Consider the following 72,089-nt stretch of genomic DNA (forward strand, 5'->3'; position numbering starts at 1 on the left):
AAAAACCAGGAAATCGAGGCTCTTCTAGGCATCACGGCTTCAAATGACATTGACCTTCGACCGCCAAACAAGGCCAAGAATAAGGGCGGTGGCAAAAGATTAAGGTCCTCCAAAGAAAAGGCCAAAACCAAGCAACAAAAGAGGAAGCGAAGATGCGGTAACTGCAAGAAGTGGGTGAACCACAACAGTAGAACTTGTACTCTTCCATTTCTTTGAAAGTCCCCTTCGATGACGAAGATGAAGAAGAATCGAAAGCGAAGAGGTATGAATCTGGACTAATACTCTCCTATTATTCTAATGTTATCCTCTTATTCTCTTTGTTATTCCCCTATTATTCTGTGTTACTCTGCTATTCTTTCTTTGTTGTGTTATTCTACTCCTATTCTTCTATTAATGTGTTGTTATTTTTGAATAGAAAACGGATATTCTTTGTGGAAATGGATAGTGTGCGCAATAAGAGAGTATTGCTAAATTTAGTCTCTTGCTATTACGCTATTAATGTGTTGTTATTCTTTGCTATTAATGTTATTCACTTTGCTATTCTGCTATTAATGTAGCTTCTAAAATACTAAGCAAAAATTGCGACAATATAAATGGATCATGAACTAACAAAAATTGCAGGAATATGTTATCCTTTTATTCTCTTTGTTATTCCCCTATTATTCTGTGTTACTCGCTATTATTACTGCTTCTTTGTTGTGTTATTCTCTTTGCTATTGTGCTATTAATGTGTTGTTATTTTTGGATAGAAAATGGATATTCTTGGTGGAAATGGATAGTGTCGCAATACAATGAGTATTTGCTAAATTTAGATTTCTTTGCTATTCTGTTATTAATGTGTTGTTATTCTCTGCTATTAATGTTATTCTCTTGCTATTCTGCTATTAATGTAGCTGCTAAATACTAAGCAAAAATTGCAGGAATATGAATCAGATGCATGAACTAACAAAGACAAAAGAGACGCAAAAGACAACGGCTACGATGAAGACCTCGCCTAAAAATGTCAAAGACTTTTACTATTTGTCATTGTTTGAATTACATTTTAACCTAAAATGTATCTTCTAGATAATAAAGTGAGACCTACATTATATGAGAATTAATACTACTTACTTTAATTTTTTTTGTTAATATTATCATTGTTTTTTTCACAAACCACCCACAAAAATAAAGCGCAAATTACACACTACAATAATAATAGTTGAATAATAACAGATTAGTAATATTTATAAAAAGCTGTTCCACTTTTCAGTTTTTATTAAAAACAGTTACCTAACCTAATCTAATATAATTACAGGAAAACTGTTTGTATTCCCCAACCCCTATACATTTTGCTATTGCGTGGTTTTTGAAAAAAAAAAACACACACACACCTTTGAATAAGTCTGAAAACTGTTTGTATTCAAGAAAAACTCTACATCTCCTCTGCAAAAAGGTAATTTCTTATCTTTTTTTTTTTTGTTGGTAGACAGTTAATTACTTATCTTTCTATACTTTATTACAGAAAAACTGATTCTATTCCCCAAGCCCCTATAAATTCTTGCTACTTCGAGTAAAAAAAACATACACACACACCTTTGAAAAAGTCTATTCCAAAAAAAAACTTTATCTCCTCTGCAAAAAGGTAATTTCTTATCTTTCTATTCTTTATTTTTCTTTCATGTTTATTTTTCATATCTGTCAACACTCTTCTCTATCTTTGCAAAAAAAGGTAATTCTCTTTCTTATGCTTTGGTTTGCTTTTAATTTGGTTCAAAAATTTTAAACATCTTTTTATAATGCAAAAAGTTTCATACTTCCAATCTTTGCAGGATGAGTGACGAATCGACGATAACCGAAGGTCCCGACAAAGCGGGAAATCGATGAAGCCAAACGGACGATAGAGTCCCTCACCATAGAGTTGATCGACACAAGGACAAATTTAGAGAGGCGAAACCCGTGAAGAGGCCTTAATAAGAGAGGTCGGCAGTGTAAAGACACGATTGAAGGTTCTTTGAACTTCAAAATGAACGTATCGTAGACAGTTGAAGGAAAAGAAAAATAGGAACTACACGGAAGCCGACATGGACAATCAATTCATTCTTTGTTGTGAATGCTCGAAGAAGTATTACATGAAGCCGATATTTCAATCTCGGCCATTGGACACCGATTCGAAAGCCATGGAACTTATGGAAGCCTACAAAAACCCTTTTGAGGATGAGTCGGTGGAAGTTGAAACCTTTGTCCATCCAGGACCGTGCGCAGGCGTCGAGAGAATAGAATAAAGATATAAAAACCTAACGATGATGGTCAGGGTCTTTGCTTTTAAATATGTTTAAAATATTTATTGCTTTAAAAATAATGGCTTTAATATTTTAGAACGTTAATGTTTATTATGTAAGTACTATCTTTAAGTGTTATTTAAAACTATTTCTAAGTAATGTTGGAATAACGAAGTCTTTGCGAGTAATAGTGCGAATAAAGATAATAACTCGCTAATTTCGCGGAGTAATCTGCAATAACAATGAGAATAATGGTAGAATAACGAGTGTAATAAAAGCGAGTCTAAACCACTTTGCTTTTACACTTGACTAAATTTACACTTGAATAAAAATGAATAGTTTTAACAAAATAATCTTTGGACTAACGAGTGTAATAACAATGAGAATAAAGTAGTTATGCGGAATAATAGTGTAATAACGAGAAGAATAACGGTGCAATAACAATAGAATCACGGTGAGAAAAAAATGACCATTGGCGATTGAATAGAAAATGCATATTCTTCGTAGAAATTGGATAGTATTTGTAAAACTTAATTAAACTTTGGAATAAATGAGAATAAGTGTAGACTAATAGTACAATAACAGCAGAGTAGTTGCTTAATATGCGGAGTAATCTTATGATAACTGTGAGAATAATAGTAGAATAACACTGCAAAAACGCAGTCTAAACCACTTGCTTTTACACTTGACTAAATTTACACTTGAATAGATGTGGATAGTGTTTCTAGAAAACAAAGGTAATAAGAAAGCTTAATTAGACTAAAAAAGCGTAGACTAATTGTGCAATAATAAAGACAACAAACCGCTCATTATCTGAATAACAATGAGGAATAACAAAGTGGGATTAGAGTAAAAATGGATTGTGTTTGAAAAAAGTACAAGGAATATGAAAACTCAATTAAAATTAGAGTACACACTGGAATAACACTAGAGTAATACGGGAATAACAAAGACAATAAACTAGTAATTATACATAATAACGGTGCAATAACAAAGACACTAATAGTCTAACAACACAGTTTACACCAACTTAGTCTGACTTCCCTGGATACACAACATCCAAAGGTACTGCATTCATGACGATGCACGACTCTTCACTACCAACGAGATGATTGGGGTTGCACTTCGGGGCACACGGCAACTTGTTCCTTGCTGCCGCCAAACCCAACGTCTTCGGCCTTCCAGTCTCACAAGCCTTCACTTTGTCAAGAACTACTCGCCTATGAAGATTAATATCCGCCAAGATCAGGGAAGCCGACATTTCAACACGGTAGCTTGACGAGCAATCTTCTTTGTGAAGATTGCACTCAAACACGCTTCCACCATATTCCGCCATCGTGTACAGTAAGAAACACCCCGACTCGAATTCGGCAGTTCCTTCTTTTTCCATTTAAAAGGCACATCAACAATTTCGAAATTGCGGCAATCTTCACCCTTCAGAACATTATGACCCTCCATAAAAACACGCATATAGTTTGCCACAATCTCGGCCAATCTTCTGTAATCGGCTATTTGCTTGGAATCGTGAGTCATGTTGTCCAAAATATCAATCGATTCATTCAAAAAGTTGATGCAGAAACAAGAGTAGTGATCATTGTACAGAATCGGCACAAACACAAGGTCGGAGTTCAGACGACATCTTCCATTGCAGGAATCGTAAAACACATTCGAATGCCAATGACTTCTTACCGGACCGTCAAGAGGACTTGAGGAATCAAAGTTCTCTAAGAGTGAATAAAGAGGATCCTACAAAAAGAGAAAGCATAAACAACCAAAAATAGTGCACAAGTGTTAACTTTATATCAATACTTGTGAGTCAATCGTCAGAGGTAATAACGCAAAATAGCAAAGGAAAAAACTAAAATACCATATGACGAACTCCGAAAAACATTGAGCTTGGTGCTAAGCGTTCCTCAAACTCCAACGAATTCAAAAGAACCGACCAAACATCAACTACTCTTGTTGACATCATACTAGCTGCATCTACAAGGGAAACAATATCCCCCTTGTCCAAAAACACGCCGACGTCGTCATCTGTACAACACTAACAGCTCCCTGCATTCACAAAAAATAACATATGATGAGAACAGTGGGATTACAGTGGTATAACAGCAGAATAACAGTTCAATAACAGAACAATAACAGCGAAATAATAGCGGTATAACAGCAGAATAACAAAACGGGATTGACAGTGGGATTACAGTGGACTAACAGCGGAATAATAGTGGTATAACAGTACAATAACAGGTCAATAACAGCAGAATAACAAAGGGGCCTAACAGTGAAATTAGACGGCTCGCTAGGTTGACAAAAATAACAGCATAATAACAGCAGATTAACAGCAGACTAACAGTGGGAAACAGAAAGACTAACTGAACAGAAACACCACAATCAAAGAAATGAAAATCGACACATACTCGTCTGTCAACTGAGCGTCTTCACGAAGAACAAAGTCCACCACTTGCTTCCGCACCTTGACATCTTAGAGAACTGTTTTTGTTCTTCCGAAACAAATCCGACACCGCAACAAACCTCGTCCTCCGGCCCGCAATCCATAGAGCAACCCTTGACCCGTCGTCCCGCCTTACCCCTTTTACGACTACCCAAAGCCATTTGTGGACTCACGGGGCTATCCACACCCCTGCTTCCCACTTGACGGCTGGCAGTAGGGGTCTTTCTAGAGAATTTAGGGCCGTCAATGACAGTAGGAGAAGCGACGGGCTCGACAACAGGCTGCGACGTCTTAACCTTCTTACCAACAGTTTTCACCCTGCCGGAACCACGACGTTTCTTACCGCTTTGAGAAGCCCTCTTTTTCGCATCCTCAATACGCCGTCTCTCTTCAAGCACGCTCAGGGTTTCCTTTCTTGTCTTGTTCAACTCCTCCAAACTTTTCAACACATCTTCCCTGGACTCGTTCATATCAGACAGCGCCAACAAGGCAACGATCTCAGCGCGGTAGAGGGCTCTTGAATCAGAATTACCCAAGTCACAATCAAAAACAGTTCCACGGTAAAAGAGCATGTGCAACATCGTATATACACCGCAGTCCAAATTTTCAATCTCAGCCGTTTGCCAGGTAAAAGGGACGTTGACAATTTTATAATCTTTAACCTCCCCACCTCGGGCAACTCCTTTGTGGACCAGGAAATCAGACATCAAGTTCACCTTTTTTTTTAAAAAAGGAAAAAGAAAACATAATTACTAACAATACTTAAACAAAACTAGGCTAAACACCAAGAGAAAATTAAAACTGATAAATGACTTACAGACGGTTTGACAATACACCAAACGTACACACGCTGTTGATCATCAAGCAAACATCGCCTCTTGAAATACATTATCAAGATATTCAACCCTCTTCGAAATGAAATTGATGCACAAACAACTAAAGTGCTCATGCAAAAGAATTGGGATGAAAATCTGGGAAAATATTTGGCCAAAAAAAATTGTTACTAATTATGTGGTTCTTTTTAAAAAAGCGAAACACATCGAATAATAACGAGAGTAATAGTAGGCTAACAGTAGAATAGTAGTAGAAAACACACAAAGTACAGAAAACATACCATATCAGAAGTAAGATCACACTCTCTCTTGTTGTTATTGACAAAGACAGTAAATGACAATTTGACTTCCGCACATAAATCACTCCTGGAAGCCTTATCATCTTTCGACGGCATACAAAGTTGCCGCAATGGATACTAAACAAGAAGTGGAGAAAAGAGTTGAAACGTGATCCAAACATGAAAAATAAAGTAAAAGAAAAGATAAGATAGAATAACTAACCGTTGCACCCATCCCAAAGAAAAGTCGACTTGGGCTTCCTCTTATACAAGTATCATTAAGAAAGAGGGACCACCAGTGCACAACACCAAGCATTATCATTGTATACGGAACCATCGATTCCATATCCTCACGATTGAGTAATTTGTCCACACCCCAAGTGACAAGATTATCCCTTCAAAACCGAATAAACAGGCAAAATAAGAATCACATGAATATATTTTTGAAGAACAAAAAGCAGTATAATATATTAAACAGAAAGCCGAAAATTTTTACAATAAAAACAAGCTCTTACCCTTGCGAAAGGTTATGATCATTCAAGAAGCGATGAGTCCGCAACCTCTTTCGCTTGGATAACATTGGGTTGAAAACATGTCCCATCGTTATCATTGATTTTGACAGGACAACTAGCTCAGGAGCCACAGGACCACAATCATAGCTGCATCCGAAATTCTGAGGCACAACAGACAACAGTAGCTCCTCATGTGCAGCAGAGTGCAGCAAATAACTTGTACACATAGTAGGAGCATTCAACCCAGCAACGCCATTGTCCTCTGGGACAGCCTCACCAACAACAGTACCAGCCTCCGACACAACCTCGGAATCCTGTTTATCAGATTTATCTATCTCGACGACGCGACCCCAAGCAACAAGTCCGCATGACAAGACATCACCACATCCGCTACCTCCTCTTCTGCAATCACGAATGCTTCACTGCCAATTTGAGTGGAATCGAGTGTCATTACGCAATGGAATGTCGGCACGGGTATCCGTCACCTCCGTCTCGGGCAAACAAGCATCGCCTTTGGAATTTCGGTTGCTTGAACCTCTACCGGTGGACACTCAACAAGATTAGCCACCTCCTCTGGCGGATTATCAACAAGATAGTCTTCAACTTGAATGTTAACGTCCTCCACATCATTGTTAACATCCTCCACGTCAATGGTAATATCCCCAACATCAACTACTTTCTCACCGACATCAGCTGGCTCTCCATAACGAAACTGAATGTCAGCACAGATATCCGTCGTAATAGAATCTAAACCGAGTGGTGACAATTGTGGAGTCCCCACCTTTGCACTTTGTTGAATGACGGGACTATGTTCAACACCCTTCTTTTCAGCTACACCCTTCTTTTCAAATATAGTCGGCTGCACATCCGACATCCGACACCACACTCCTCATAGAATTGAGAAAACATGTTAAATGATGGGGGTTCAATGATGACATCTTCATGTCTAGCTTTTTTGGAAGCTGGTTCTTCAGAACGAGTTGATCGCGATTTATTGGCCGCTTGCATAGCCAATACATGCTTTACCCGTTCGTCCAACTCACGGATAACTTGATCCGTGAAGAAAGATGGGGTGGCAACCAAATTCTCGGACCCTTCACAACCAACTTTTTTCGATTGTTTGTTTGTGCTTTCTTTATGACTCGTCGGGTTACTTGGTGGGCAACTTAGCAAAGAGGTGCTTGACCCATAGCCTCTTGGGTCTTCTGCATCATCTTCGACTTTATAAGTTCCGCCCGTTCCAAGTATCGGCGACATAAAATCTGAGAGTCCCTCTCATTAAGAAGTATAAGTTGATGAACATCCTGTCAAGTTAAAATCCCAAAATTTTACTTAAAACAAGACAATAATAGTAGAATAACGAGAGGAATAATAGTACACTAATGACAAAATAGATAACAAAGTGGATTAATAGTAGAATGACGGTGAAGTAATAAAATAACAAAGGAATAACAAAGTACACTAACAATGAGAATAAATAACAGTGGAGTAGTAGTAGAATAACAGTAGAATAACAGTGCAGTAACACTTGGAATGAAAATTAGAATAACAGTGGAAAGACAGTAGGAAAACTGAGGAATAACAGTGGAATAATAGTAAAATAATAGCAGTATGAAAACTAATGCTTGAGGACAATAATGAGAATAACATTTTAGAATGATTCGTTTAAAAACAATCAACAGTGCTTACGTCGACCGGCTGCGGACTGTACTTGCTCATCCGTAAGAATATCATCGGTAGATCCGAACAAGACATCGACGTTGAGTACGTTGACCAGAGCCAACGATGTTTGGGCGAGACAATGGGAAAGCAACATCACGAACGCTCCCCGGTGCCCGAGCACCGGCCCCGCCTCACGCTGCAACCTCTCATTGAAAGACTTAAAATCCCAATGTTTAATGAGCGGCAGCTCATTATTCACCTGATCACCGCTAAAGAAATAACGGTGAAAATAGGTGATAGCCAACAGCACTACACTACAACGAATATTTCTCCTCCCGATAAGGGCTTCACGTACAGAAGTCACCAAGTCTGAGAAGACAAACTGACACCAATTAAGTTCCTTGATCCTAGAAACATCTTCCACAGCGCTTAGAAGTCTAAGATCAAGCACATAACCCGACACAGGAGCAAGGAAACACGACATGGCAAGCAGAACAAAAGTCTTCTTAAACTCATCGTCCGCAACCAGAGACTCTAGCAGGGTCTCCTGAACTTTGTTAAGTGGTATCCCACTTTTGTTATTGGCGATACCATACTTCTCACGCCAAGCACGCTTCAAAGCTTCTCCTTCAGCGTCGGCAGAACCAGGAAATCCAGTAATAACCAAATCCACTTTCGCACCAGAATTTGGTAAACCAAACACATCGTGCACATCATCTGCAGTCAACTCGAACTTCTCCGTTTCAGATATTTCAAAATACTTCCCACTCCTAAAAGCATATACAAACTCCCGAAACATGACATGGGGGAGGGAAGAAAGCTTCAACTCAAGTAAACCCCCGAATCCCATCTCCCTAACAGCCTCCTTCTGCTCCTCGGTGAGGGCTTCAATAACTTTGAAAAGAAAAGCAGGCCGACAGCAGCTAATAAATGGATCGGCACTGTCCACACAAAAGGGAGAAAAAAATATACAATGCATTAAAACATTTAAGATGACATAAGCAAAAGCAGCAGAATAATAGCAAAATAACAGCAGAGCATCAAAAAATAACACGAAAAGTAACATATTAATAGCTAAATAACAGCAAAATAAAAGTAGAATAACAGTGGTACATACAGTGGGATATTTCCTGCAGCAACTCCAGCCTGAGGTTGCTTGCTACTTACCACAATTCCCTTCTCATGCTTAACTTTGCCACCCAACTTACTACTAGTCTTGGGTGGACTAGACAACAATTTCACAAGTTGCGTCTCGGCCTTTCGTTTGGTTTTTTTCGTGGGTGGTTCGGTTGTACATATTTCTTGACTACGAGTACTCCTTCTCTGAGAAGCAGTGCTCTTTGATGGAGATGTGACACGGGATTTGGATGGAGACGGACCCGGAGAATTTGATGATGACGGTTGAGTAGACTTTGATGAAGCGGTGGATTTGATTCTTAACTTCATTTTCTGCTTTACTATCCAGAAAATAAAGATAAGGATCACTTTCAATGATAAATAGGTATTCAGCTAGACTTTTTTAATAATGACGCCAGAATGAGAGTACCGTAACAACGAATAACGAGAACACTAACAATTAGTATAACAAATAGAGAATGAAAACACAAAAAGAACATGATGGATGTGTAAACAAAAACACGAAAGAGAATCAAAACAAAAGCCTCTTTGAATAAAGAGTCAAAGACGATTTCAAAATTACATACCGCCTACATAAGCCTTCATAAAAACAAAATAACGTACTAAATTACAGCCGGGGGAAGGTTCCGAATTACATAAAACCCAAAATACATTCTTTCCCACAAAGAACCAAAATGTACTTCCGAAAATACAGGACATAACATAAAAAAGTCAGTCAACGTCAACAACATCGACTGACTTATAATACAATTGGTGAGCAAGATCATAAGCAGAAGGAAAGTCCCTGAGTGCGTCAAAGTACTCGTGAATTAGACTCGATCCGTTCGGATACGGGTGCATCAAGGATCTTGTCATGATCGTATATATCTTGGCAAGCATGCAACACCGCTTTGATGGCTCACTTGCAAGCATATAGCACTTGCATCGTTTGGAAACTCTTTGTCGAGCCCCTTGACAAAATCTTAAAACCTTGATCGTGACTTGTTGTTAGAACTTTCATATATTCAGCGTGAACACCGGGCGCACTTTTATGAAATAGGAACATTTGTGACCATTTCTTACAAACAAGAGACATATTGCTCTTGTCCAAAGTAGTCTCTACATAATCGAAAACTCTTTCCATTAGGTCCTGGCTATTTAAAGCGCCGACATTGATTGATTACTGACGACGAACTCGTACATTAACTTCAAAGCACTTTTCGGTCTTATCGTCCAATAACCATCCCAATTTTTTTCTTTTCAAAGAGCGAACTCGCTAGCAAATAACAATTTATCTTCATTCACTATATTTATTGCCCATCCCTCACAAACTAAGTCCATTAGTAATCTTTGAAACCTACAAACAAACAAAGCCAAACAAAGCCAAACAAACAAAACCACTAGAATAACGAGAATAACGGGAAAATAATAACGAGAAAAATTCAACACAAAGCAAAAACACTACAATGACCGCAAGAGTAGCGCTGCAATGACACCATACGACCAGTATAACAGCGGAATAACAAAAGTACTGAAAAGTGAAGACAACACGAACAAACACAAAAACCCTAGAAAAACACATTAAACAATTAAAACATGACAAATAACTTGACAACAAACTAAGCGATAGAATAACAAATGAGTAACACAAAAACTAAAGTCCAGAGAGAACAATAGTAAAGTTCTCAACACAACGCGACACATAGAACATGCGAATCACTTCAAAACTATAGAAAACTCAAAAATGCAGCATAATAACGACATTAAAGTACTCGATTAAGTAAACCTAGCGATAATTACACTGAAAAACGAATAAAAAAGCATACAAAAGCATGAAATAAAACAAAATTACAAAATAAAAGAGGAAAATGACATGAAATTACCTACTGATAGGAAGGAAGACGATGAACGGCGAAGAGAAAACGGGAGAAAAAGCGAAGGAGACGAACAGTTGAAGAAGAATAACACAAGAATAATAGAAGAGAGAGGAACGCTTTGCAGTGGTGATAATTATATAAACGGTTTGCAGTAAATGTGGATAATTAATTAGAGAGAGAAATCGTTAGAGAGTAAATGAGGGAAAGAAGAGAGAGAGAGAAAAAAAGAAAAAAAAAAGAGAAAATAAACTAAATAACAATGCTTTTATATGACAACTAAGATTAATCTTGCCACTCATCTCTAATTTAAACTAATGTTTGAGATTCACCCAACTCACAACTCACCATAAGAACCAAAAACACCAAATCCAATCTCTCTCTCTCTCTCTCTCTCTCTCTCTCTCTCTCTCTCTCTCTCTCTATATATATATATATATATATATATATATATATATATATATATATATATATATATATATATATATCCTCTATGTATTATGATCAGTCACAATTCAATAATACGATTCCCTTATTATGAAATACTTTCCCATCTATAATCTTATCAGGATGTAGTGAAAGTAATAATATTAACAGCGGGAGTGATGAACGTGTCTCATAATTTGTTGATGATTTTTACATCTCATTATATTTCAAGATATAAATTGTAAATGTATATGTTAACCAAATTAGCGTATCATATTTTGTAAAAAATAAAATTAAATGGTAAATAAAGGTAGCCCTGACCAGAGGCGAACCCAGGATTAAAAGTTTGGGTACCGAAATTATTAAGCATATAATTATTCAGATAAAATAGAAGTCACGAAAAAATGTGTTGAACATATACAAATACATATACAAATTCAAATTACAAACGCACAGTCAACAATCAAACGAGCACTCGATACTAATTTGAAATTCTCATTTTATAATTCATAACTTATCTTTATTTTATTTGCGACTATAATTTTGATTATGTAGCTTTCTGATAAAAAAGAAATGTGTAACAATTGCTACGTAATAACTAAAGATTTTCACATTATGATTCGACAACTTATCTTCATTTTATTTTCGGTACACTTTTGATACTTTACGATATAGAAAACTTTAACCATGAAACAAACATATTATAAGGTAATGGACGTAACTAATTTGAAAAAACTGCAATAAATAACAAATTTATCAATGGTCATGAACTAATTATTGAGAGGCACTCTAACAAATGCAAAAAAAAAAATAGAATCAATGACAATTATGAATGTAGCAAGGTTCAAACTCCCGACTAATGGTTGGAATACCACTTGTTTTAACCGCTGAACCACTCCAGATTTCATGCTTTATTAAATGTGTTTTATTGTACTTGTTCTTTAATGCTTGGATTTGGGGTAGCAAATATCATTGCCGAAACAAGTTTTTTTTTTTTCCTTTGGGGTAGCGGCTGCTACCCCTTGCCACCTACTGGGTTCGCCCCTGGCCCTGACGTAGCCGGACACCAAACCTAGTTAGGATGAATTTTGTGATATTAGAATATACTTGATTGTATTAAAGCTTTGAGTAGAATTCTATCTTCGCATGTATGTACTTAAGGCAATAGCAATGGGGGATTATAACGAATTTCATACCATATAAAGAGCTCCTTAATCATTGAGCTACAAAATAAAGAGCTCCTTATATAAAACCGATTTCTAAAGTAAGAAACTGGTTTCATGTTAGAAAAAGGGGTGGAAAAGGAAGACCACATAAAAATATTATGAAACTTCTACAATTGAAGAAAAATAAGAAGTTCTATAATTAATGAGTTGTGTTAATGTGTCAATGAAAAAATGTGGTATGGAAGTATAACCATTGCTATTGTCGTAAGTAAATGTAAATTATTAAATGGGTACATTTTCCTTTGTGCAATGAAGACATGCATGCTATTTGTGCAAAATCAATAAAAACACGTACTTTCCATAAGTTGTTTAAGACTTCTATTAGTTTCCTAATTTCACTGGGTTTCGAGGTTCAAACAAACTTGGTTCTCAAGTAATTACATCACTATATGTATCACAATGCGAAAAAATTCAAGTTCGTGATATTGTAGGAACATATACAATTTTCCACCTGTTTAAAAAAAAAAGAAAAAGATAAAATAAAGAATGGCCACCGTAACAAGCCCTACAACAGTCTCAACATTGCCGCCGTCAACCTGGCAAAAGTATACCGAACCCGAAAAACCGATCGAAAATACCTGAATCGACACCTGACCGTACATCCGAAAAGTATAACTGAACTTCACCCCGAAACCCAAATCGACCTGAATTGATTCGAAACCGAACCGAATTTGTAATACCCGAAATGGACCCAAGATCGAATGAACCTGAACTGTTTCAATCTTAATTGTTTTAATCCGAACCGATATATACCGGAACCGATTTTAACCCGTATATTGGTGACTGAAACCCAACTTTGAAACCCGAAATGACCCGAATGTACCTAGGCGTCACTTCTAAGGTGTCTTTTAATACATGAATGTCACCCATTTGACGTCAGTGAATTAATATTATATCATAGTTCTACAAAAAAACCATTATATATTGCTTTTTAAAAAAAAATTATTTGTATTATATCCAATGTTTTGAATAAAGACTTAATCCCTTGACATCCGATCCGATAATGACCTGACTCGAATCTCATCTGCTCTGATATTGACCCGACCTGAACCTTATTTGCTTCGATATTTACCCGACTCAAACCTAAACCGACCCGAAATATCTACAACCGATTAAAAGTGAAAACTGAATCCAACCCGAGTTGAATCGAACTGAAATCGAAAAAAAAGATAAACCGAAATAACCCGATTCGAAAGAACCCGAACCAAAACTGATCCGATTAACCCGTTTGCCACCTCTAGTCAACGGAAACCATCAACCCTTCAGACAGCCTGAATACGGAGAGGTGGCGGTGGCGGTGGCCTTGGGGCCGAGTACCAACGCAACGATCGAAGCCTTCTTCTACACCCACCGTGGAGAATGTACTCAAGAAAAAAACGATGCTGATATTGATGAAGATGAGTATGATATCAATGAGGATGACGACGATGATGATGATGACGACGAAGATATGTACGAAAAAGACGAATATGAATATGAAGCTTTGGATGATGATATTCATGATGATTCAAGTCTGTCTTGGCCGCTGAATCTATTGAGTTTGCATGATCAAATAGTAATTTATTGTGAAACCGTCTCTTACAAGAATTTGTGTATTTTTTTTATTTTATTTTTTGAAAAAACCCTATATGGGATTATTATGTATTAGGTACAACCAAACAAACAATATCAAGCGGAAAGTCAGTAGTCCAAAAGAAAGGACCCGACACCTAAGAATTTGTGTATTTTGATAGTGATAATTTGGTTGATGTTTAATTTGTTGGACCAATTCAACGATCTCCGTACCTTTTTTTTCACGTATATAATCCGTAATATATCATGATCATTGTTTGTCTCTGCTAAAAATTGATCAATTTTCTTTGATGGTGTTACAATTAAAAATTTACGGTTTTATGTTTTATGTCGAACTTCTCGCTAATATTAAGTTGATTCGTTATGGGTGTCCTTTATTTTGATTCATGTCGACGTTAGGAAAAATATTAGTCCGTAGTCTGTACTTGATAGACACTTCCTCGTCGATCTTTTTATTGTCCTAATTGTATTCAAGATATACAATTACTAGTTTACTACTCCTAATTACCCTTAACCTTTGTGTACACAAATATATTTCCTGACACAAATTCTTGTTTAAGACGGACATATTCATTTTAAATTTAAGACTGACATTTAGTATTACTCCCTCTGGCTTTTAATTTTCTTCCCGTTTCTCTAATATATGTGAGGAGTATTATAATGAAATGAGAAGAAAACAGCAAGCCGGAGGGAGTATTTCACAACCAATACAATACATGAAACTCCATATTCAATAAATCAATGAACTTCGTCTGATAACAAGCCCGTACGTACGTTATAGGGATAATTCACGTGGTGCCCCTGAGGTTTGGCTTAATTCACGTGGTACCCCTGCTTTTAAGAATGTGCGCATGGTGCCCCTGAACTTTCATTTTAGTGCACCATCTACCCTTATTTTTTTTTCTGTTATGACGCCGTTAAATCTTTGTCTTTTCCCCCTCATTTACCTCACAAACCAATAAACAATACTATATTCCCCTCTCTTACTTCCCCCACTGCCTACCAATCACCATTATTGATGAACAAGAAATTAGTTCCTTCTCTCTCACTTCCCCACAAATCTTTGCTTCCTTCGTTTTCCCCTACAGTCTCCAAAATTACTTCCATCAAACTTCCCCAAATTTAAACATTTACCACCATCCTCACACAACAGTTATCATTGTTCATTCTTTTTCTCCCTTTATTCTTGTAATCTCTTAACTCATTTTACCTAATTATCATTTCCATTTTATTTTCTTTCTAATAATGAAGAAGAACTCCAAATTATGCTCCTATTGAAAATATCAGACGATGAACCAATGAAATGGGAAAATATGATGATGAAAAACGACGAAAATGGTGAACAATTAATCCGAATCTGAATTAAATATGCGGTTTCTTGCTTTTATTGAAATCCACTCTCGGATTTATTTGATTATTTGAAGGATTTGGGCATTTGGAAATTATATTTAAGGAACTAGGTGGTGCGAGTATGTGGCGACGGAGAACGGTTTTGCTGCTCTAACATGGTTGTTATCGATGGGGCGAATTAGAGGAGACTTATCGTGGTGGTGCGGTGGCTATTTGTGAATTGGACTCGGGTTTTGATTCCGAGTTCAGTATTGAAGATGGAGATGGTGAATGCAGGTGACTTTAAAAAGGAAGATTTTGAGGGAAAAAGATGAAGTGTTTTGTGAGGATAAAGATGAAGATGACAAGGGAGTTATATAGTTAATGTTAGTGTGTTAACGGCGTCATAACAGAAAAAAAAATAAGGGTAGATGGTGCACTAAAATGAAAGTTCAGGGGCACCATGCGCACATTCTTAAAAGCAGGGGTACCACGTGAATTAAGCCAAACCTCAGGGGCACCACGTGAATTATCCCTACGTTATATGAGCCAACAACATCCCATAAACACCTTCCAATATCGAACAATGTACGTAACCGATTTCCCAAATAGACTTTTTTTTTTCAGTGTAGAGGCAAGTCACAAGAGTGAATATGATAGTAAACAATTATGTTAGTAATTCTTTATTCAATTACAAAAATTTATGGTCTATGACATTGTTGATGATATAAAGACGTAATTCGACATGTTAGTTTTAAGTTCGTATAATGAGCCAATTTGTATTACTAGTAGATTTGAAGGAATAACACTAACATCGGTTGTTCAAATGTGTACCCTAAGAACACACAGTATGTAATACCCCGTATTTTATATAATCAATTAAACGGATATTATTATATATTAATTATTATACATTTATATTACTAATTATGTCGGGTAATAGTTGAGTCGATAATTACGTTAAGCTATCACAAGTTAATAAAGACGGGTTTATATGAAATTCGAAATGTGAGCTAACCCATTTGAGTTGGCCCAATAACTGTCCAGCCCATTTAACCCTAAACCCTAACCCTAATAGTATACCCTAACCCTAACCCTAACTGTCCAGCCCATCTAACCCATTTGAGTTGTTCGTTTGATTCGGGTTTTTCTTAAATCGTTTAATTCATTAAATTAGTTATTTAATTTAATTCCCGAGTTATTTAAATAATTAAAGACGGGTTTTGAGTCGGGTTGTTAAAAGAGAAAAGTTACTATATCGGGAAAGTTTCCATTTTAAGAAATTCTACTTTAGTAACTTTCTATGTTGGGAAGTTGGGTCAAATACTAATCGGGTTATTTTAGTTATCAGTTGGGCATAAGTTTGGTGTCGGGATTGTATTTCGGGAAAGCTTCTATTTTGGGAGATTTCTATATTTAGTAGTTAGTAATTATAAATATTATAATTGTTTAGGTGACGGATTCGTGAAGGATCGATAATCAGATTCGTTGCTTTATTTTCTCGGATCTGCTTGAATCGCTTAATTGGATTTCTTTGGCACTTTGAGGTAGGGAAATACACTTGACTTATTATCGTTGTTGTTGAATTGTGTTGACTTGATTCATGGTTGTTGATTTACGTTATGATTCATGTACGGGAAAGTGATTGTCTGAATTGATCGTATTGAGTATGATATCACAACATCGGGTAACCGACATGATTTTATGATTTATCAGTTCAGTGATTTATATATATTGTGGTGCATTAATTTCTTTTGAGCATTCATATGCATTGGAGATGGAGGATGTGGTGGTGATGTGGTGTGGTGATGATGATGTTGTGATAAGGCCCGGGGCGGGTTTCGCAGACTTGCCCTGGTGTCCTCACCGAGCGAGTCAGCGGATCGGCTACGGTCGATATATATAGTCTATCGGGGATCGGTATGGCTGGGCGTTCCGGGTTATGAGTTATGAGACTGGTTATGAGATATGAGTTGAGATGGAGATGGAGGTGACGGAGGAGCATGCATATCATATTTCTTTGTTGTTTCATTGTTTTCCCTACTCAACCTCGTGGTTGACCCTGTGTATTCGTGAACACCTGTGATGACCCAAATATTGGCGAGCAGACTTGACAGGTTTAAGAGATAGGACGGGAGCTTGGTGGGCGTGAGACACTGGATCAGAAGACTTAGTAGCTAGATCATCATCTAGAAAACTTTCACTTTTATTTATGATTAGTTCTTTGTAATTTGACGTAAAAGAGGTTTTGTAATAATTAAGTTAAAGTAATTATATAATTTTGCCTTGGAGTTTAATTTGCTATTCACTACCTCGGGAAACCGAGATGGTAACAGTCCGGTTTATTAGAGAATGTCTTGCTGAAGGCTCCTTCATAAACCGGGGTGTTACACAGTAGATCCTAATAAACGAAAGAATTAGAAGAATACATCATGAGAAATAGATTCTTCTGGTTTGTATAAGTTTGATGATATACACAATTAATAAAAGTAAACAGAAGAATTCGGTTTCGGAGATATTGAATTTTGAAACTAGACATGTTAATATCGTAGATAAGTTGATTTACGATTAGAGAAACTGAAGAGTTATTGAATTATTTGAGCTATACGTGTTATTATGGATTAGATGATACTCCGTATATGATTAGTAAAACGGAAGAATTCGGTTTTGGAGATATTGAATTTATTAAACAAGTCTAGTACTGACCGAAAAAACAATGGTAATACTGGAAAAAGGTCGATAAATCACATTATTGACCGATTTTTTGAATTTTCCAACCAAGGAGAAACCGTCAAAAATTTTGGTGCGTAAAATAATTTACCGACTGCAGAACTGTGGACGGTAAATTATCGACCGATAATGGTGGTCGATAACATATATATCGGTCGGTTCTATGAATTGTTGACTTGAAAGCATAAGATCAAGAGTCGGACGGGTAAGTTCAACCTCGATCGGTACTAAAAAACAGACCCCTTGGCATAAACTTTTGGCCGGGGCTCGGTCGGTAAGTTTTAAATTCGATCGGTAATATTTATACGTCGATTGGTAACAGGTTCTGCGATGAGCTACAAATATGCGATTTCGTTCCACCCATTTGTCAAGCATTAAGTCTAAACAACATCATCTCAAATAGCAACTCAACAAGTTGGGGGTGTTTGATAAATGGCGGATTGGAAAATTTTCAGCATATTCAAGGCTTTTAGCATTTTTGACTCACCAATCTACTATTTTGAGTGTTTGGTAAATGGCATATTGAAAGAGTAGATTAGAGCTCAATCTACTGTTTTCCAATATGCTGCTCTACCCAGCATATTCACATTAGTAGATTGTGAAATATGAATCCGTCAACAATCTACGCATAGATACAACAATCTATTAACCAAAATCTGCTAATTACCAAACACTTATACTAAATCTGCTAATTGAAATATACTAGTCAAACCTGTTAATCCAATCTGTCATTTATAATCTGCTTGACCAATCTGCTTCTGCTAATATCAATCTGCTGATACCAAACAGGGCCCAACAACAATAGTTGTAAAAAAAAAAATTCAAGCTTCAAAACTTGAAATCCTAAACTTCAACCTCTTTTCCTATACTTGGAATCCTACTCCGGAACCACCAATACTACCTCCGTCAAATTTATCGTCGTTAGAGTTACGAAAATGGTTTCACGGGTTAGGATTGTGGGATTGAAAGAGTTGAGACAAACTCTCCAATTGTCGTCTCGTTTCCTCTTGACTCCTCTTCATTTCCTCTTGACTTCTCATGTATTGTTGGCTCATTTCCTCTAGATTTTTTAAGTACATCTCCTCCCTTAAACGAGCTTGTTCTTCTCTTTGAAGTGTCATTTCCCTAAACTTCTTATGTTCCTCAATTTTCCTTTGAAGTGCTTCCATTGTTTGAGTTACAAGACCAGGACCATAGGATGAAGAAACAGAAGACGGAGATACTGAAGGAGGGGCAGCGGTACCCAAACCATACACTTTATCCTTCTTGAATCCACCAACTCGATCAAACCAAACTCTATTGGGATCGACTTCCTTTCCTCTTTGTTGATAGGCATTTTGCATTTTTTCATAATTTGACTATATTATGCCGAAAAATAAGTTGTCAATAATAACTCTGTTGTTATAAAAACAATTAATTAGCTTATAATAGTGATACTTACATAAGTGTTTTTGGCTCTAGCTTGCATTGATCAATTGTCTTTCGCTATCAATCTCTTTGCTAATACGATCACAGAAGAACTCTGGTGCGGTAGGGCTCTTGCCTCTCATTTTCTCCATCTTTTCAAAACACAAGACAAACAATTATATTGTTAACATTAAAACAAGTAAATAATTGTCATCTTATAAAAAAATAAGTTCAAACATTTACTAACCTCCCTCTAATTTGATTTTCCCACTTTATCTAATATGTGTGAGAAGTATTTTAATAAAGTGGGAAGATCAAAGTGAAATGGAGTTTAGTAGCTACTACCATGTTTCGATAAGGCCCGCTAATGGAAGCATGGGTGTTTTGTGCATTGTTGGGGTTACTAAAAGAAAACGGCTCTACATGACACTACAAAATCATATTAATTCGTTGTGAACCATTTACTATTACAAAGCGTCTTGCTTGTGACGGACTAATCCCGTCACAAGCTGGAGATCTCTCACAAAAAGGGAGAGGGGACAAGGTGGGACACCCTCCATGTACTTCCCCACTCACCTCTCACGGGTATTTTGTGAGAGAAAATAATATCCGTCACAAGCTTGTGACAGATATCGCCGTCTTCAATGATATTTTGTGTTACTATTAAGATGATTTTTCACTACAAACTCATCCAAGTACTTCATATTTTTACATTTTATACAAGGACATCTAATGATTTTTGACTTCCTAAATCCATTTTATTTGTTTAACATATTCAACGAAACTATTAACCCCATATACAACCTCATACTAACATTCTTCATATCATCTACCCTTTCATACATCCACCCTCGTTCCGCCCTCTTCATCATAAACTCTATATAAATACAAAATATTACGAAATCAATACAAATAAATACTAATCTTAACTCGACCAATCTTAAACATAAGCATCAAATTCCTTATCAAACATAAATATTAAAGTTTAACTAATTCAATTAGTAAGACTGATCATTTTAACACCGATTCAAATTCAACAATATATGAACATTCGTCTTACAAGCATTTCATCGAACACTTGGTATTCATCAAATTTCATTCCAAAGTTTCATGCAATTTCAACAAACCATTATTACTAACAATATCAAGTTTTTTTTTTTTTTTTTTTTTTTTTTTTTTTTTTTTTGGCAGCGGTAAAGAAAGGTACACCTACATACAGTTCAGGCAAACTACGCCCTTATTACACTTGTAAGTACACAACACTACAATACCGAAATATAAAACTAGCAAGAGACCATGTCTGGTAGCATAAACAAGTTGGTGGAGTACGAAATAATGGGCGCAAGACCCCTTATCGTCGTTGTGCCAGCAGCTAACATTTCCAGGAAGCCTTCGATACCTGTGAGTTGCAGAGTGACGAGGGCGTGGTGCACTTACGCCACAAGAGCGTAGAAAGGGATGGTGGATGACAGCCAACAGGCTGCATTCGATGGAGCTTGAGCTCTTACACCAAGACAAATGGACTCTACAGTCACACGAACTACGGACCAACAAACCCAGCTTGTACACAAACCACATCAAAGGATTCTCCTCGACCAAACTTCTGTCCATAAATGCATTAAAGCACCGTCTACCGACGGATCCAACCCGAACCAGACACCAATCAATAGCCAACCTCCCGAGGATAACAATATCAAGTAACTGTCCTATAATATAGTAAAATGCAAATAACAATAATCACACAACTTAATTCCAAAAATTTAAATAATAACATAACTAACAATCCATTATTACTAACAATACCAAGTAACTGTCCTATAATCGCAATTTACGGAATTCTTTCATTTAATATGACTTTGGTTAAGGCTACCAAAAATTCTCACTATAGACGGACACTATCCGTCTATAGCTATAGATGGATAGTGTCCCTCTCCATTGACCCTAGAGCCAGCTTCCTGATGGACAGTGTTGTAACTTGTACGGAATCATCATTCTCAGGTTTTTTACTGGACATTCTTATAATTACAGCAAGGTAAAAACAGCCATGTTTTCTCTACTAATGATTAATCGAGGATTGTCAAGGGATATGATTATATTATGATTATTATTAAACTGCAGTGCTGGTTATAATCGGAAAGAAATCAAGTCCGCGTCTTGTTTTGCTGTTTTAGAAAGGAATGCTGAAGAACCTGGATGATATTCAAGATTGTTTAGAGATTGATGCTTTAATCGTGTATATAGCCAGCAGATTTTCTACAAAATTGTACAATGATTTGCTCTTCTGCAATTTGGTTTCGGATACATGAATGTAAATAAATGTTAAATTACCTGGAGTACACGTTCTATCAAATTGATCTAAGATATAGCTTGCACGTATGTCTCCTCTTGCTTGGTGGATTCTTGGCGCTCTGAATGAACGGTAAGATGCTGACGGAGTTGCTCAGTGCCTCAGTGGATTCTTCGCACTCTGGATGAACAGTAAAATGCTGACGGAGTTTCCTCGGCACATCCACAAAAACAATACTCCTTGAATTCTTATTTTTAGTATTTTGATACTTCTAAGTTCTAACCATTCCAAGAATATAAGCAGTAGTGATTGCGTCCTGTACTCCTGTCGGCTGTTGGATGCACCCTGAAATAAGCCGGAATTTAGACCCAAAAAAAAAAGATTGGCAGATAAAAGCCGTAGACCATGTCTTTAGATATCTTTTATCAACAGAGTAAACAAGCAATACAATGTACTCGAGATATCATACGTTGTCCATGCAAATCAAATCAAAAACATTGGAACGGAGTTAGATAAAGAATGGCACAGAAGATCCTTACTCGTCTACACAATACATCTTTTCATTATCAAATGTGTGCCTCCATTTCGGGTGAAGGAATCACAATTCACAATAACAGTTTGATGTTGACGGAATTCAAACTGTCCCAGTAACATAACAGACGGAACACAGCAACCCTTTTCCTCAAATCATTCCTTAACCAACTTAAGATACGGTAGTTGTGAAAGGATTCAGGATAAAATCAAGAATGATAAGGGCCTACTAGGCTACTACCACTTGCAAGAGAACTTTGAATGCCAATAATTCATACACAAATCTGTCATTATACTTGCCGATTTATTGCACGGCTGTATCACTATTCATTAGTCAAAGAAAGCCCCTGTTTCCACTTGCAAGAAACTTTAAATGCCATAAATTACGACTTACGAGTTTGTAGGCGGGCTATTTCTCATTTAAGCGGGGGAGCTACATAGTAGTAAGGGACTAAGGGATAACACTCGCTAATTTGCTACCCCAAAAAAACGTATAGTCAAACTTGCCGATTTCTACTAACCGAAAATCCCGGAATATGAGATCTTAACAAAAATATATAATAAACTGCAAGAAAAAAAAAATGCTACACTAAAATATCTTATCTAACTCTTCCCCTGCCGACAAGGCAACAAGTAATCAGTAATAAAAACTCAAAACACAAATTCTCATTATAGACGGACACTATCCGTCTATACGTATAGACGGATACCATTTTCCCTCACAAAATATCTATTTGCCATAAAGTGGGAAGCACATGGGGGGTGCCCCACCTTGTCCCCCCTACCCATTTTATTAGAGGTCTTTACCCGTCTGTTCGCCCCACCCGTCTATACCAAGACCTATTGAAACTCAAATAACTATCTTTTCTACTCTTACACACAACGACATTACCCAGCGCCTTAATGGCTCCCGCAAATTGCGAATTTATAGGATCTAAACTGAACTTATAGGATCTAAACTGAACTTATAGGATCTGAACTGAACTGAATTTATAGGATCCGAATTTAAATTAACTTAATTTAATTTAACTTAATTATTATTATTATTATTATTATTATTATTATTATTATTATTATTATTATTATTATTATTGTTATTATAAAAATGGAAATTTTTACTGAAATCAAATAAATTTTTTTTACAAGAAATTAGTTTCCAGCCAAGAAAGAACATTGATAAGAAAATATAGTTTAAAGCACAAGGTAAGATAATAACATTTTTCCGCTTTATATATATTGGTTTGTTCATATATTACACTACGATTCATTACGATAAAAAATAATGAGAGGAGTGATAATTTTGTTTTAAGAATAATAATGTATATACGTATCGAATAATTAATGTCAAATGTTTTTTCATCGGTTTTTAAAAATAATACTCCGTATATAACTTTTATGAACTAAATTTATAGGATCTGAACTTATATGATCTGAACTGAACTTATAGGATCTAAACTGAACTGAACTTATAGGATCAATCGAATCAACTTATAAAGATTCGAATCGAATCAACTTATTGGATCTCGAATCAACTTATAGGATCGAATCAATTGAATCGAATCGAACTTATAGGATCTGAAGTGAACTTAAATTAAGTGACTTTAAATTCAAAAGAACAGGGCCTAAGGGGTAACACTTGCTAATTTGCTATCCAAAAAAACGTATAGTCAAACTTGCTAACCGAAAATCCCGGAATAGGAGATCTTAACAAAAATATACTCCAATAAACTGCAAGAAAAAAAATGCTACACTAAAATATCTTATCTAGCTCTTCCCCTGCCGACAAGGCAACAAGTAATCAGTAATAAAAACTCAAATAACTATCTTTTCTACTCTTATACACAACAACATTACCCCAGTACCTTAGTGGCTCCCGCAAATTGTGAGGTAAAGAGGGTCGGATGTACGCAGCCTTACCCTTGTGTTAACAACACAAAGAGGCTGTTTCCGAATGACCCAAAATGAAAATTGCAACGAGAACTGCATCGAAGGACCGCTACTTCACAAAAGAAAGAAGCGTAGTCACTTTAGTAAGCCATTTTGATTTATTCCATTATAATCCATAACCAAAGACTCTTTGGCTCCATTGGAAATATGAAAATCTTTTCTACTCTTATAAGGATTTTAATTTGGATTGGAGGAAGAAAATAAAAACACTCACCTGCATCCCCTTTGTTCAGTGGTTGGATGCTTAATTTTCAATCCGATGATCTTGAGTTCGATCCCTAAGGCAGTCATTTTTTCAAATTTCCCCTAAGTCTGTGTAGTAACCAAATAAGATAAAATGTACCCACTTACCCTCCCAATCATTTTATCCAAAAAGCCCTACAAAATTGGCTTTCATTTATCTAGAATCACACACCTCCGTCCCAATCATTTATAAAAATAAAGGTATTTTAATTAAAAATAAATAAATATTTGAGACAAAACGAATAAAAAATAATGCAGAAATTACCTTTTTCGAGTTGTCTCGGATATCAACCCCAGTGAGAAAGCATTACTTAGGCCTTAACAAGGTTTTTAAAGTTTGACCTGGAACACTTGTATTATTGTTGACAAATAATGTTATCCTACAAATTCAGATCCAAGAGTCAGCCATGATGCAAATATCTTCAATATGTATATATAAGAGGAAAAGTCATTAGCAAATAAACATAAAAAAAAAGTCAAGCGTACGAATAAAAAATGGAACAAATTCAGCTAATCACTTACAAAAATCATAGTTCAAGTTTCATTTCTTCCTTAAGCAAAATATTCACCCTTCTTGCCTTCCTTGTTTTAGTACATCCTTCAACAACTACTGCCCTGGACAGCATTGAGCGTCTCGGAAATGAAACCGACCACATAGCTTTGGTCTCGATTAAGAGCCAACTAATCGACCACCCTAATGGAGTCTTACAGTCATGGAATAACTCGGTTCACCATTGTAACTGGGAAGGAGTTACTTGTGGTCGAAAACATAATCGAGTGACTGTGATAGATCTTAGTTCCAGAGGCTTAACAGGAACTATTTCGCCTTTCATAGGGAACCTTAGTTTCCTTGAAACCATTTCACTTAGCAATAATAGTCTTTATGGCCAAATTCCAAAGGAAGTGTCTCATTTGCTTCACTTGCAAACACTTTTGCTTTACCAGAACGCGCTTTCAGGTGAAATTCCGGTAAATATATCTAGTTGCGTCAACCTCAGGGAATTTTCTATAGGCTACAACAAAATCGAGGGGAATTTACCAGATAAATTAGGAACATTGCCAAAGCTAGAAGTGCTTTCGATTTACAAAAACAATTTTACTGGTCCTCTTTTCGACATCATATCAAACCTTACCTCCCTGCGCGTAATAGTTACTTATAGCAATGCATTCACAGGAACTATTCCGAACAGCATTGGTAGGATGCGAAACCTGACTTCCCTTAACGTTGGGGGAAATGAACTCTCTGGAATATTTCCTACGTCCATTTTCAATCTCTCATCCCTTGAAAAAATTGATTTGGTTAACAGCCGCTTTCAAGGAGAACTTCCATCAAATATAGACGTTGCTCTTCCCCGTTTAACATGGTTGAACCTCTATGGAAACAATTTTTCAGGTTCAATTCCAATCAACCTTTTAAACCTCACAAACTTAGTCTTACTTGAACTAGGCAAAAATAGTTTCACAGGAAGGGTTCTTCAAGGTTTCGGAAACCTCTACAGTCTATTTTTTTTAGGCCTTTCAGGGAACTTCCTTACAGGCGACATCAACTTTATAAATACGCTAGTGAACTGTAGTAACTTACAAGTGATAGATTTCAGACAGAGTGGTTTTACCGGAGAATTACCTGAATCCATAGGCAATCTGTCCACTGGTTTACAAAAACTTGGTCTTGGACAAAACCGAATAGACGGAACAATTCCTGCAGGTATCACCAATCTCATTAGTCTTGTTCTTTTAGATATGGAAGCCTGCAACTTCACAGGAGCTCTTCCTCTAAATTTTGGGAAGCTCCAAAACCTGCAATCAATATTTTTGGATTCCAACAAATTAACCGGTAGAGTTCCAGAATCTCTAGGAAATTTATCGCGTTTGAGTGAGATATATTTACAAGATAACAAGCTTGAAGGAAACATACCTCAAACCCTAGGGAATTGCCAGAGTCTGTTGTACTTGAATTTATCATACAACGAACTTAACGGAACCTTGGACAGTGAACTACTTACAGGATCCGCGAAATTTGTTGGGCTGGATTTGTCTCATAATAATTTGGTAGGGTCTTTACCTTTGGAGATTGGTAAGCAAACAAGCTTAGGAAATATCAGATTATCCAAAAATAAGTTTTCGGGAGTCATTCCCGAAGGTCTTGCTGAATGTTCTGCTCTGCAACAACTGTATATGAATGGTAATTCCTTCCATGGCGACATTCCTTCATCATTCACTTCTTTGTCTAGCCTCCAAGAAATCGACTTTTCTCAAAATAGTTTGTCTGGCCCGATTCCAGATTTCTTCACTAAATTTACCTTGTTACATTATTTAAACTTATCTTACAACGATTTTGAGGGCCAGGTTCCAACAAATGCAGTATTTGCAAATGTAAGTGCAACCTTTCTTGTTGGAAACCAGGGGCTTTGCGGAGGTATTCCGGCCTTCCATTTACCCCAATGCACGCGAGAGAAACGAAGAACAATGCCTCGCACCCTAATGTTGATAATTCTAGTCATAAGTGCACTTGTCGGGGTTCTAGTCGTGGGGACAGGGCTGTACTTAATGCTTTTTAGAAAGAAAAAGGTACCGCTTTCATCAGATCCTATAATGGGGAAAACATTCATAAAAGTGTCTTATGGCATGCTACTGAGAGCAACTGATGGTTTCTCTTTGGAAAATCTACTTGGTTCGGGTAGTTTTGGGTCCGTATATAAGGGAACCTTGGATGGAAATACAGTAGCTGTCAAAGTTCTCAACCTGCAACACCGTGGTGCATCTAAGAGTTTTATGGCAGAGTGCAATGCTTTGAGGAATATACGTCACAGAAATTTGGTAGGGATCATAACAGCTTGCTCTAGTACTGATTATCAGAAAAACGATTTTAAAGCCCTAGTATTCGAATTCATGCCCAAAGGAAGCCTTGACAAATGGTTCGATGGAAGTGGAAACAAGAGCATTAGCCTTATTCATAGAGTGGAAATAGCACTTGATGTGGCTTATGCACTCAACTACCTCCACAACGAATGTGAAACACCAATTGTTCACCGTGATCTGAAGCCAAGCAACATATTGCTCGATACTGACATGGTCGCTCATGTTGGGGATTTCGGATTAGCAAAGTTTCTTACCAAGCCTAGTCCTCATAACCAATATAGCACTATTGGAATCAGTGGTAGCATTGGCTATGCTGCTCCAGGTACGGAAAAAAATACGCTACTCATCTAAACAATTAGTTTGACTTGTTCATTAAATGGCCCTGGCCAAAATTGACCCAACCCGGTCCAACCTAATTCGTCTGGCTAATATCTAAGCACAAAAAACCTTGAAGCTTGCAGAAATGCAGGATTTGAGAGGTCCCGGGTTCGACTACCAGCTGGGGCGATGATCACTTGGCCACTGCATTTCCCGAAGGGGGTGGCTTACATGGTCCATGTGGTGGTGCGGGAATGCATGGGCCCGGGGGATTCAACCCCCTCGTCATCAAAAAGAAAAAAAAAAACTGAAAAGTTCGGCTGACTAAAGAGGCTGTGTTTTTATCCGAGGGTCCGGCCAAAAAGCATGGACTGACCTGTTTTTAGAACTCCAACCCTTAATCATCTCTATACTAATTGTTTGTTGTTTCACATAACAGAATACGGGCTAGGAAGTGAAGCATCAGTAGACGGGGATGTTTACAGCTTTGGAATACTAGTGCTTGAACTTATGACAGGAAAGAGACCGACTGATGATATGTTCAAGGAAGACTACAACCTTCACATATACGCAAAGGAAGCATTACCTGACAATGTACTCCAAATTGTAGATCCAAAACTTGAATACACCGAAATTACTGAAGAAGCCGACAATGGAAGGGCAATCCAGGATGTAATTGACCGAAGAGTGGAATGCATAGTTTCCATGGTTAGTATTGGAGTGGCATGCTCCCAACATTCACCACAGGATCGTATGAAGATAACTGATGCCATTGGCAGCCTGCGAGCAGCAAGAGATAATCTTCTCGATACCAGAAAATAATAGGCGTAATCTTCCTGTAAGAGATACATAATGAGAAATTGCCTTCTCTATAAATTTGTAATTTGCTCTGTAAGAAGTCCTGATTTTAGTGACGAATCAAAATTGTGTGCCACTACACCCAAATCAATGTACTACGACTGGAATCAATGACACTGTTGGTTATGCTGCTCCGGGTAAAATATATGTTTTGTAAGCATTCGAGTCTGGAACACCGTTCTAGAGTCAAGACAGACGAAATTCCAATTTCAACCAAGGCAGTATTGATCAAAAATCAAGATGTAAGTTTGAATGACGCATAATCCCGTAAATCCTAAGTTACGGAATTAAGCAGAAGAGACTAGCTTCCTATAATCTACCTGCTCCCTGCTGTAAGTTGCCTAGAATGCCAGGGAATAACCATGTGCGCATTGCTGTGAATGAAGACACAGGGCCAATACAATACAAATACGTACACCGATCTATCTATATTCATCAAATAATCTTTCCGAATGCAGCATTCAATAACCCTAATCGTCACCATAAGCAAATCCATGATATCATTAATCACGACATGAATATCAGAGCCTTAATCCCAAAATTATTTGGAGTCGGCTTTACATAAATCGTCTTTTAGAACCATCCCTAAGTGATCACACGCCTCAAAATGTGAAAATATAGTAAAAGAAGAGGGAAACAACAGCAATCTTTTCAAGCATTAACTATTCCGGCAGCGACGGTAACTAAACCTAATTATTAACAATCACTGCAAGTCTGCAATAACTACTAGAGTCAGTTCATTTACCGACTGAAATAAACCGACCAATAAAAATTCAGTCGGTAATATATTTTACCGACCAAAATCAGTCGGTAAGCTACTTAGCGGTCGGTGACTTACCGACCGACGGATATTACCGACCGGAAATGTCATCGGTCGGTAACCGAAATGACATAAACAGAAACTAGTCGTTGTTCCACATTTACATTTGCTTAAAAATTGAACACACACACTCGCTCCTCACTTATACACCACTCCATACACCACCGTCACCGTAGACACCACCTGACCACTGCCACCGCCGGACGACCACCGTCACCGCTGGACGATTACCATCTTCTCCCCTCTCTCTCTCTTTCTTTTTTCCTAAAACTAAGGTAAAACATGTAATTTTAATTTGGCTTTTAAATACGCTGTTTATATTACTAATCTATTGTTTTTTACTCTTTTAACTACTCCTATTAATTAATAATTGATGTTATTAGTGATTGATGTTATTGGGCAGTAGTGACAAATTAGGTTTTAGGGTTTGTTGAAATTGGGGGCGTGTTGTGAAATTCGAATATACTCCGTATTTTTGTTGTTTGTACTTCCCCATGTGCTTCCCTCTCTCCTCTATTTGGGTCATTTGTGAGAGGAAATGGAAAGTGACGGATACGTGCCGTCTTCAATGAGATTTTGTGTTAAAGTATCTTGCAATTGGAAACAGGGGCTTTCTTTGACTAATGAATAGTGATACAGCCGTGCAATAAATCGGCAAGTATAATGACAGATTTGTGTATGAATTATTGGCATTCAAAGTTCTCTTGCAAGTGGTAGTAGCCTAGTAGGCCCTTATCATTCTTGATTTTATCCTGAATCCTTTCACAACTACCGTATCTTAAGTTGGTTAAGGAATGATTTGAGGAAAAGGGTTGCTGTGTTCCGTCTGTTATGTTACTGGGACAGTTTGAATTCCGTCAACATCAAACTGTTATTGTGAATTGTGATTCCTTCACCCGAAATGGAGGCACACATTTGATAATGAAAAGATGTATTGTGTAGACGAGTAAGGATCTTCTGTGCCATTCTTTATCTAACTCCGTTCCAATGTTTACGTATGATCTCTCAAGTAGATTGTATTGCCTGTTTACTCTGTTGATAAAAAATATCTAAAGACATGGTCTACGGCTTTTATCTGCCAATCTTTTTTTTTTTTGGGTCTAAATTCCGGCTTATTTTCGGGTGCATCCAAATACTCCATAAATACTACTGCTTATATTCTTGGAATGGTTTTGCGGAAGTGCCGAGGAAACCCAGATACAAGTTGCGGTCTCCATTTTAGACTCTTGTGGGTAACTCCGTCATCATCTTACTATTCATTCAGAGTGCCAAGAATCCACTGAGGCACTGAGCAACTCCGTCATCATCTTACTATTCATTCAGAGTGCCAAGAATCCACTGAGGCACTGAGCAACTCCGTCAGCATCTTACCGTTCATTCAGAGCGCCAAGAATCCACTGAGCAAGAGGAGACATACGTGCAAGCTAAATCTTAGATCAATTTTATAGAACGTGTACTACATGTAATTGAACATTTATTTACATTCATGTATCGGAAACCGAATTGCAGAAGAGCAAATCATTGTACAGTTTTGTAGAAAATATGCTGGCTAATATACACGATTAAAGCATCAATCTCTAAACAATCTTGAATATCATCCAGGTTCTTCAGCATTCCTTTCTAAAACAGCAATACAAGATGCGGACTTGATTTCTTTCCGATTATAACCAGCTCTGCAGTTTAATAGTAATAATCATAATAGAATCATATCCCTTGACAATCCTTTGATTAATAATACAGAAAATAAGGCTGTTTTTACCTTGCTGTAATTATAAGAATGTCCAGTAAAAAACCCGAGGATGATGATTCCGTACAAGTTACAACAACTGTCCATCAGGAAGCTGGCTCTAGGGTCAATAGAGTCGATTCAACATCTTCGTCTTCAACTTCTGATTTTCGTCGGACAGTGAGGGGCTTGCAAATGAAACGGAGAAACCGACTAAATGGATCCTGTAGTCCTTCCATCTCATAGTGACCAAATCGCCAATCGCGGTCAACGTAAGGCCGCCATAAAGGTTGATCAAGTCCTCCTGTCAAAGGTTACGAAAAAATAATAAAACGACCATTAATCATTACCAAGGTTTAAGATATCCGGGAAAACGTGATGGAGGAAAAAAAAAAAAAAAAAAACTGCTTATTTGAACCGTGTTCTCTGACATAACGTTCATCCAAGATCTTATTATGGATATAGAAAAGAAACAATTAATCTTTACAAAATCAGTCCCCTACCACCATGCAATATTGATACCGAGAAAAAGAGTAGTTCATTCTGAGATTTCTAGCATGAGCCCATTATCAGTTGTATATTTCAAATGCTAAATCATGTGTCCGAGATTAGAAAAGCAGAAAGGGTCAGGAATAGACGTTTACTAGTGTATTGTAGACTAAAATACAAAATACACTTCAATACCTGCATACATCAATCCCTGCTTGTTCACTGCTCGATAGAAGGGTCTGGTCTTTTTCTCTTTAGCAGCTCTATGCAATTCGATCCATGCTCCTTCCCTTTCTTCACGTGTAACTTTGCCTGATGTAGCCACCTGTATTTATCACAAAGAGAGGAGGAAACCAATAAATGAATAACTAAAATATAATAAAATGTTGCTCTGAAAACAAAATGATAGCGCCATTTATGCAGGTTACCTTGGAAAATAAATGGTATGAAGGCCGTGGAATTCGAGCTAAATTTTGGGCACGGTCGACTGCAACAAGTCCGAATTTAGGGCCGTACCCATCTGCCCACTCCCAGTTATCAGAAATTGTCCAGAAGAGATAACCAAGAATAGGGACACCCTGCATAATCAGGATGAAACTTTTAGAATATTAGCTAATAAAATGACGATATAAGAAACCTAACTAAAGATGCAAAAATGAGGGTAGAGTTATAGTCGAACCATTATCATGGCAGCATAAATGGCAAGTAAATGTTCTAACATATACGGCCTTCTGATCACATCAGTCTCATCAGCGACTCCATTTTCTGTAATAATGAAGGGTATATTTAGATGCTTGTATCTCTCATGGAAATGAAGAAGCATCCGGAACAAGCCGTCGGGATAGACCCCTCGTCCTGACTCGCTGTACTCATCTGTCTCCACTAGCTTCAATCCAGCACCACAGAGAACTTCCTGGTAAAAAATGCAAAAGATCACTCACACGTTCTAGGTTAAGTGCCAGAGTTATTTCCTCCATTTTATTTTGGTGGTCAAACAATGTCAATTTTAACTGATATTTCCTCACAAATACAACACTAAAGTTTTTAATTATATGAAAACAAGTTGTAAGATGAATTCAACTTTACATTATAGCTCTACATATATAAACTAATGATCAAAAGTGTTAGTGGTTGACCACCAAAGTCATGGAGACAATAAATTCGAGATGGTGGGAGCCAGGGGTGTCTAAGGCCACGGGCAATCACGGGCGTGGGAACCGGGCCTCCGCTTTTGGTCATCGTATTATAAGCTTTTATTAATGAAATTCAATACAAATTTCGAAGTATAATATATTTGTGCGTTCATTTTGGGGCCTCATTTTTCCGTGTTGCACTGGACCTCCATTTGTTTTTAGACGCCCCTAGTGGGAGCAATAGCCAGAGTACACAACAACCTGTCCATAATAGTTTAATCCGATAAAGTCCATCTTCCCAGATATACTGTCCAAATATGGGTAGAGGGTCAAGGAGTTTGCAAATGTGGTGGCAGCAATATCAAAGAGTCCATATGGCCGCATAAATGAGACGTGATGAGAAACTCCTACACGTGGCTTTTGTAGTTTGCTGCAAAAAAATAGCTTCAGTGAATCAACAACTACTCAAAATTTGTTTCAAAGATCTTGTTTCGGTTAAAGAGATAATTCAGTTAGTTTCCTAGAATTATAATTAGGAAAGATGAATAACTCGTGTCTTCATCACCAATTCATTATGGATTATCTGCAACTTACGAAAATCCCAATTCGTAAAAGTAATTCAGTTCATGGATGTAACAATAAGATTCTAGTTACCATTAGCCAAGTCATGGCATCTTTCCTGTAGACATATTTATACAACAAACAAAACTATAATCTCATAATTCTTAGAAAACTATTAAGTTTAGCTAATCAATGGAACTATTAGTGGATGTTTCTGAGAGCATTTTCAACGACTACTGATATTTCAGTTGAAACTGTGGCTTTTAAGATTATTTAGTAAAAAAACCGACAGAAAATAACCTGTGTTCATGGATGTAATCATATGCTTTTGAGTGTGCAACCGCCATCCAGTGCATTGTTTGATTAAAAATACCAGTTGGCAGTGCAGAAGTCGCAACCTCCAACATGTCGGGATTTCCACCAGGCCAAGCACCAGCACAATAAGTCAGCATACTGAAGACATGAGGCTCATTGAATGTTATCCAGTAATCAACATCGTCTGAAACACTATCGACAACAAGCCTGTGGGAACATATCACGAATCTTGTTAAACTTGAATTATGAAAAATCCAGACAATATTTGAAATATGACTACTTCGTACTTTCGTAGAGGTTAATCACCTAGATATGATAGGGTTTTACAAATAATTGCACAAACTTACGACTGTAATGCATCTTCATCATTACTAGTCATCTTATATTTTCATACTTGCAACTGAATACTAGTGATTCAAAGGCATGAATGGTGGACTACCTTTCTTCAAGCAGAATAATGGATCACTTGAAAGCAAAATAAATGTAAGCACTGAATCAAGGGCCATCAACCTTGATGGTTGAGGGGGAAAATAGATAATAATAACCTTGTAAACTCCAAAAAATAGTCAACGGTCTTCTCCAATCTCCAGCCTCCGTACTCTCCAGCCCAGGGTGGAAGTGAATGATGGAACAAAGTCAACATCACTTTCATTCCATACGATCGTACCCTATGAATGATCCACTTGTATCGCTCTAATGCGGCAAAATTAACCTGTTTGAAAATGATGTTCAGACGAGTCAGGATATTTCAAGTCGAAACACCTAAAGTTGTACATTTCACTGTCTCAGAAAAATGATGAACACGCATCACAATGGTCATATACAACATAACACCGCAAAGCATATGGAAAAAGCAATAAAATATGTACTTACCGCTTCCTTTAGTGCACCAGTTGGCTCCTTGGGCATTATTCTTGACCAGTCAACACCCATACGAAAGACACTAATACCAGTGTTTTTAGCAAGATTAAGCTCTGTGTCAGGATCCGACCAAAACCTGAGCCTCTCCTCCCTGACATAGAATTCAAGTAACATAAATTCACTGCTTACGAGAAGCGTACATGTCTCATATAAAAATCCACAACTTCGGTAAATTGACAATGAGTCTTGCGTAGGCATTTAAACTTACGGGTGTGGAACATTTCTCACATGTAAGACTGAGCCAAATAGTTATGTATTCACTCGTTTAGTTATAGGATTAATAGGTTGGTCTCACATGTAAGAAGTAAGATTATCTCTGTCTCATATGAGTTTTGTGGCAAATTGAAACCTGCAGGCATTTAAACTTACGGGTGTGGAACATTGTGCCATGCAGACACGTTCTGACTACCGATTGGAACCCCCTCTTCTTCTTCAGCGTCTTCTTCAGTGAACTTTTGAAAACCTCGGATCATTGCTTCCATGGATATCTTCACATTTTTCTTTTTCTTTAATGATTTCTTAGCTTCACCAGAAACAGGCTGCTGAGAGCCGCCATCTCCGGCAGCTGAAGCTAATATATCAGCTGTTTGTGGTTCCTCTGCAGATCCAGAAGTTTCAGGAGGCGTTTCTGATGCAAACTGAAGCCATGCATCATCAAGCCTGTCCTCCACATGTGCAGGGGCCGTCGCCAATCCAAAGAAGAACTCTGGTTCTCCATCTGAAATCAATGATACATAGATGATTGGTTTCAAACGTCGAAGAGCTTACCTCAAATTCAAAAAGTAAAAAGAGACTTATAAGGCTGCCGTTCACTAAAAAACAAGAAACAACAAAGATCTGAGAGGCCATATTGCTTTGAAGATGATAGAATTCCAGGTTCAAGAAGCCCATTGTTCCTATAAGCTCGCCTTTTGCGTATGCAGTATAAGCACATAGTCATATACTCGTGGATACACCAGCACAGTATCGATGAGGAATACACAAGGATATGGGCTAATCTCACAAGTAAGACCGTTTCATACAAGACTCACTGGTCAAACAATGCCCTTTCCGCTCTTCGTCTTAAAATAATTTCCATTACTGCTCTCAACACCGCTAAAAGTGAGAGAAAGAGAGAGACGGCTGGTAAATTCAAGTTAGATACCAATTGTAACAAGGACATTATTTTTATGAGCCATAGTTAAAGCCAAGAGAGGACTTCTTAAGATCATAATTACAACCTCATGCGATAATTTGATGCTTGAATCCTTCACACTCCAGTTAACAAGAACATTACTTTTTTTTCCCCATCTCCAACAATCACAAAAACCGACAAATTGAAAGAATTGAAGCTTTCACACTCTCTTTAAAACTCTCAACCTTTTCCACCGCTCACTAAACAACCAAATCACCATTTTCCTAACAAAATATCACACATTTGTCTTAAAACTCCATACCAAATCCTAAAACTTGCTAATCATTAAACTAACCAAAACTTATTTCTGCAATCCTTCATAAGCATTTAACAATGCCGTCAAAAAAACAAACTCTTCAATATCAGCACATGCAACAACAATAACACTGCAATAAGAAACTCACTAAATCTTACTTCTCCTACCACTCAATCAACATTTCACAACGCCGTCATAAAAATAAATTCTTCAGTATCACCAGTTCACCACACGCAATGACAATAACACCACAATAATAAACTCACTAAAATTTTATTTCTCCTGTCACTCAATCAGCATTTCGCAATGCCGTCAAAAAAAACAAATTCTTCAATATCAGCACATGCAGCAACAATAACAACGCTCTAGCAAATTTCATGTCTCAACAATACCTAAAAGCGCCAAATGACAATAGGAATTGAATATATACTACAAAATCACAGTACTATTAATTAATCGATCAATTAACGAACAAATAATGAACAATTAATGAACAAATATACTAATTTGAACGTAAAAACGAAAAATGATAACAGAAATCGAATATAAACAACAAAACAGAGTAAATTATGCTAAACAATCGATCAATTAATGAACAAATATACTAATTCGAACTAAAAAACGAGAAATAACAACACAAATTGGAAATAAACTTCAAAAAACAGAGTAATACAATGAAATTAATAAAATTAATAAAAAAAACAAAGCAAATTGAAGAATAAACCTGAGGAATTAACATTAAAATCGGCGAGAATATCAGAAGATTCATCAATTGGGGACTCAAAAGAGCGAAGATTCTTCTTCCGGAAACGCGAGTATGATAAACCGTTGGCGGCGAAAGTTAACGACGCTAAAACTCCGGCGATTTTAGTCGCCGTAATTATTAGCGCAGTTATCGCCATTTCAGTGAATCTTCGATAGTGAAGACTGAAGAGTGAAGAGAGATTAATGGCGGTCAAAATTGATGGGGGTGATGAATTTATAGTGGTGCTAAGTTCATTGACGTTTAGTTGGACTTGGAAGGGTAAGACTTGTACTAGTACAGTCGTAGCCACAGATCAACGATATGTGTGCCAAGATTATATTGCCGACGTTATGTTGTGCCAAAATCACATTTGTCCCATTGTTGTCAAAAAAAAAAATATGTCTATAAGAGTATAGTTTAGTAGTTAAAATAAAATTTGAGTAAAATTCTCGGGAAACTCGGGTTTGAACTTTCCCAAAAGCTATTTTGTTGAGTATTTATGTCATGAGTTTATGCATTCTAGACTTCGAGCATGTCACTTTCGAGTGACTTACCTTGTATATATGTGATTTGCATGCTATCACGTATATCTTAGGGTTTATCCGGTGCGTACCGTAGGTAGCGATTTCGGGTTTCCTCATCACAAAAAAAAAAAAAAAAAAAAAAAAAGAGAGGCATAAGAAAACTATGGTTTCGGTTTATTCGCAATGTTTTGCATAATGGTTAAAACGGATATATGTTATAGTCATTTTGTATGTTTGAGTCTTTGTAGTTTGTGGCTCACTTAACTCTAAAATGAAGATGATGTTAGAGATATAGGCCAAAAGGGTCAGCCTAACCCGACTCTGTTGGGATAACGCCACCGTTTGGGCTAAGGAAGTTTATTAAGTTAGTACTTTAGTACAAAAGTAGGAGGGTTGATCCAGTTCATAGTTTACACTTATTTTATTGAGACAGAGGGACTAGTAGTTACTACTATACAGCTTATACACACCAAGACATGTAAAATGTATCCTTCTTGAAAAAAAGAGTACATATATATTGTATTGGAAATCGAGTTTTGTCGGACATTTAGCTAAGATTATTTTAATTTGGCTATTGGTTACTAAAAGTTTCGTTTTCTCACTTTTCTATTGTTATTCAGGCCGTGCCAGGCTCAAAAATAGGCGGAAGCGAGGTCCGTACTCCGTACTCTGCCTAAATGTACATCGGCGCTTTTTTGGGCCAAGTCTAAAGCCCACGTAGGGAAAAAATTGGGCCGAATTATACTGGACTAGGCTGTCGAGGGTGGGCCATTTGATCAGCTCTATTTCATGCCTTGTGCTATGGTAATTCGTGAGTGGGCGACTAGAGTTTATGACATTTTTTTTTTTTAATAGAAGGTTGAATAACTTACATTATTGTAAATAATACAGAGTAAGCTACTCGACTAGGTAGCACCAGACACTTAACAACCAGATCTAGCACTACAAAGCCATACATCGAGATTACATAACATTTATAAAAAAGAAAAGAAGCGATATTAAGATAAGCAAGACAAACGATGGTAGAATGGCACGGGACGACATCTTGGTCACGAACGCTGGTATCATCATCATTAACACAGAAGACCTCCAAATACCTGTTGGAATATATAATTCTCTAAGTTAGTTACAAGAGTCAAAGAGTCAACAAAGTTAGTTATACATTTTGTTATATCAATAGTTAAGTCGGTTTACTACATGTACATAAGGATGACTCAATCCTATATTCTGTACTCATTTAATTCATAATACAATTCAGCAAGATTACTCTCAATCTGACAAACTCTCTCTCTCTCTCTCTCCTCCTTCTTTCTTTCTCGTTCATCTCCTCAAATACATACTGCATTCTTACTGCTTATTAATCAATCATATGATGAACACATATGATTTCCTTCATGGTATCAGAGCAGGATCATCTTGATCCTGTTTCTGCATATCCCCATTTGTTTTCAACTTTCCGCTGCATCATAAATCTCTTTTTCTGTTTTTTGTTTTTTGTTTTTCGTTTTTCGTTTCTGCATTCTTTCTATTCTATCATCAAAACAAGAAATTTTCTTTTAAACATGACAGGCCAAGATTCTAGCAATAACAATGAAATTGGGGTCAATGATCCGCTTTACATACATCATTCTGATCAAACTAGAATGAAATTGGTTGGTACTCTTTTTTATGGGACTGGTTATGGAGGCTGGAGACGTGCTATATTAATAGCTCTATCTGCGAAGAACAAGCTTGGTTTTATTAATGGTAGCATCACTAGACCTGTTCCTACAGCTTCTGATTCTTCTGCAGCAGATTTGTGGCAAAGGTGTAATGATATCGTGCTCTCTTGGATTTTCAATTCTTGCACCCCTGAGATTGCAAAATCAATCTTGTATAGTGTTACTGCTGAGGTTGCTTGGAAAGAGCTGGAAGAAAGATATGGCCAATCCAATGGCGCACAGCTGTATGGTGTACAAAAGAAGTTATCAGATTTTGGACAAGGCAGTGATAGTATTGCTGCTTACTACACCAAGATGAAGACTACTTGTGATGAGATAGATGGAATGGGTATGAATCCTCCTTGCATCTGCAATTGTCAATGCGGTGCAAAGATCAAACAAATGAAATTTCAAGAAGATCAGCGAGTAGTGCAATTCTTGATGAATCTGAATGAATCTTATGGAGTGATCAGGGGTACTATTCTGATGCAACATCCACTGCCAAAACTGTCTTCAGTTTACAATATTCTTCTTCAGGAGGAAGGTCAGCGAGAAATTCACAGCAGTTCACAAGTTCAGATGGACTCAGCAGCTTTATATGCCAAGAATATTAATACCAAGAATGGCTATGGTGGGAATAACAGGTTTCATCAAGGAAATTCTGGAAATTTCAATTCTGGCAGCTTCAACAATACTGGATATTATAATTCTGGAAACCCTAATAGTTTCAATCAAAGGAATCCCCCAAGATCTGGCAATTTTAATCCCAATTTTCAGAACAATAATCAGATGAATGGCTACACAAATAACAACAATGGATCTTTTAACAGAAATACTGCTAATCAGTTTGGTAATTTCAAAGGGAAGCAACAGTATACTGGTGATCAACAGGCTTCTGTACCTTTTTGCAATTATTGTAAGAAGTATGGCCACAAAGTTGAAGTGTGTAAGCATCTTCAGAACAAGAACAGAAGATTTGCAGGCAATGTCTTTAATGATCAGGATACTCCTTTAAGTGAGAATGCTGGTGGTTCTACTGGTAATAATAATTCAGAAACTAATGTTCCAGCATCTTCTGCAAACTTTGCAGGTAATTCTAACTCTTCTAAAATACATAACCATACTTTATTTAATTCCTGGATACTTGACACAGGAGCAAGTGATCATATGTGCTCAAATAAGGGTCTGTTTTCTGAATTTAGACGCATTGATAAACCCTTCAATATTTCCTTGCCTAATGGTCATGTTGTGCAAATTGATGTTGTTGGTACAGTACCTGACACTGAAAGTTTTTCTCTGCATAATGTGTTTTATGTGCCTTGTTTTAAGTTCAACCTCCTTTCTATAAGTAAACTAAATAAACAACTAAGTACTGTGTGTAGTTTTACCTCTGACATTTGCTATCTGCAGGACTCTTCCAAGAGGCACTTGGTCCTTGGTAGAAATTATAATGATCTTTACTTGCTTCAATAACCTGCTCAATACATAGATACTGCTGAACATGCTGATAATAAATGTAGTAGTTCGAATTCAGTTGCTTTAGCTGCTATTTCTAGTGAAGTTTGGCATCACAGATTAGGACATGTACCTGTTTACAAATTGAAACACATGAAAATATGTAATGTCTTGAATAATGAACAAGAATTATCAACTTGTTATATTTGTGCAAAGGCCAGACAGCATAGACTGTCTTTTTCTATCAGTGATACTGTATCCTTTAGTCCTTTTGAATTAATACACATAGATCTATGGGGTCCTTATAAAACACCTACATACAATGGATACAAGTATTTCTTAACCATAGTTGATGATTTCTCTCGTTGCACTTGGACTCATCTATTATCCACTAAAAGTAATGCTTTTGAGTTCATTAAAATTTTCATTCAAATGGTAGCAACTCAGTTTGATAAGAAAGTGAAAATCATAAGATCAGATAATGCATTTGAGCTAGGTACTAGTCAATCTATTGCCAAATTTTTTTCTAGACAATGGTATTCTCCATCAAACATCTTGTTTCCATACTCCACAGCAGAATGGAGTTGCAGAACGCAAACACAAACACTTGTTAGAAACTGCTAGAGCTTTGCAATTCCAATCTAATTTGCCTCTCAAGTATTGGGGTGAGTCAGTATTAACAGCTACTTACATTGTCAATAGGTTACCTTTAAAAGTTTTGCAGTTCCTTTCTCCTTATCAGGTTTTATTTGGCACTGTTCCTGATTTAACTCACATGAGAAGTTTTGGCTGTTTAGCTTATGCCTCAACTCCTAAGCCTGGCAGAGATAAGTTCAGTGCTAGAGCAGTATCATGTATATTTTTAGGGTATCCATATGTCAAGAAAGCATACAAACTTTTAAATTTAGAAAATTTTTTCCATTTTTAACTCAAGAGATGTCATATTCCATGAGAATGTTTTTCCTTATATTAAAGATCAAACTGAACATTGCATTCCCTTATCTGTTTCTGATATTAGTATCCCTGCTACCACTCACATACATACCACTGATAATATTAATAGTCAATCAGAGAGTCCTGGTATACCAGATACTGTCACTACAGAGTCTTCTGGTCAGCCTATTTCTGTCACTACTGATACACCAATTCCTTCTTCTACTACTACTGCAAACCCTCATGTCAGACAGTCCACTAGGGCTTCAAAGCCACCATCCTATTTACAGGATTATGTTTGTAAGAACAACAACAGAAATTGCAATATGTCTGTAACACCCCATACTCCAAGTGCCTTACCAGGACCACTCAGGTATAAGGATGTCACCATCTCGGTTCCCCGAGGCAATGATAATCATAAGACAATAACGAAACATACTTAAAAGTATATAATGTTTAAAGTGATTACATAGCAATTCCAAACTGATAAAAGAAATACAAGATTCTCGACGGTCTCGCTAAAACTATCAAAGCTATAAAACATCATCGTCGACACGGCGGAAGACTTCTAATCGCCACGTGATGACTCATCCCGGCTATCCCATACGCGTCATATCATACCGCTCAATAATCGCTCACCACCACCGAATGGATCACCACGCTTTTAAAACATTTAAACGGGGTCAAGATACTAATCACACAACTCAATATATATCAACAATAAGATAAGCAGACAGTTTAACGTCTCACACACAACCACACCAATTCCAACAATCTCAATCACCGATCCTTTGGACCGGACGTGCCGTGTGATGGGGGACCGCTGCCGTACCCACCAAATCCCCGCTCCTCATAATGAGCGATAACCCCGTCCATTAATGTGCACATCCCTTCTGTGGCGGGTTCCATGTAAGGCGAAACCAGGGCGTGAAGCCACTCCCGCAAGTGACCTCACTCAGCCGAGGCCACGCCTCGCGAACCATAGACAACGATCACAATCACAATCACAATCACAATCACAATCACAATCACAATACAATTACTATATCAAACAATCAATCACAACACATCAACAATCATTCCATTATGGGACTAATCCGAGTAGAAATCCCCAGGAACAAAGAACACAAACAGGACGGTCTCAACAAATTTGTATAAAAAAAGCCTCTTCTACAAATCCTTCTCCTATCATACATACACATAATCACTACCAATCATTATCTACAACAAAACCCCCAATCCCAAAATTAGGGTTTAACGAAACTTGACGAAATACTATAAAATTGGTAAGTAGATCTTACCCTCGACGCAAGGATCACAAAGGTATAAAGAACGATGGAATCCGACCTCTCAAGCTCCGGGATTTGTCAACAACACGGATGAATGCGAAGAACGTAACTTGAATCTCCCTTTTAATGTTATTAGGTTTGTAAAAGTGTATTATGAAAGTGACGGAAAGCTTTATATATTAATCCGTGTTATTAACAAAACTCGTCGAATTATCACCCGCTAACCGAGCTACTCGATCGAGTAGCTAAGGTACTCGATCGAGTGCCCCCTTACCCGATCGAGTATCCTAGTTACTCGATCGAGTACCCAACAGGTCAGAAACTATTTTAAAACGCAACTCACCCTTACTCGACAGAGTAAGGCCTACTCGATAGAGTACCCAAAGATTCATAAATACGGAGTATTACAGTCTTCCCTCCTTAAAAAGAACTTCGTCCCCGAAGTTCAACCCATACATAAAAAAAACAAACATACTAACTCGGTCAAGACGCAACAAAGCTACTAAGAACTCAAAACAAAACCCCAACTTACAGAACATGAAGCCATGAACTCTTAACACCAACTCTACCAACTATTCCTACCTCCACACCTCGCTCACGATGTCGTATCAACTACATCAGAAACTCTCCCGACACTAACTCCATACATAACCAACTACATAAACATCAAACGGAATGTTACATTCTACCACCCTTAAAAGGAACTTCGTCCTCGAAGTTTACTCACACTCATAACCTCATCATCCAATCACAACACTATCAAGTATTCTCGCATTCCTAACATCGAACTACTACAAGCACGTCCATGACCTTTTAACACTATCAACCACAACATATACAAATCCATATCTTATGCTACACCAACACTCTACGTCCAAATATACTACCATATGTACAACCATCAAAATCTCTTTTATCGCATCCTACTCCTCTTAAGATAAATGTTACATCCTCGTAACTCACTAATACTAAATCCTAGATATATCTTTTCATTATCCTCATCACCACCGCATGTCAAAGATAACCACCTAGAACCTAAACACTCGCCATGCACATATCCAAGGCTCTCTTACTTAAACAACTCTCATACTTCACTTCACTCGTCACACCACCTAACCTATACCACAAAATTCTTAACTTAATCCAAAACTTCACTTGTTCCCTATTACCGCAATATGACACACCTCTCTATATAAACTACATAAAACTCTTATCGTCAAAAGCATTTTTCACGATCCACACCTGTTACGTACACTCACACTAGATCCTCAAGTTCTTTTCTTTATTACCGCAAAACTCATACAAAACTTAACATGACACTAATTCCCAACACCCTACACTCACTGTCCCAAAATCTGATTATGAACCACCTGCAGCGTCCAGATCAATACAACACATGTTCCACCGATTACTTACCATGACCATGTCTAAAGCCTCATCTTAAAACAAGATCAAAAGTACTGTAACAACTTCTGACGACTGTGTCCCATCAACAGAATGTCACTATACCATGACAACAACGAAAACATATACAACTCTCTTCATATCATACTCTACTCTCATACCAAAATCGAATCGGTAAGAAACATCAATAAACAAGACAACTGTCTATCGCACTAAATCGAAACTCGCAGGAGCAACATCAAACAAAACAACAATCTATGTATAATCTGGTATGTACTTTGAAACTCGAATCATAAACATCCCGCCTACTCCTCCACATCCCGTGTGCATCACAACACCGCCACCAACACCACACATGATGATGCGAAAATACCCGCATCACAACACTAAATATCGTGCCCGGATCACCACCCGAGGCACCACAACCACATCGATAGTCATCACAACTTACACAATCCCATAAGTACTGGCTCAACATAACTTCTCGAACAAGAAAAACTTACTCAAATCCACTTTACTAAATCACAAGCAACATATTATATGAATTAAACAGATAATAACCTCGTGAATATCATCCTCTTACCATATCACGAGTTTGACATGTATCATGAATACATACAAGTATAGCTATCATGCGGATCACTCAAATTATTACCTTTTTGAATATCATTCAATTAGATTAGCGTACTCAACATGCATTACAGAACATTCAAATAACAACTTTATGATAATCACACCATACCACGTCTTGTGAGGTCAAAACCTCACACAAACATTTATATATCACAGATCCGTAATCACATCTAACCAGTCAATCCTGATCACGTAAGTTACCACCAGATAAAAGTTACCTCTCACCCGAGCTTAATTCGTATGCCCCTCATAACACATTCTCTCATTCGCATAACCATCACCTCATGCCAAATATAACCATACCATTAATACTCAACTACTAACAACCGCCTCATATAACCACGTCCTATGCTCTCTCACAACCATACATATCAATCTGGTCTCTACAAAATCAACCTCTTTAGGATTGCTACCTTTCTAATATATCATCACCCTTAACCACTAGTCACAAATCATAACACTACCACTGTCCGGACATCAAACCTCTTACACCCATCTCTAAACATCACGATTTCTTTCCTATCTTTGGTTAACATCCCAAACAACGAACATCAAACCCATCAACAAAATTACCTCAACATTCTTTCCAATACTATCCTTAATTGTATCATCATCTAACTCTCCACCAAAAATCTCGTATCGTGCAAATACTCCACCAACTTCATACTCCCTTAATTCCTCTAAACTCATGATTAATCATGTTGTCCTGACACTTCTGTATATAACCATTAACTTACTTACTCTTAACAGTATCATACATCTCGACGATTCCTTACTTTTATGTCACATAACTCCGGTGAACATTTTTCTCAACTTACTTTTATCCTTATTTTCTCTTTATACTCAACAATACCATTTAATAGTTCAACTCCTTATTACTTCTATCTAATTCTTTAAGGTTACCTTCTCATTCCGCCAAAGCTCAAATCCCATTATTTCATGTCGATATCATCTCACTCTTTCTTACCATGGATCTTCTCTTATTATGTTATCGCTCACACTTGTCACTAACCTATCCATAAAATCAACGTTCACTGTTTAAACAAGTTTATTTCATGCCGTTAAATGCCCAAAGAAATCACACGTAATTTCACCTCTTAATAAACCAAATCTCCCAAACTCACTCACTGTCTACAAATCCACCTCGCAACATGTCTCCATAAAGTTCACTATATACCACTCTTCTCAACCCCTTTAAAACGAACTTTCACTACATATATTCTTGACCCACACGACTCCTAACCATCTCACTCCATAATTCTTTACACATCTCAAGTTGCCACTATCCAAACCTTCCTTTCAATCTTTTCATTCTCACGTTCCTTAGACCCACATCATCCCTTACCCACTTTCACTTACTTTCACATCACTCAATTTCGCGAATAAATCACTCACCACGTCTCACCAAAACTTGCACCATGCCTCAATCAACTCATCAATATTCTTTTTCTTTTTCCACTTCTCAGCACAACCACATATAGCTCATCTCCTCCCACCAAATTCATACTCACCATAAGGTGCCACTCACCACCCCATAAGATTGGGTAACTTACGTATCAAGACCAACTTACATGTAAAACAATGCATAAAGAAGTAAAATAACAACTTTGAATTAAACATAATATGCAACGAATGTCAAAGATAAGCATATGACCCAAAACAGGGGTCACTAGATCGAGTATGCAGAGCCACTCGATCGAGTAAGTGACTTACTCGATCGAGTAGGTGAAGATCGGAAGCACGTAAAACAAATCACCAGGGCTACTCGATCGAGTAACTAACGTACTCGATCGAGTGCCCCTTACTCGATCGAGTACCAAGGATACTCGATCGAGTACCCCAATCTCTCAAGACTTTGTCCGTTTTCAGTAAAAGCAGTCATAACTCACTCATTTCTTGGTCGTTTTGGGCGTGTGACCTATCGTTAGAATCGTAAAAGGACAAGCTATCACCTCCAATTGGAATCACATCAAAATCATTTATGCATCTCAAGTTATAACAGTTTAAAGACAACCTCTTTATAAACGAAAAACACAACTATTGATTTTTACTTCCCAAACGACTTAAACAGCAAGGTAGACAAAACGACTCAGTACACATAAAACCAGTATTACTAATCTCATGTTACCATCTTCAAAAATCAAGCAACAACATCCATCATGCACATATATTATTTAACTCATTAGTCATGTACTAACCGCATACTTTAAATTTTATAACTTTTCGTAACACAACATTCACATACATTACAAATCCTATTTCCCTGTTACTAATACAACAACATTACAAATACACTTCGTGACCTAAACATGTTCATAATCACAAAATTCATATTCTCATGCAATTGCCACTTCATCTTTTCCAATCAATTCATCCATTTCCAACACATTACTCATCATTCTCATACACTTTTCTAACAATTCCAACCAACATTGTAAATCAACTATCATGCAACATGCTTTCAATCAACAACATACGAAATCACATTATCACCATCTTTTCTACACATTCCTCATTCTCCACATACATACATCCACCGATTCATGCCACACATCACCACATAGGTACACAATTCACAAGATAAACACATAGCGATCCCGACTCATATCCCATGGTGACCGGTTCAAAATTGTAGGGTGAGTTCGCGACTTTAGGACGTCTCCCAAGCCTTTGCATTAGCTCCTACAACCTTTACCTCGGGTTCATTTTCATTGACTCCCTATATTCATTAAATTTATTGGTTACAGGTTTCAGGATCGTCGCTCTGATACCATTTGTAACACCCCCATACTCCAAGTGCCTTACCAGGACCACTCAGGTATAAGGATGCCACCATCTCGGTTCCCCGAGGCAATGATAATCATAAGACAATAACGAAACATACTTAAAAGTATATAATGTTTAAAGTGATTACATAGCAATTCCAAACTGATAAAAGAAATACAAGATTCTCGACGGTCTCTTGCTAAAACTATCAAAGCTATAAAACATCGTCCGACACAATGGAAAACTTCTAATCGCCACGTAATGACTCATCCCGCCTATCCCATACGCGTCATATCATACCGCTCAATAATTGCTCACCACCCCGAATGGATCACCACGTTTTTAAAACATTTAAACGGGTCGTCAAGACTAATCACACAACTCAATATATATCAACAATAAGATAAGCAGACGGTTTAACTGTCTCACACACAACCACACTAATTCCAACAATCTCAATCACCGATCGTCCACCTTTGGACTACCCGCCATGGGGACCGCAACCGTACCCACCAAATCCCCGCTCCTCATAATGAGCGATAACCCTGTCCATTAATGTGCACATCCCTTCTGTGGCGGGTTCCACAGAAGGCGAAACTAGGGCGTGAAGCCACTCCCGCAAGTGACCTCACTCAGCCGAGGCCACGCCTCGCGAACCATAGACAAGATCACAATCACAATCACAATCACAATCACAATACAATTACTATATCAAACAATCAATCACAACACATCAACAATCATCCCATTATGGGACTAATACTGAGTAGGAAATCCTACCTGGAACAGCAACACAACCAGACGGTCTCAACAGCTGTATAAAAAAAGCCTCTTCTACAAATCCTTCTCCTATTATACATACACATAATCACTACCAATCATTATCTACAACAAAACCCCCAATCCCAAAATTAGGGTTTAACGAAACTTGACGAAATACTATAAAATTGGTATGTAGATCTTACCCTCGACACAAGGATCACAAAGGTATAAAGAACGATGGAATCCGACCTCTCAAGCTCCGGGATTTGTCAACAACACGGATGAATGCGAAGAACGTAACTTGAATCTCCCTTTTAATGTTATTAGGTTTGTAAAAGTGTATTATGAAAGTGACGGAAAGCTTTATATATTAATCCGTGTTATTAACAAAACCCGTCGAATTATCACCCGCTAACTCAGCTACTCGATCGAGTAGCTAAGGTACTCGATCGAGTGCCTCCTTACTCGATCGAGTATCCTAGTTACTCGATCGAGTACCCAACAGGTCAGAAGCTATTTTAAAACGCAACTCACCCTTACTCGACAGAGTAAGACCTACTCGATAGAGTACCCAAAGACTCATAAATACGGAGTATTACAATGTCATATGCTAATAGTTGCTGTCACACTTTAACTGCTTTATGTGAGAATATTGTTCCTACTGTCAAAACCTCTATCTGTGCCAATGTGCATTCTACTTTCTCTTCTACTTCTACTCCTACTCCTATTCTCGAACCAAAAAGTTATGATGAAGCATCAATATTTCCAGAATGGCAAGAAGCCATTCAAGTAGAGTTCAAGGCTCTTGAGGCCAATAATACCTGGTCCATTGTGCCCCTACCTTCTGGCAAGAAATCTATCTCTTGCAAGTGGGTTTTTAAAGTAAAACAAAAGTCTGATGGGAGTATTGAAAGATATAAGGCACGTTTAGTGGTCAAGGGCTATACTCAAAAGGAGGGGATAGACTACACAGAAACTTTTCCCCAGTAGTCAAGATGACCACCATAAGGAGTCTGGTTGCTGTTGCCATCAAGAAAGGCTGGACATTATCTCAACTAGATGTCAATAATGCCTTCCTTCATGGTGATCTTCATGAAGAGGTGTATATGAAGTTACCCCCTGGATTAGTAGCACAAGGTTCAAACATGGTTTGCAAGCTTCAAAAGTCTCTCTATGGTCTGAAGCAAGCCAGTAGGCAATGGAATGCAAAGCTTGTCCAAGCTCTAAGAAATAAAGGTTATATACAATCACTGAATGACTATTCACTATTCTCAAAGAAGACAGATGGCAAACAAGTATTTTTGGCAGTCTATGTTGATGATATTTTGATGGTTGGTGATCATTTACAAGAGATGGACAGTCTGAAGAAGTATTTGGACAACACATTCAAGATTAAGGACTTGGGATCCATACATTATTTTTTAGGCATGGAGTTCATTTCAACTATAAATGGAATGATTATCACTCAGAGGAAATTTGTTAGAGAATTACTTGTAGAATTCAATCAAGAAGGATGTAGACCTGTCAATGCTCCATTAGATTGCTCCATCAAATTGACACCTGATGCAGGAAATCTTATTGATAACCCAGCTGAATACAGGTCATTGGTTGGAAAATTGAATTATCTTACAAATACAAGACCAGATATCTCTTTTGCAGTTCAGCTTTTGAGTCAGTTCATGGCATTTCCAAGAGATCAGCATTGGCTTGCAGCAAATCACGTACTCAGATACATTTCTAAAGACTTAACACAAGGCATCTTCCTTAACAACAAAGCAGATTATTCGTTACTTGGCTACTGTGATGCAGACTGGGCTGCCTGCTCACATACACGACGATCAGTCAGTGGTTTCTTAATATTTTTGGGAGGCACATTGATTTCTTGGAAGTCCAAGAAACAGCAAACTGTTTCATTATCATCTGCAGAAGCCGAGTATAGGTCCTTAAGAAGGCTTACTTCTGAGTTGGCATGGTTAACCAGGTTACTAAAGAAATAGAAGTCCCTGATATACAGCCAGTTCCTGTGAAATGTGATAGTCAGGCTGCTATCCATATTGCCAAGAACCCAGTTTATCATGAACGAACCAAGCATATCGACTTGGATTGCCATTTTGTGAGGGAGAAGTTGCAGGAAGGTCTGATTAGTTTATCCTACTTGCCTACTCATGTGCAGCCAGCTGACATCCTCACTAAAGCTCTCCCTGGACCACAACATAATCTTCTACATAACAAGTTGGGGATGTTACCCACACCCTCCAACTTGAGGGGGGGTGTTGGAATATATAATTCTCTAAGTTAGTTACAAGAGTCAAAGAGTCAACAAAGTTAGTTATACAGTTTGTTATATCAATAGTTAAGTCGGTTTACTACATGTATATAAGGATGACTCAATCCTATATTCTGTACTCATTTAATTCATAATTTAATTCAGCAAGATTACTCTCAATCTGACAAACTCTCTCTCTCTCTCTCTCTCTCTCTCTCTCCTTCTCCTTCTTTCTTTCTCGTTCATCTCCTCAAATACATACTGCATTCTTACTGCTTATTAATCAATCATATGATGAACACATATGATTTCCTTCAATACCGTCGAAACATACTGACGCCGGATTGACGATAACAAGATGTACTTACGCTCTTGCGAAAAGACCGTAGAAAAAAAAGATGAGAGGCAAGACGAAGTCTGCCCTCGACGGAGATAAATCTCCTACACCTTAGAGATCGCACCCATTGATCGTAGGACAGACGGACCGAGAAATCCAACATGCAATGTGAGACACGAACCCTCAGAGACAGAAGCACCTCAACACCAACACCGTAACAGGGACTTGACTTACCACTAAAGAGACGACCAAGGCTCCTATAGGAGGAGGTTATTAGGAATTGCAAAAGAAACAAAAGGCAAAGGGACAACATTTGAAATGTTAGAAAACCACCACATCCAGCCCACCCAACACCATAAACCAACCCGTACCCACACAATCCAACCGACACAACCACACAAACTAACACACTTCACCCAACTAGAGTCCAAGCCAACCGGGAACAACAAACGAAAAAAAGATCGAACAAGCTCCAGCACTACCCACAACACCCAAAGACGACATGACAAAGAAAGACGGACCGAATCACTGACCAAAGATGTCACTCAGACGGACTCAACAAACACAACCCAACAGTCCAGTAAACACCACAGAAAAACAAAGGACACCAAAATCACCAAACGAATCCTCCCAGGACCACCGCCTTACATGCAAAAACCAACCAACAAGACGAAAGGGGCATACGGACAAAGGACCGATAAGTGGGGGAAATGGGGGGATCACCAATCGGTCCCAAACTGACCCGAAAAGCAATGCTCAAAGACAGACACAACAAGGGCTAGAGACCGATTGGTGGGGGAAATGGGGGGGATCACCAATCGGTCGCTAACCAACCCGATGAGCTATGCTCATTGACAAACACAACCCGATGACATTTTTAAGGCAATTATTGTCGTAATAGTTTTTCCCCTGGTATTATCGCAACTCTAATTTTAGAACAAGTCGGAATTCACCGGGGATAAAATTACCTTAGAAATTCTTCTTAATATAAAATATAGGAGTACTACTGCTAGTATTGCTTGTTATTAGAGGTTGCAAACTGGTCGAGCCAAGTCAATTTCAGGTTGCTAAATTGCCGGGTTCTATCGGATCACTTTTTAGACAGGCAGTGTCGGGTTAAGTTTGTAGCTTTACTTGTTTTCAGCTCTGATTTAAGAGGTCAAAAGGCTTTAAGCTGAGTTCAAAGTATGTCTAAAGAGAAAATGAACTCAAAATCAAAAGGTTAAAAAAAAAATTATTGTATTTATATATGGACTTGGGCCTCGTTCAAAAAATCGTCCCAATTTGAGCAACACTGGAACCCAACTAACTTTAAACTTGCTGATTGGTTAGTGATTTTGAAATAAGGAGAAACTAGTTTTAATCCTGTGAAAAAAAATGCACGGGTTGATTATTAGATAACAAACGAAATATGTTAGTGCGATGATTAGAAGTAATATTCAAAAATAATAATTGAATGAAATAATAATTAAATAAATTTAAGGCAAGTTTGTGATGGCGTCAACTATAGAAAATGAAAAAAAAATTCTCTTAAATCAGGGAATCAATCAAAAGCCTTTAAATGACTTAGCTTTTATAGTAAGGGGATTATCAGGCTTGGAGAATCAGCTGACACTTAAGAATTGGATAGGGTGGTTGCATACTCCGGCCACTCTTCTACACACCCTAAGGGCGTGTTTGGATAGCAAAAGTGGAGGGAAAGGGAAGGGAGCGAGGGGAAAAGAGGGAAGAAAAAGGGAGGTAAGGGAAGGGGAGGGCAAATGGGGTGTGGGTGTTTGGGTGTTTGGATACAATTTCCTTCAAAATCTTGACTATTGTGGAGAGATTTTAATTTGCCTTGGAGGAGGGAAAATGGATCCCTCCAAGTCTCTTCCCTTCCATTTCTCTCTACCCTTATTTGCTATCCAAACAAGGAATTTTAAATCTCATACTCTCTCTCCCTTTCTTTTCCCTCCAAACCCCTCAATTCAAAATACCCTAAGAGTACTTCACAAAATAGCTATTTTGGTATTCAAAAATCATATAACCGAGACGATAAGATGTCTTTTTAACACGTCCAGTTCTGGACTCTGCTTTTCGTTTCATCAATTCATCGAACATGTCAACTAGATCCATTTGCAAGTCAATGAGAAGTGATACGCATAACCTAAATTCAACTCCGTCAATATTAAGAGTCTTTCTTTTGACTGCCTTAAAAATTAACTCCAAACAAAGTGTAACCATAAGTTCAGTATCCACCTTGTAGCTAGTTGGGATATGGAGATGATCCTAATGCCAAACACTATGGTTAGTTATCCGCAAACCTCCCATTGTAGATGATGCAGAGACATGTGACAACGAAGCTGTTGCATCTAGCTACAATTAAGTTTTCCAAAAGAGTACCTGGCATGAAAATGCCTTTGTTTACCTGGTCGACGTAAAGCTGTCTGTCTGCGTGTCTAAATCAACTGGTTTTGTTCTCCTGGGGGAGTATTTGAATTCAAAAAATCAATGTATTTGACTATCTATTTATACTACGGAGTACGGAATACTACGCTAAAGTCGCAAGACTCGAATTTGGTTTTCATTATTACTGCACACTTAGCACTAGGCAGCTATATCAGCAACTGCCTTACAATGCATGCACCAGAGAACTCCAGGCGACAATTAGACGCTCAACACATAAAAGAACTTATATAAGACGGTCTTCTATATAAGGCAGACGCAGATCAATCAAGTCTAAGCGAGACGATCTCGGTGTGGCAGTAGTTTTTCAATGATTTGAGAGAGGTGATTAAGAAATGTCAGATACGTAGATCTCGCACAATTAATGGGTGGACAATTGACAAAGTTTGTTGAGCAGCTTAAAGTGCGTCCTCCCACCATAATTAAATTGGTGATTAAATTGACAACGTAAGTTAAGTCTAAAGTATATGTAGCCGTGTAGGTCCATTTGTTAGCTCACCAACCTGGCAATCATGTGGCCACCTAGATACCAATCATTAATGTTGTTTACACTTAGATTTCCAACCTAATCATTGTTCTACTTATTATAATATCGTATTATAAGACGGTCTCATAATGTAAGATGATCTCTTTTTATTAATAATATACAGATCGTCCCAAAGTGTAAAATCGTCTTATTCTATAACAGCTTGTTTCATTAAAGACGGATACTCCGTCACAAGTTGAAAACGGATAGTGTCTCTCTCACAATATCATAAGTGGGAGCCGGGAGGACAAGTGAGGTGTTCCATTTAATTCACACTTGATTTGCCACTTGCATGTTGTAAGAGGAGTATTATATGTTTTTAGCTTATGACAGATAGTGCCAGTTTTAAATGAGAATTTGTGATTCTATAATGTGCTCAAACTTATTATGTGGGTCAAATTAGAAAGATCCAAGTTTTATCAATTGGTCTCCCTTGTGACGGGTTACCATTTGTGACGGATATTTTGTTAGATAAAATGGTAACAAAATGGGTTAGTGGAGAAAGGGGACTACATGAATAGTGTTGCAGAGAGAGAAAAAGTGGGTACATTATGAGGTAAAATGGTATCCGTCTTCAGCTTGTGACGGATATGTCATGTCTTCAATGAGAATAATTAAGCATGCAATAAGAAAGATAATTATGTGGGGAATCAGCATGTTAATTTTTTTGTGCAATCCATCCAATTATTATGCCCATTTCTATTGTTTTATATTTTTTTTTCTAACAAACGATATAAGAGTCTTACAATAAAGGGAAAATTTAGCGCTTATGTGTTAAATAGAGAGATATTGAGACACAAGATAAAACACGAAAATGGAACAGAAAATCCGGACTCGCTCAACTGTTGATTAGGACAGGTTGTACACTAAGATTTCCAACCTAATTAATTATTCAATTTATTATAATGGTGGTCAAATTATTTAACTTAATATGAAAGTCAAATTAGAAAGACAATTATGTGGGGAATCTGCATGATAATTACATGTGCAATTATGCTATGCCAATTTGATAATTTTTTTATTTTTTTAAAAAAAACTTAAAAAAGAAAAAAAAAAAAAGAAAATATAATAGCAACGGAAGGGGGATTACAAAGAATGGAGATTCGAACCTGTCACTGATCGTAAACACAAGACATGTCCATGTCCATGTCCATGATTTCTTGTTCAAACATTACAACTAACTCCTATGTTAGTGTTAGCAAATTCAGGTGTCTACAGGCTACAGCAGTTTCGACAGGGGTCATACAACCAATCGGACAACTTCTACAAGATGTCCCTTGACGGAGTCGTACACTTCACATTGGTCGCGTATCTACAGGAATCGGCAACCGCAACTACCTAGATATCGAATAGTACCAATTTCCAAAGTCAGGGAGTCCACCTAATGAGAGAATATCCTTCAGCGCATGAGAAGGGACCTCTTTGTGAACCCAAATTGTCTAAATTGACAGAGAGATTACGGAATAAGACGCACCAACCACGGATTAATGACCACATAATTGCTGTATATGAAGGCATGAAGCGCAACAACTTAAGAGTCATTCTCAAGCTTTCACATCTTCATAAGCAATAACAAGTAGTTAGTCAGTCACCAAGAGTTAATAATTATGTCTTCATGCCCTTGTTCTCCGTTGTTTCGCTTAAAAAATGTTACCTAAGCGCCTCAAGGATAAAGAGTTAATAATTATGTCTTCCATGCACTTAATTCTCCATCGTGTTTCACTTCAACAACGCTTACCCTAGCGCCTTAACTTAGATAAGGCGAAGACATTATTTCCAAACTACCATAATGGTTATCCCTTCAAGCAAAGTCGTCCAACTGCTATTCCACGGTTAGACATGACAAATCTCGCACAGATAATTAGCACGAAGTAACAATACCCTAAAATGACCCAATCTGAGTGGCTCATTAGCACGCAGACGGTCTAATGAGTTATTTTGTTATCTACATCACGTTCTAGAACAGAACGTAAAATGCCTAAAGTTCAGTAAATAAGTTATAGAGAACAAACCTTTGTTCGTATGAACAAGATACATATGTCAGAACTCAGACGAGCTAGTTAGATGATAAGCGCGCCACATCAACACAGACTTATTTTGCATGCTTCGTCTTCGCACGCAATAACAAGTTAGTATCCCATAGCAGCGCTGAGATGAACACTATGCTAACATGTTAGTAGGTGCATCAATGTTATTAAAATCAGAACTTACAAAGCAAGCATCCTCCATCGAGCTATGATAATCAGAGGACTTCACAAGCTTTCCAACTTCGAAGGTGAGGACAAGTTAGTCATTACGAGCTAGGCATTTAAACAAGATAAGTAGGTCAATAGTTAGATGCTAACAAGAGGAAATGAATAGTTAAACGCAAATAAACATGTCATGTGCAAGCTTCCCATTTTGGAGTTCATAGCCAAGAGCAAGTTAGTGACTATACGTTAAATAAGATTAGAATGCCAATATCGGGATTGACATTTCGTAGGAACATGAAGCTTGCAGACAACAAATGTCGAATTAAGAGTTAGTGACTATTAAAATTAAAAAGTTAATAGGAAGCATCCTCCATATCGATGATAATCAAGAAGGATTAGAAATAATCCAAGACTGATTGATTATCAATAAGAGGAGTTACCTCAGTAACGCAGAGGGCTCCAAGAAGCCGACCAAGTAGCAATTCGAGTTATAATCACTGCAGACAAACCACACTCGTATAAGAACAAAGTAATAACGAATAGCACAAACACAATTAAACTTAAAAAGAATGAAAATGTTTTATTCAATAAAATGGTTTTCTTTTATTTCATCTACTCTGGTTACAAATAATCACATGTTGTATCTAAACCTCGGGATAAAATGTCAGACCATCATTGGTAATTGATGAATCTCAGACCTGACATTTATCTCCTCTTAAACGATCTGCGAAATCTGATCCATCTTCTCCAAGTTTATCCCACAAAGTTTCGAGAGCCTAGCATTTAGATCCTGAAAAACATTCATCTTTAACATAACGACCTTCATTCGTCATTGACCAATAAGTGTAGTCGGAATTATGATGTTTAGCTACTGCTGCACAGTTTAACAGTACACGCAACAGCCTGTGCCCAAAATTTCAGTCTCGCTTTGACGTCTTCTGGATGGTCACCTGCAAAGACAATGAGAGCACACAAAACTACGGATGTAAATGGACACATCGATACAATAATTAGGACCGAGTTGAACTTTCACGAGTAAAACAAATCAATAAAAAGCATTGCCAACTCATTCCTAACATAACACCAGAAGAGCATTCATGGCATTACGTGTTTGGCACTACAACCAACAAATGAGGAAAGTTCAACAAATCTTCAGATTTGGTAAGCTAAGAGAATTTAGAAAAGCTTCTTTCAATTCAATTACGCACAAACATGGCAAATTACCAATTACGGAGCACAAAATGTAAAACTATGAATAAATAACAATCTCTCATTCATCTCAAACATCGGATTCAACAGTGATGAAAAGTTCTTGATTACACTAGGTGTATCATGTCATCGTACACCAAGCCAATGAGAATTTTAGATCTTAGAGCATTTTCTGCGAATAACTAAGCGGAATCAGTGAAGAATAAAAACGGAGAGGTCTTATTAGCTAGGGTGTACGATAATGCGTTGCACACGGTACACCGTGCCTATAAATTTTCATAAACTAAAACTAAAAAATTGCAACAAGACAACCACCATAATTCGGTCTTTCGTAACAGAAACTGAAGACAACCCAGATCATCAAATACCAAAACAAGCAAATTCATCTCATAAAGACACGAAAACGCTCTAGTTAATTAAAATGCAACAAATTTCCATTAAAGATAACTACAAAACCCGCAAAATTCGACAAGTCCCAAACAAACATACCCAAATCATAAAACCAGGAAAGGTTGAACCGAAATTCATGAAAAGCTAAGAACTTGATAGAAATCCTACTAAATACAGAATGCTCAACAAAAATCAAGTATTAAAACAGCACATATAATCCTGTAATTCTAAATAACCAAGTTAAAATCATCAAATTTCATACAAAGATAAAAACTTTACACAAAATTGCAAATCAAACCCCCAAAAAAATTCAAAAACCATACAAAACCCAGATCATTTTAGCACATTTCATACAAAGATTCAAACTTAAACCAAAAACTGAGAATGACAATAACCCAACAATCAAAACCCACAAAACTTCAATACCATACAAAACCAAGATCAAATAACACATTTCAGACTACAAAATAAAACTTTGAACAATCAAAACCCGCAAAACCAAATAACACATTCGAAACCACAAAATCAAACTTTTAACAATCAAAACCTGCAAAATTTCAAAAACCCAGATCAAATAACACATTTCAAACTACAAAATTAAAACTTTTAACAATCAAAACTCACAAAATTTCAAAAACCCAGATCAAATAACATGTTTCAAACTACAAATCCAAACTTTTAACAATCAAAACCCACAAAATTCTAAAAACCCAGATCATATAACACATTCCAATCAATAAATTCAAAATTTTAACAATCAAAACCCACAAACATTCAAAAACCCATATCAAGTAACACATTACAAACTACAAAATCAAACTTTTAACAATCAAAACCCACAAACATTCAAAACCCAGATCAAATAACACATTTCAAACAACATAATCAAACTTTTAACAATCAAAACCCACAAACATTCAAAAACCCAGATCAAATAACACATTTCAAACAACATAATCAAACTTTTAATAATCAAAACCCACAAACATTCAAAAACCCAGATCAAATAACACATTCCAAACTACAAAATCAAAATTAAAACGATAAAAAACCAAGAATTTTCACATACCAGGACTAGAAATCTTCCAAGTAGGCATAGGACTAGAACTCTCAAACCCATTCACATCTCCATTACCACCACCACCACCACCAACACCACTCTGTTGATTAGAATCATCTAGAAACTTCTGAGACATTGAATAACAAAGTTCTAAAGCAGGTAAAGTATTACACAATTCAGGAATCTCATCATAACTAAACCCAAACCCTAAATCAACACAACCCTTTAATTCATCCAAATCATCATCAGTTAAACTCTTTGTTCTCGGTAATACGGTGTCGTTTGATGGCTCTACATATCCTTCTAAACACACCTTTTGTTGCACCCTTTTCTTTGATTTTTTTGGCTTCCATTGAATTATTTCCTCTTCTTCTACTTGTTGTTTATTGATTAATTGGTATTCTTGTTCATCTTCTTCAATGAAGATTTTTTGGGTTTGTGGGTTTTTTCTGTAATCCGCCATGTTTGATGTTTTCTGTGTTTTTGATTTTGTGAGAAATTTGTTTGTGTTTGGAGAGAAATGGTGGAATGTGCAAGGGTTTTTATAGGGAGAGATTTTTGCAAATTGGTCCCTCGTTGTGTGACGTGTTTGAGTAAAGAGTGCGTATATCGGTGAAATTGTATTGGTGGCCCTTTGGCGAATAATGTTGAGTTTGGTACCCCTATGGTATGGGGAATGACTCATTGACTGGACCGGATAAAATTGACTCGGTCTGAATAATCGAGTTCCTAAATAATCTAATTCGTACTCAATTCAACATTTGGATTCCCGGTGTGGAGTTTGACTCTTAACTCGAGTTGACATGATTCCATATATATTGAGCTCATTTGTTTTTTTTATTGTTTAAATGAGCATATTATAACACGCGTAAGGATTAAACCCCAAACTTTATGGTTGAGATAAAAAGCTCTCATCACTTGAATTAACTATTTTTCTTATATTGAAGCTCATTTGTAAACTTACTAACTTATTAATTTTAAGGTTACTAAACTAGCTTTTTACGTAGAGCAAGATTTTGGTGGTCTGTCTGGCTCACCGACCACAGAGCACAATATGCTTGGCCCCGGGCCGACCCTTGTCTCTGCATAAACTCGCTGGCCTTGTTAAGAAAGGAAAAAATTGGACGGGCCCATCCGGCCCGCCTCAACCCTACCCCAACTAGGCCGTGCTCGGACCTAATAGCCTTAGTTCGGCACAGTTCTACACAACCTCCCCGACTCCCCCTAGCGTACACTTCCTCCTCTAGAGTCGTGTCCGGGCTCCTCCAATCTAGCCCAGCCTGCCCCTGACTTGACCCAGCCCGCACCAGCCCAACACCACACTACGTAACTCCCCTTAATTACTTTGTTGATTTGACACCATTGATCAATCCTCGAGCTTATATAGTCCTAACTACAAATAACATTTTGTTGGCTACGTACTTGTTAATTGATAAATTTTTATTTTTTTTCATTCCACCATCGAAATCAATATTTGATTGATTAGGGAGTTAGGGATATCTAAGGCTCCGATCAATTTAGCCATGAGTAGGAGAACTGAGCTTCTAATTTTGGTGATTAAATTTACAAGCTTTATTGATCAAAAATTAATCCAGAACCTTAAAAAAATCTAAAATATTCTATAGCATATTATTATATGCCTAATATACTCTTATCTAATATAACAATATTCTCTAATAAGATAACATAATTATGTGTGCATATTTGAGGCAATATTTTTTTTTATAAAGCAAAGAGCCTCAATTTATTTTAAGACGCCGGTAATTAAAGCATGAAATGTACTGTAATAAAGGTGATCGAGCATCATACTGATATATGTGCATGCATGTATCGCATGCAAGCAGGCCTAGTCGATATAAGCTATCGGTAATCAAAATTACAGGCTACCACTTCTACATATCCAACCCCACTGCTCACTGATAACAACACTGCACCTCGATCAACTCCTCGGCTAACATTTGTCTTAATTCCGTCGTATACATCAAAGTGTAAAGTGTTGGTATACGGAGTACATGTTTAATCTTATCCCCTTTAATGTATCATCTAGATCTAAGTCAATTATACGGGTCAGCCTGGCCCGGGCCAACCAGCCTTCTTATGGGCCCACTCTCACAAGGCCCAAAAAGCCCATGTATTCCGTAGTGACCTGTTGATCACTCGGGCCAGGTGAACCCTAGCTAAGCCCAACCCGACTTAGATCCTCCTATGGGATGTTTCAGGGCCTGTCATTCTGCAACTGGCCAACCCGCCACTCCCTTAAGGCCGGTTTAAGGTTGGCCTGGCTGAGCCCAACCCTAATCCGGCCCATGACCACCTCCAGTATTATCATAGATAGTATCATCAATTCACATACAAGTATACAACAACATATAGTAAAAGTGATTTTTATTTATACCAAGGTGAATAAGAAAATATTTACCCCATACTAAATCAAGCTTAATCGAGGTGGATCTATGTTATGGCTCGCACGCATAGTGACGTTCTGAGACTCAAAAGTCTATAAGTTTTGGAATATGCTCCCTCCGTTCTGGTTATCTGTTGTCCTATTTCATTTTGGGTGTCTCAGTCGTCAATTGTTGTCCTTTCTATTTTAGAAATGCATTTAATAAACAATTTGATCATTCACACTCAATTTTATCCACTTGTCATTTAATAATTGGCCCCTTCTTCTTTTCTTGGTCTTTGTGCCAAAATCAAAGGATAACAATTGACCGGGACGAAGGGAGTACAATTTAACAAATTGAATAAAAATGTTACAAGCAATTTAACGAACTTCTGGTTTATTTTGGGGGTTAAAAATAAATGAAGAAAATGGCCGTTATAAATAATGGCGATTTACCCTTAAATAGGCAAAATTGTTGTTTGAATAGCGATATTTGCTTAAATTTGAAAACAAAAGAAAAGTGATGACGTTGAGTCATTAGGGAGAAATAGTATGACAGACTCTAAAGCGGAAAATAGATTGCTAAATAGCTTATTTTGAAAAAAAAATACATTCACATGTGTGTAAACCACGTTATGAAACTCTTAACACTTTATAATTTTCGAGATTTGACGGTATAAAACATGAATTTGAATTAAAATGTTACTCCTAATTTGCTATATAAACAACTCACTATTAATTATTTTAGATAATATTAGATTTAATTTAATAATATGAATTATTAAGTGACAGTAAAGACAAGTAGAGTTATTATGCATGATAATGTACACAGTTGAGGGATGATACTGATAGGCATGAGGCCATATGATGGATTGGATGATTCATCGTGTGGATCTGATGCCATGGCCACTAAGGGCCATGCGTACATGCCAGACTGGACGACAATTAGGTTACGAAAGAGACAATGGAATTGCCCTACAACCCACGTGCCTATTCATCGTCGTTATATTATGTCGAATTGCGATTTAAAACGATTTTACATAATTATTATTGTAAAACAGTATAGTGATAGATGAACCAACTCAACCAAAACCTATGAACCAACTCAACCAAAACCTTAAGGTGATGGTTGAGGCCCAACTATTATAAATATTCCTATTATATAGTACTAGTTTCTATCATTTATTGTGTCTTGGCACGGGTCATCATAAATTTTTAGTTAATGATTTACAATGCTTTATTGTAGAACGCATTTAAATTGTACATGCGGTATTTCATTCGTTGCATTTACGTAATTACGTAAACATATTTTCTTATACAAATTATCAAAGATTTATGTGTAATTTAGTGAAACAAAAGAAGTATCATACGTAAACGTTAAATTATTACATCATTGTTTTTGTCTTATTTATACTATTTAATCTGTCTTATGCTTAAAGCGCATGCAGTGGCGGAGCCAGACTTTGAACTTAGGGAGGCGAACGACTAATTTCATAAGGTACCCTCGAAAAAATTTCGAAAAATTTAACTAAAAGCTTCGAAATTTTCATCCGCCAGAGGGACGACCGCCCCTACCAACCCCCTAGCTCTACCACTGAGCGTATGTACCCATATTACACCGGAATTTATACTTGTAGATTGGTGGTATAACAATTTTGGTCACTCCAATTTTGGGAAAACATTAGTCATATGATCTTTTGGTGTGACTTCCGAAGTTATCTAAAAGGGATAAGTATAGCGGCTCAGTGGCGGCCCATGCATGCATGCACCACAAGTTTAGAAATCGACCACGTTGTATTTATGCTCACACGCAACATCTAAATACACCATGCATACCTTATACCCTTGCTATATCGAGTAATTTTTAACCATAACATACGTGGTTACGTACCAACCTTTAACATATGGGATATTATTTCCTAATATTTAATATTATCCGTTATGTAATATTTAGGATAATATTTTACTTGTATACAGATAACCATTCTATAAAAAACTCATAGCGGTAAGAAACATGTTTGAATAATACTGATAAGTTTGGTAACGTAATTGTCTGCCTTTTCCATTCCAATCTCGTTAATAAATAGTACAGTAGAGTTTAGGGTTATAAACTAAGACGGGCTCATGGACTCGTAACTAATAACATAATATAACCCGTCTAGCTACTCTATTAAATACACTACCGGAGCGTTAGTGGCGAGCTACTGCCAATACATTGCGCAATAACCATTTTTTCAAACAATATAATGACTATAATTAGAAATATAGATAAAATTTATGTTTTGACCTTAAGTGAAACTGGTACATAGCTTTGTCCCGAGTGTCACAGTCCGGCTGTAGTATTATTAAAAACTAAAACACGAAAATGTAAATTTAAAAGAGTCGAATTGTCGAAGTGCGCAGACCATCAAATATACTCGCTCCAAACTCCTATGATGTTGCACCAATTCTCATTTTGACGTTTATTAAGTCGCAGAAACTGACGGTCAAATAACAACACACGTGTGGGGTAGATAAGACAAAAGAAAGTCTTAGAAAGAAGATTTATTTTTTTTTATCTACGCCACACCAGACATTTGATACGTGTCGCATGCAGTTTCATGATGAGATATAGCGAGGAGACTTGGCTGACGATGTTGATGGGTTATTCAAGAATTGGGGACCGGAAACGGTCACTATTGCCCTAATTAACAAGCAATTAAGATGGGCCTAGTTTGATAATTTGAGTGGTTGCTTGAGACGTTGCTATTGTAACATGTGTGATTCTCAAAAACAACATTTAGGCCAGTAATTATATTTGGTTGTGTGTGTTACAAACAATGACAGTTGGGTTTGAAAGATCTAACTCCTTAACTTTTCCTTGACTTTGTTGGATTATTATTGTTAGTACTATAGACCTATAGTACTATGTACACACTCAACTGTAAATTTATTGTTTATTATTGTTGTTAATTTTGATGAAGAACACATGGCTTTTAGAAAAGTTTCCTTAGGGAAGAAATAATTCAAACAATAAATGTAGGAAAAGTGTTTGACATATTGTTTAAAATTGAAAAGAGATGGCATTATGTCTAGAGTTGTACTCCCTCTCATCCAGATCAAAGGTTATATTGACTTTTTGGCACTATTTATGACTGTAGAGAATATTTGGTATAATTTGTAATATATTAGAGAAAATATAGTCATATGAGATCTTGTTGGATTTATCGTAATGAATGCTATAAAAATATCAAATTTTTATAATTTTTAATAATGTGTAACTAAAGATAATCACGTTGCAAAATGCGCTAAAGTCAATGTAACCTTTGGTGTGGTTGGGAGGGAGTATAACGGTGCAAGTTAGCTCGGCCCAGCCCACACCTCTGAGCCACAAAACCCAGTGTGGCCAGCCCATAGCATAGCCCGACACGACCCGAACTCCCCCTTAGGCTGGGATAGTGCTCATATTTCATAGGTAGGTCCATCACTAAAAAAACAAATGAGCCCAGCCCAACACTGGCCCGCTACTTAGTAGGCTAGGCTTGGGCTGGAAGAAGCCGGCACAACACTGACTTGGTCCAGACCGATTTCATTTTTGGGCCGTGCCTGGGCTGCAACCCCATGGCCCAGCCCGTTGAACAGCTCTAATTGTGACAATGTATCATGTACTTCCTATGTTCCATTGAATTGTTTACATTTTTCAAATATGTGAGAAGAATTTTGAATAACGCAAACAACTCAATGGAACAAAAGAAGTACTCCGTATGTTTTTAGTGGTGTTCTTTGGAACATGGCAATGCATACTCCACTAGTAAAGTACGGAGTAATTACGATTTGCATGCGTTAAATCTAACAATTGTGTAAAATCCGGTTAAACTAAAATCGTTATAATATGGAGTAATTGTTAACGTCGTTTAGAAATGTTGTCAAGGCAAACATATAGACTCTTGTTAAGGCAATGAAATGCTACTTCCAAAAGTTCAATTTTTCCATCAATAACTCAGTAAGAGACCGTCTCACAAGTTTTTGTACGTGAAGATGCCAAAAGTATAGCTTGTTAAGTACTCCGTAATTAAGATGAACAAGTACACAACACTGTAATTGATGGAAATCGTTTGCTTATTATATAATGTGCATACAAATTCCCAACATACAAGATTACAAGAATATTTCAACATGAACACAAACCAACCATAAATCTACAACCAAAGAGCAATTACGAAATATGTCCGTCAACAAAGAACGTCTCTCAAAGTCTCAATGCACATCGCCTTTTTCAACAACAAAGCCGAATGTGGCGCACACAACAAATCAACAATTCCCGGAAATGAAACTGTGAATAAGGTCTTGGCTCGGAAGACAAACAATAGCCAATAGAATAATCACGGGTACTTGTACAAGGACCATCTCGCTCTGATATGATCTTATTAGATACTGATGAGTAACACCATTCGGGATGGTGAGACGATCTCATACAAGATTTAGCCTCTAATTTCCAACCCGCTTTCTGGCGCAAGAAGGCTTTGAGAATTCTCTCGGCTACTCCCATAAGCTCTCTCCTTAAACATTAGATCCACTTCCTCAAAAGTCAAGGCCTTTGTCTCAGGCACAAATGCGCACACAAACACAAACGCCAAAACCACAATGCCAGCGATGATCAAGAAAGTGCCGCCTGTCCCAACACCATCAGCTATCGACAGGAACGATTCTGAAACAATAAGGTTTGTGATCCAACAGACGGTGGCCCCCATCCCCCCACATAAACCACGGTATGCCTGAGGGTATATCTCAGAGTTGATTGCCCAAGGCACTGGCCCCATACCAGGAGCGAAAAAGGCGATATAAAGAGCCAGACCCACTACAGCAAGCCACGAGTAGACCGAGCCCGACTCACTAGATGTGCCCAACATTAAAGAAACTGAAAGGAGTATAAGGGAACCGAATACACCTGCCAGGCTTGTGAGGGCTAAGCTACGTCTCCCCATATGATCGATCAAGTATATGCCTAAGACGGTTCCGACTGCATTCATCGCAGCCACGATGAGCGAGATTAGTAGGGCTAGTTTGTTGGAACTGAATCCGGCCATTTGTACTATCGTTGGGCTGTAGTACATGACTGTGTTAATTCCTGCAAATTGCTGAAAAGCCTGCACAAACAAGAGTTGCACCTATTTAGGGCAATCCCTGGATTCTAACACAAAGACTTTGTATAGAAGTGTCGTAGGTTAACTTAGTCGAAACAAATTTAGGTCAAAAAGCAGAGTCAATACTTATATATTACGAGTATTAACCCTTTTAAGACCGCCACAGCAGAGTATATGATTCACAGCATTCTACTCATGCAGTCTGTTCGACCTAAAATCAGAGTACTTGTTTCGAGAAACGAGACACTTCAATTGAGTTAAACGGCCATTTTGCGAGATATAAATTAATAGAGCAATTATCTTAAAAAAAATGATCGATATATGGAGTGCAGAAAGTCTAGAGAATGAACTAACCAAAAGACCACCTCCAGCAAGAAAGGCTAGCCTAACTTCTTTAATTCTGAACACATCCATAATTTGAACAGCTTTCTGCTTACGTTCTTCTTCGGCTGCAGCAGCGAGTAAATCAAGCTCATCTTCCAGCCTAAATGGATCATAAATTCTTGACAACACTTCTGCAGCTTGTGCCTTATCTTTCTGTAACATATAAAAGCATATGTTTTCCTTAAAGTCTTAAACAAGAATTTGAGAGGTAAAGAGTACAATGACTTAAAACTAGAAGGAACAAATAGAACCTTCATGTAAAGCCAGCGAGGGGACTCTGGTAGAAGCAGCATAAAAAGGAATTGTAAGATGGCTGGGACAGCGGAGACACCAAGCATCCAACGCCAAGTTCCTGGAACCTGCTCATGGAATGCAGGTAAAAGACGGTAAGAAAAACAAGGAAAGGATAGTCAAATTTATAGGACACTTAAACCCAGAGTTTCACTTTAAATAACTTTAGAGAAACAGCTACACCACATTACACCAGTGCCTCAAAGCCTTAAAGAGACCCAAAGATAATCTGCAATTTTAACTCTACATGTTTCCCAAAAGAAAGAATCAGCTTGAAGTGAACCCGTGCTTCTATTTTCGTCGACAGTATGATGAAATATGTTTTAGGTTCAACTGACGATCCAAGAAGTAACCATTCAAAAACTCTAAAATGCAAGCAGTACAGGCGTTCAGCACACCCAACTACCCAAGACAACATTCAAATATATGGGTGTTTTGTGTAATGTGTCACAAACTATGTTACTGAGATGTGAATACGAATGTCTGACACAGGTACAATCCCAAGCTTCGGACTGGGAATGACTCTGACCCACGTTAGACAAGGGGACTCTGACCTAAAAATGAGGATACATGCAAGGAAATACATTCAAACATAAACTTCTTAATAAATAAGAAATACTAAAGTGAGAGATATGTTTAAGAAGCAAAGCTTAAAATCATTAAATATCATACAAAATGTTTCATAAAGTCTCTTCCTCTATTTTGTCTTGCACCCTATCTTTTTTCTAGCTAGACTATCTGATTGGTAAGCCGTAAGGTTGGGTACCGGATTCAATTCCCATATCAGTACGACAATAGAAATGGCGAACATAGGTTACATACAAGGTAGGAGCGAAACGATATTTCTACAGCACATTAAATTGAAATCAGAATGTTGACTTCATAAATATAAAACCCTTGCGACATGAAGCATACCAAAGAACTATACTACGGAGAAGAAAAATGAAAGTTATGTAACTGACCTCAGTGAAGGCAAGATTAACGCAGTATGAAATAAACTGTCCGAAAGTAATCATTAGCACGTTTGTGCTAACAAGCCCTCCTCTTACTTCAGTTGGGGCTGCTTCTGCAATATATACAGGAGCACATACTGATGCCAACCCGACTCCCAATCCAACCAGCAACCTCCCAACTATGAGAACATATGGGTCAGGAGCAAGGCCCATGACAAACGCTCCAATAGTAAAGACAACATCAGCTAGAAGAGTGGCCTTTTTACGTCCATACGTATCATTAAGCCATCCACCACCACCGGCACCAATCATTGCACCAACCAATGCCATGCTCACAATCGTTTCCTGTCAGAATATGATATCAGAGCTGTTTATTATTTGTTGGTGGGAATATTATCCAAACGTGTACGAGAACACCATAGAAACTCATTTAATGTTATATAACTCATTTCATAAACGAGTAATTAACTTGTTGTACGCATACAACCGTCATACATAAGACTGATTGCTTAACAGATACTAATATATACTCCCTTCGTTTCTTTGATACTTTCAAAAAGGAAAAGCACAAGATTTAGGGTGTGTTGGTTGCAAAGTACAAGGGAAAGGGAGAGGAGGGGACGAAGGGGAGGGAAGGGAAGGGGACGGTGAATGGACATGGGAGTTCTTCTCCACATTTTTCGCACATTAGAGAAATTTTGTTTAAGCTTGGAGGAGTGAAATAGTATGTCTCCATTCTTGTACCTCTCCATTTCCCTCCTACCCCAAATTCCTAATCAAACAAGGGATTTTGTATCTCTTCCTCTCCCACCTCACTCTTTGCCACCAAATCCGTCAATCCAAACAAGCTTTTATGAAACGCTACAAAAAGGTCTTACCCTCTTGGGTACAGTAATAATCCTTTTTACTTTTCTCTCTTATAGTTTTATTGGGTAGTGGATGGATAATTGGATCATTAAATTAATAATAGTTCCCCAAAAGACAAGTGGAAGATAAAAGAAACATCCCAAAGTTGATATTTGAATGATATCAAAGAAACAGAGAAGTACCATATGATATGACCTAAGTCATGGTACTTGAAGAGTTGAAGGTTCTTGGGAGAGGCTAGCATGGCATTCTCAAATGTACTAAGAGAAAGTTTGGACAGAAACACAATCGATGTAAGTGAAAATGGTTTTGAATTAAATTTCTAATGGTAATATTCACTATACCTGCAAGAAGCTGCTGTTTTTGACCTCCGGGAAATCATCTTTAATATACAGGAGAGCCCCCGAGATCACACCTGAAAGCATAAATTTTCCATCATAAAACTACTAATCATCAAGAAGAAACGGCACGAAGCTAAATGGCAGCATATCTACTATTTCCCTTCTGCTACCCCTCATTGCTGGTCTCTGTTTGGAGTCATTGACGACCATATTTAACAATACTATGTCCCTCAGGGCATATAAAGGCGAGTTTTCTTTAATTATGACACGATGACTAGAATAGAATATCAGGTTCTCTATTTTATGGGATCAAAAGACAAAGCACACTTCAGAAAACTTCTATAAATTGTCACATAACTAAAGGCCAGTAAATCCAACAGTGTAAAATTTTGAAAGTATAAACAAACAGGAGTATGATGGTAGAGGAACAACAGTGTTCAAGGGCTACCGCAAAACAAAGGGGTTCATTATTTCGGTCTTTCCCTGAAAGTCTGAGAGGTAAACAGGGATACACTAAGATGATCCAAAAAAAGAGAAAGTTGAATATCCGAATCCATTAGGCTTGATCATGTACCAAAACAGAGTGTCTCACTCTCACACACACATTCACACTAAGCAGTTAGTCTTGTTGAAGATGGGTCGGAGCAAGTGACGGGTAATGCCACTCACAAAACGGATAGGGGGGACAAGGTGGGGGCACCCCCATGTGCTTCCCTCTCTCCTCTATTTGGGTCATTTGTGAGAGTAAATGGTATCCGTCACTCCAAAGTGACGGATACGTGCCGTCTTTAATGAGATTTTGTGCACTAAATGAGTGAGAGACGGTCGCTCATGAGACCTACTATTTAGTCAAATCACTACCCCTTCCGTCCCAATCATTTGTTTATTTTTGTATTGTTTGTGAGGGTTATTTCAATCAAAGGTAAATAAATGATTGAGACCGAAGGAGTAGAAACTACATCATCTCACCCGGCAAAATTAAGGGGCTTGATTTCGTAACTGAACAAAGTCAAGGGGCTTAATTACTACTTTCAAGCAGTACTACATTCGCAAAGCAAAAAATTATCATTTATTCAAACGAGTATAAGAAGAAATAGTATACCAGTATCATAGCCAAAGAGTAATCCAGCAATCCCAGCAGTGACAGTCAAAGCCAAAACAAATCTATTCCCAAAATATGTAATTCTCCTCTCTGGAAATGAATCCAAGTATCCTGAACTTCCAGGGATTGAATCAAGTGTCATCTTCTCCTCCCAAACTTGTCCTTACTCCTAAAAATCACCCCTAAATTTTCAAAATTGAACAACACCCACAAAATTATTCCACATTTCAAAATCAAATTCAATATAAAAACAACCAAAATATCAACAATAAGTCTCTCTTAAGATTACAATATCCGTCTAAGATGAAAACGGGTCAAATAAGCTCCCACTTGCATATATAGGACAAAACTTTTGTTCGTCTTTATGAATCCTCATGTTGTTTTTCATACTTGACTCGTTTTAAGTTTAATTACCGTATTAAACAAGAATTTGTGAAAGATCAAATTTTGACACATACCCACTAAAGCTACAGTCTAAAATCCAGAAATCTTTCAAACAACTATGCAGTCAAAATTGAACACCCAGAAAATTATTTCACATTCCAGAATCAAATTCAATATAAAAAAACCAAAAGATCAAATTTTGACACATACCCACTAAAATTAAAGTCCAAAAGTCCAAAACCCAAAAATCTTTCGAACAATTATGCAGTAAAAATTATCCCCAGAATTGCATAAATGTTCAAATGAACTGATAATTAATGGTTTTGATTAATTACAGACAAATATAATCAGATAAAATTTGTTTGAAAATCTGTTATTTAGTTGTTTTTGTTGATAAAAATGGATATACAAATCAATAATTGAGTGAAGTTATTGATAAGTTTAAACGTGAGAGAGAGAGAAGGTTGATGTGCGAAAGGAGAATGAAGGAGAAGATGAAATGTGGCACCAGAAAGATGGTTTAAAACGTTACTGAATTCTGACAGATTGTGGGGACCTGTTGTTGTACAGAAAATATTAATTGAAAAAAATGGTAAGAGTATTTAGGGTGATGCACAGGTTTTTTGAGGATGACTCACCTACCTCATTTTCTCTGTTTCACAGTTCACTCACTCCAGGATTTTATTACATTATCCATGATTTTTTTTGCTAAAATAGAAATCACAAATCATGTTTTAATCTGTCACAAATTTTCGTTTAAGACGGGAATACGGTATTAATAGTGATCAATTATTTACCCAGCAAGTCTTATATTTCTGGCGGGCAGATCAGTTACAAGCTTGCGACGGGTGAAGTACTATTCATGTGAGCACTTTACTTTTGTCTTATCTACCCACATGGGTAGTACTTAACCCGTCGCAAGCTTGCGACGGAAATGTCCGTCACAAATGAGAATTTGTGCTTAAATAAGTGGCTAGGAGTTTAATTTCTGACTTTTACAAATAATACCCATTAAATTGTATCCATAAAAGACTGTCCCAATGGTTGAAAAAATTGTTTTAGAAAATTGCTATATGTCATTGTTTTGTAGGGTTGTTATGCAATTATATCAAAAATGATTTTGTTACTTGAAAGTCTTATATGCAAATATGAATTTAATTTCCTTGAATTTGTAGGTGGTTTTTTTTTTTTTTTTTTTTTTTTTTTTTTTTTTTTTTGGGTAAAGAGCTTGTAGGTGGTGTAATAAGAAAGTTGTAGAAAAAGAAGAGAAGCGTGGAAGAAAGGATCAAGTTATAACAATAAAACAATTAAAATGACACGTGAAAATGAATTAGAAAGGAAAAAAAATTTCATAGTTGAAATTTTCTTGCTAAATTTTATGGAGGATAATAAGAGAAGGGAGTAGAAATAAAGAGGAGGAAAAAAAATGAGAAAGCAACTTATGTAAAGAAAGTCAATTGCAAAGTTTAGGTAATGTTGTTGTGACTTTTCTTAAACGTAGAATTAGTCATG

The 72,089-nt window shown here is 37.3% G+C and overlaps 4 protein-coding genes and 1 long non-coding RNA gene across 9 annotated transcripts; 2 read left to right on the forward strand and 3 right to left on the reverse strand.

The window, feature by feature from the left end:
- The first annotated feature begins 21,605 nt into the window (after positions 1-21,605).
- LOC141618734 (uncharacterized) lies at positions 21,606-22,051 on the forward strand. The gene is made up of 2 exons (XR_012531482.1): positions 21,606-21,707; positions 21,794-22,051. It is a non-coding gene; the product is annotated as an uncharacterized LOC141618734 (long non-coding RNA).
- A 3,127-nt stretch (positions 22,052-25,178) lies between these two features.
- Positions 25,179-28,696, forward strand: LOC141618735 (uncharacterized). The gene is made up of 2 exons (XM_074435812.1): positions 25,179-27,864; positions 28,300-28,696. Exons 1-2 carry the CDS (start codon positions 25,179-25,181, stop codon positions 28,680-28,682), a joined length of 3,069 nt encoding a protein of 1,022 aa, XP_074291913.1. The 3' UTR covers positions 28,683-28,696.
- Positions 28,697-30,978: 2,282 nt separating this feature from the next.
- Positions 30,979-37,183, reverse strand: LOC141618736 (galactolipid galactosyltransferase SFR2, chloroplastic). The gene is made up of 11 exons (XM_074435813.1): positions 36,838-37,183; positions 35,053-35,401; positions 34,636-34,774; positions 34,308-34,474; positions 33,748-33,969; positions 33,148-33,316; positions 32,433-32,666; positions 32,182-32,331; positions 31,949-32,078; positions 31,298-31,568; positions 30,979-31,211 (listed from the first exon to the last, which is right to left on the reverse strand). The coding sequence occupies exons 1-10, from the start codon at positions 37,013-37,015 to the stop codon at positions 31,372-31,374; spliced, it is 1,935 nt and encodes a 644-aa protein (XP_074291914.1). The 5' UTR covers positions 37,016-37,183; the 3' UTR covers positions 30,979-31,211; positions 31,298-31,371.
- Positions 37,184-54,987: 17,804 nt separating this feature from the next.
- Positions 54,988-59,280, reverse strand: LOC141618739 (uncharacterized). 5 transcript variants are annotated; one of them, XR_012531485.1, is made up of 4 exons: positions 58,759-59,280; positions 56,789-57,040; positions 56,531-56,587; positions 54,988-56,198 (listed from the first exon to the last, which is right to left on the reverse strand). XR_012531485.1 is itself a non-coding variant. In XM_074435815.1 (2 exons), the coding sequence occupies exons 1-2, from the start codon at positions 59,210-59,212 to the stop codon at positions 56,955-56,957; spliced, it is 540 nt and encodes a 179-aa protein (XP_074291916.1). In that variant the 5' UTR covers positions 59,213-59,280; the 3' UTR covers positions 56,608-56,954. The 5 variants fall into 5 exon arrangements, 1 of the variants encoding a protein (XP_074291916.1); XR_012531487.1 differs by having other exon boundaries at positions 56,741-57,040; XR_012531483.1 differs by having other exon boundaries at positions 54,988-56,587.
- Positions 59,281-65,212: 5,932 nt separating this feature from the next.
- Positions 65,213-71,155, reverse strand: LOC141618742 (inositol transporter 1-like). The gene is made up of 7 exons (XM_074435819.1): positions 70,788-71,155; positions 70,194-70,375; positions 69,095-69,165; positions 67,893-68,228; positions 66,891-66,998; positions 66,610-66,792; positions 65,213-66,258 (listed from the first exon to the last, which is right to left on the reverse strand). The coding sequence occupies exons 2-7, from the start codon at positions 70,333-70,335 to the stop codon at positions 65,593-65,595; spliced, it is 1,506 nt and encodes a 501-aa protein (XP_074291920.1). The 5' UTR covers positions 70,336-70,375; positions 70,788-71,155; the 3' UTR covers positions 65,213-65,592.
- Between the last annotated feature and the right edge of the window lie 934 nt (positions 71,156-72,089).

Source organism: Silene latifolia, chromosome X, assembly GCF_048544455.1.
Source record: "Silene latifolia isolate original U9 population chromosome X, ASM4854445v1, whole genome shotgun sequence".
Lineage (NCBI taxonomy): Eukaryota > Viridiplantae > Streptophyta > Magnoliopsida > Caryophyllales > Caryophyllaceae > Silene > Silene latifolia.

What these genes read in the sequence shown, in the direction of transcription:
- LOC141618735 (XM_074435812.1), top strand. Translation starts at nt 25,179, where the DNA reads ATGGAACAAATTCAGCTAATCACTTACAAAAATCATAGTTCAAGTTTC. An exon ending in CATTGGCTATGCTGCTCCAG is followed by an intron (nt 27,865 to 28,299) that starts GTACGGAAAAAA and finishes TTCACATAACAG; the next exon opens with AATACGGGCTAGGAAGTGAA.
- LOC141618742 (XM_074435819.1), bottom strand. Translation starts at nt 70,335, where the DNA reads ATGACACTTGATTCAATCCCTGGAAGTTCAGGATACTTGGATTCATTT. An exon ending in ACTCTTTGGCTATGATACTG is followed by an intron (nt 69,166 to 70,193) that starts GTATACTATTTC and finishes TTATGCTTTCAG; the next exon opens with GTGTGATCTCGGGGGCTCTC. An exon ending in TTAATCTTGCCTTCACTGAG is followed by an intron (nt 66,999 to 67,892) that starts GTCAGTTACATA and finishes TTCCATGAGCAG; the next exon opens with GTTCCAGGAACTTGGCGTTG.
- LOC141618739 (XM_074435815.1), bottom strand. Translation starts at nt 59,212, where the DNA reads ATGGCGGATTACAGAAAAAACCCACAAACCCAAAAAATCTTCATTGAA. An exon ending in TTGGAAGATTTCTAGTCCTG is followed by an intron (nt 57,041 to 58,758) that starts GTATGTGAAAAT and finishes TTGTCTTTGCAG; the next exon opens with GTGACCATCCAGAAGACGTC.
- LOC141618736 (XM_074435813.1), bottom strand. Translation starts at nt 37,015, where the DNA reads ATGGCGATAACTGCGCTAATAATTACGGCGACTAAAATCGCCGGAGTT. An exon ending in CTGGTGCACTAAAGGAAGCG is followed by an intron (nt 34,475 to 34,635) that starts GTAAGTACATAT and finishes ATTTTCAAACAG; the next exon opens with GTTAATTTTGCCGCATTAGA. An exon ending in TTTATGCTGCCATGATAATG is followed by an intron (nt 32,332 to 32,432) that starts GTTCGACTATAA and finishes CTGATTATGCAG; the next exon opens with GGTGTCCCTATTCTTGGTTA.